Source organism: Hemitrygon akajei, chromosome 14 (genome assembly GCF_048418815.1).
Source record: "Hemitrygon akajei chromosome 14, sHemAka1.3, whole genome shotgun sequence".
Lineage (NCBI taxonomy): Eukaryota > Metazoa > Chordata > Chondrichthyes > Myliobatiformes > Dasyatidae > Hemitrygon > Hemitrygon akajei.
In genome coordinates, this window is record NC_133137.1 from 106,088,683 (window position 1) to 106,160,771 (window position 72,089).

Here is a 72,089-nt window from a genome sequence, read left to right on the forward strand (position 1 = left end):
TTTTCTCTCTCCCTCCTTTCTTGAAAAGTGGGACAACATTAGCCACCCTCCAGTCAGCAGGAACTGTTCCTGAATCTATAGAACATTGGAAAATGATTACCAATGCGTCCACGATTTCTAGAGCCACCTCTTTAAGTACCCTGGGATGCAGACCATCAGGTCCCGGGGACTTATCAGCCTTCACACTCAACAGTCTATCCAACACTGTTTCTTGCCTAATATAAATTTCCTTCAGTTCATCCTTTACCCTAGTTCCTTTGGCCACTATTACATCTGGGAGATTGTTTGTGTCTTCCGTAGTGAAGACAGATCCAAAGTACCTGTTCAACTCATCTGCCATTTCCTTGTTCCCCATAATAAATTCACCAGTTTCTGTCTTCAATGGCCCAATTTTGGTCTTAACTATTTTTTTGCTATTCACATACCTAAAGAAGCTTTTACTATCCTCCTTTGTATTCTTGGCTAGTTTACCTTCGTACCTCATTTTTTCTTGGCGTATTGCCTTTTTTGTTATCTTCTGTTGCTCTTTAAAAGCTTCCCAATCCTCCGGTTTCCCGCTCATCTTTGCTATGTTATACTTCTCTTTTATTTTTATACTGCCCTTTACTTCCCTCGTCAGCCACGGCCGCCCCTTACTCCCCTTAGGATCTTTCTTCCTCTTTGGAATGAACTGATCCTGCACCTTCTGCATTATTCCCAGAAATACCTGCCATTTTTGTTCCACCGTCTTCCCTGCTAGGGTATTGTTCCATTGAACTTTGGCCAGCTCCTCCCTCATAGCTCCATAGTTCCCTTTGTTCAACTGTAATACTGACACATCTGATTTTCCCTTCTCCTTCTCAAATTGTAGGTTAAAACATATCAGATTATGGTCACTACCTCCTAATGGTTCCTTTACCTCGAGGTCCCTGATCAAATCCGGTTCATTGCACAACACTAAATCTAGAATTGCCTTCTCCCTGGTAGGCTCCAGTACAAGCTGTTCTAAGAATCCATCTCGGAGGCACTCCACAATCTCCCTTTCTTGGGGTCCAGTACCATTCTGATTCTCCCAATCTACCTGCATGTTGAAATCCCCCATGGCAAGACTCCCAGAAGGTTAATTTACAGGTTGACTCTGTGGTGAAGAAGGCAAATGCAATGTTGGCATTCATTTCAAGGGGAATAGAATATAAAAGCAAGGAGATAATGCTGAGGCTTTATAAGACACTAGTCAGACTGCACTTGGAGTATTGTCAACAGTTTTGGGCCCCATATCTCAGAAAGGCTGTGTTGTCATAGGAAAGAGTCCAGAGGAGGTTCCTGAGGATGATTCTGGAAATGAAGAATTTTCCAACATTACCAACCCCGGCCATGACCCCATTACCACCAGCCGTGTCCCTTTACCAACCCCGGCCATGTCCCCATTACCACCAGCCATCCCCCTTTACCAACCCCGGCCATGACCCCATTACCACCAGCCGTGTCCCTTTACCAATCCTGGCCATGTCCCCATTACCACCAGCCGTGTCCCTTTACAGGGGCTGGTGAGAGTGTGGAATGAGCTGCCAGTATAAGTGGTGCATGCGAGCTCGATTTCAACTTTTAAGCAAAGTTTGGATAAGGACATGGATGGTAAGGGTATGGGGGTATGGAAGGCTATGGTCCCAGTGCCGGTTAATGGAAGTAAGCAGCTTAAATGGTTTCAGCATGGACTAGATGGCTGAAGGACCTGCTTCTGTACTAATTTTCTATGACTCTATGCTTTCGGGGCTTGAAGTCCTGAGTTTTAGGGAACATTTGAATAGTTAAGAGTTTATTCCCTGAGGCATAGGAGATTGACAGGAGATTTGATAGAGATATACAAAATTATGAGCGGTATATATAGGGTAAATGCAAGCAGGTTTTAAACCACTGAGGTTAGAACTAGACATCATAGGTAAAGGGAGAAAGGTGAAATATTTAAGGGAGCCTGAGGGGAAACAACTTCTTTCAGAGGGTGGTGTGATTATGCAACGAGCTTGTGGTGAACTACATATACCTGTCTTGTCACGCCCCCCCCCACCCCCGCTGACTGCTCCTGTGGCTCCTCCCACGGACCCCGGTATAAAGGTGATTGGGGACTCCGCCCCGGCCTCAGTCTACAGGATGCAGTGTGGTGGTCAATTGCTGCTTGTTCTTTCTTCCAGCCAATAACAGCCGATATCTTGCCTCACGTCTCCAAGAGTTATTGATGGTGCATCAGAGCTGCCTGGGAAATTGATGAGTAAGGGTTTGATAGCAACACTTAAGAGAATTTCAGGTAACTGCAAGGATGGGAGGGGTATGGAAGGCTATTTTCTAGCTGCTGACAGAATAACAGGTCGGTACAGACCAGATGGACTGAAGGGCCTGATTCTGTGCTGTAGAGCTCTATTAATCAAATAGATTATGAGGTGCAAGGGAATTAAGGGATGAAGCTTGTGCAGAGAAGAGTCACTGAGGGAAAAGTTCAGCCATGACCTTATTGTAGGCATGAAGGCCTTCTCCTGCTTCTATATTCACATATCCATTCAGGATAGTAGAAAATGCTCCTCTTGTGGGATTTAGGAAGGCAGGGAGACCTCCAGTATTGCTGACAACTACAACTGCGAGAAGTGCATCCAGCTACAGCTTCTAACAGACCATGCTAAGGAATTGGAGCCGGAACTGGATGAACTCGGGATCATTTAGGACACTGAGGAGCCGATGGATAGGACATGTGAAGAGGCAGTTACACCCAAAGTGCAACTTACAGGAAACTGGCTGACAGACAGGAAAGGGAAAGGGGTTATGGAGCCAGTGCAGAGTACCCCTGTCACCATCCTCCTAACAACAGGTACATCACTTTGGATGCTGTCGGGGGGTGGGAGGGATGATCTAACAGAGGAAAGTCACAGTGGGCAAGTCTGTAGTATTGATTCTGCCTCTGTGACTCAGAAGGATAGGGGAGAGAAGAGGCATGCTGTTGTGATAGGGGATTTGTTAGGGGAACAGAAAGGATGCTCTGTGGACGAGAACGAGATTCCAGGATGGTATGTTGCCTCCCAGGTGCCAGGCTCCAGGATATCTCAGATCAAGACCTCAGCATTCTTAGGTGGGTGGGTGCACCGCCAGAGGTCGTGGTCCATGTAGGTACCAATGACATGGGTAGGATGAGTGACAAGGTTCTGCATAGGGAGTTCGGTTCTAAGTTAAAGGGCAGAACCTCTAGGATTGTAATCTCAGGATTGCTACCCATGCCATGTGCTAGTGAGGCCAGAAATAGGACGATTTTTTAACACGTGGCTGAGGAATTGGTGTAGGCGGGAGGGCATAAGCTTTTTAGACCATTGGACTCTTTTCCAGGACCTGTACGGAAGAGACAGTTTGCACTTGAACTGGACGGGGATTAATATCCTAGTGGGAAGGTTTGCTAGTGCTGCACGCTGGGATTTAAACTAGAGTTGCAGTGGGATGGGAACCAAAGCGCCAGAAAGGATTGTGGAGAAGTTGTATAAACAGATGTTGTTAAGGCTTCAGACAAAGTCAGGAATCAAAAGGTTGAGCACGGTGCGACTAGTGTCTTGAGCTGCGTATATTTTAATCAAGAAATGTCACAGGAAAAGCGGATGGGCTCAGGGCATGGATCAACACCTGGAATTATGACATTGCAGCCAATAGTGAGACTTGGTTGCAGGAGGAGCAGGACTGGCAGCTCAAGATACCAAGGGTCCATTGTTTTAGTAGCGACAATGCAGCAGGGATTAAAGGAGGGGTGGCATTAGTAGTCAGGGAAAATTTCACAGCAGTGCTCAGTCAGGATGGTCTGGAATGCTCCTTTAGTGAGGTGTTATGGGTGGAAGTGAGAAATAAGAAAGGTATGACCTAGCTATTGGGGCTATATTACAGACCACCCAATGGTCCTAGGAATTTAGAGAAACAAATTTGTAAAGAGATCACAGACTCTTTATGTTGCAAGAAACATAACGTTGTTCTAGTGGTGATTTTAATTTTCCACATATTGACTGGAACTCCATACTGTAAAAGGACTAGATGGGGATAGAGTTTGTCAGATGTGTTCAGGAAAGCTTCCTTTATCAGTACGAAGAAATCCTGAAAAGTGTGCAATACTTGATCTGCTGTTAGGGAACGAGACAGTGCGGGTGACAAAAGTTTTTGTCAGCGAGCACTTTGCGGCTAGTGACAACAATGCCATTAGTTTCAAAGTAAATATGCAAAAATGGTAGGTCTGGGCTGCAGGATGAGATTCTAAATTGGAGAAAGGCCAATTTTGATGGGATCAGAAAGGATCTGGCAGGTGCTAATTGAGACGTTGTTTTCTGGCAAAGGTGTACTTGTAAGTAGGAGGTTTTCAAAAGTGAATTTTTGAGAGTACAAAGCTTATACATGCTTGTCAGAATAAAAGGTAAAGAAAACAGGTTTAGGGACCCTTGGTTTTCAAGAGACATTAAGGCCTGGTTAATGAAATTTTAAAAAGGAGATAAGCAGGTTGGAACAATTGAGGTACATATGGAGTGTAAGAAATGCAAGAGAGCACTAAGAAAGAAATCAGGAGGGCTAAAAGGACTGAGGTTACCCTGGCAGACATGGTGAAGGAGAATCCTAAGGAATTCTACAGATATGTTAAGAGCCAAAGGATAGCAAGGGACAAAATTGGTCCTCTGGATGATGAGAATGGTAATCCATACATGGAGCCAAGAGAGATGGGGGAGGATCTTCAATTAATTTTTTGTATTGGTATTTACTCAGAAGATGGACACAGAGTCTATAGAAGTGAGACAAAGCAACATCAACTTCATGGACTCTATACAGATTACAGAAGAGCAGCTGATTGTTAACTTGAGGCAAATCAGGATAGATAAATTCCCAGACCTGACAAGGTGTTAACTTGGACACTGTGGGAGGCAAGTGCAGGAATTGCCGGGGCCTTATCATGATATTTAAATCATCGTTAGTGAAGGGTGAGGTACTGGAGGATTACAGGATAGCCAATTTTGTTCTGCAATTTAAGAAAGGCTCTAAAAATAAAGCAGGAAATTATAGGCAGGTGAGCCTGACATCAGTAGTGGGAAAGTTATTGTTTGGTATTGTAAGGGACTGGATATATGAGTTTTTGGATAGATATGGACTGATTAGGGATTGTCAGTGGTAGGCCATGTTTAATCAATCCTATTGAGCTTTTTTGAGGAAGCGACCAGCAAAGTTGATGAAGGGAAGGCAGTAGATGCTGCCTACATGGACTTCAGCAAGGCATTTTGACAAGGTCCTGCCTGGGAAGTTGGATAAGAAGGTTCAATAGCTTGACATTCAAGATGAGGTAGTAAACTGGATTAGACATTGGCTTTGTGGGAGAAGACAGAGAATGGTAAAAGATGGTTGCCTTTCTGATAGGAGGCCTGTGACTAGAAGAGTGCTGCAGGGATCAGTACTGGGTCTGTTGTTATTTGTCATTTATATCAATGATCTGGATGATAATGTGATTAATTGGATCAGCAAATTGGCAGATGACACCAAGACTGGTGGCTTGCAGCAGGATCTGGACCAGCTTGAAAAATGGCAGGTGGAATTTAATGCAGTCATACCTGAAATGTTGCACTTTGGTAGCACCAACCAGGGTGGGACTCACACAGTGAACACTAGGGCACTGGGCAGTGGTAGAACAAAACGGACCTGGGAAAACAGGACATAATTCATTGAAAGTGGTACCATAAGGAAAGCTTTTGGTCTTCATAAATCAAAGTATTAAAAACAGGAGAAGAGATATTATGTGGAAGTTGTACAGGATGGAATGAGGCCTAATTTGGAGTATTATGTGCAGTTTTGGTCACCTACTTGCAGAGAAGATGTAAACAAGGTTGAAAGAGTACAAAAAATTTACAAGGATGTTGCCAAGTCTGGAGGAGCTGAGTTATAAGGAAGGAGTGAATAGGATAGGACTTTTTTTCCTTAGAATGTAGAAGATTGAGAGGAAATTTGATAGAGGTATACAAAATTATGAAAGGTATAGACAGGGTAAATGCAAGCTGGCTATTTCTACTGAGGTCATGGATTAAGAGTGAAAGGTGAAAAGTTAAAGAGGAACATGAGGGGGAAACTTCTTCACTAAGAAGGTGATGAGAGTGTGGAATGAGCTGCCAATGCAAGTGGGGCATGCCGGCTTAATTTCTACATTCAGATAGGTACATGGATAATAGGGGTATGGAGGGCTATAGTTCTGCTAGTGCAAGTCAGAAACAGGAAGGGGGCAATAACTCGACTGGGTGTTTTTTATAGATCCCGCAATAGTAACAGAGACATCAAGGAGCAGATAGGGAGGCAGGTTCTGGAACGGTGCAATAATAATAGGGTTGTTGTGATGGATGATTTTAATGTTCCTAATCGTGACTGGCATCTCCTTAGAGCAAGAGGCTTAGATGGGGTGGAGTTTGTTAGGTGTGCTCAGGAACGTTTCCTGGCACAATATGTAAGTAAGCCTACAAGAGGAGAGGCTGTACTTGATCTGGTATTGGGAAATGAATCTGGTCAGGTGCCTGAGCTCTCAGTCAGAGAGCATTTTGGAGGTAGTGATCACAACATTATCTCCTTTACCACTGCGCTGGAGAGGGATAGGAGCAGACAACTTGGGGAAACATTTAATTGGGGTAGGGGGAATCAGGCAGGAACTTGGGAACATAAATTGAGAGCAAATGTTCTCAGGGAAATGCATAGCAGAAATGTGACAAATGTTCAGGGAACATTTGCATAGAGTTCTGCATAGGTACGTTCCATTGAGGCAGGGAAAGGATGGTAGGGTAAAAGAAATATGGTGTACAAAGGAGGTAGAAAATCTAGTTCAGAAGAAAAGAAAAGCTTACAAAAGGTGCAAGAAACTAGGTACTGTTAGAGCTCTAGAAAATTTACAAGGGTGACAGGAAGGAGCTCAGGAATGAAATTAGGAGAGTTAGAGGGGGCCATGAGGCCTTGGCAAGCAGGATTAAGGAAATTCACAAGACATTCTACAAGTATGTGAAGAGCAAGAGGATGAGCCATGTGAGAATAGGACCAATCGGGTGCGATAGTGGAAATGTGTGCATGGAGTTGGAGGAGGTAGCGGAGGTACTTAATGAGTACTTTGTTTCAGTATTCATCAGTGAAAAGGACTTTGGCAATTGTGGGGATTACTTAACAAAGAGGATGTGCTGGAGCTGTTGAAAGGTATTAAATTAGATAAGTCACTAAGGTCAGATGAGATATACCCCAGGCTACCGTGGGAAGCAAGGGAGGAAATTGCTGAGCCTCTTGTGATGATCTTTGCATCATCATTAGGGATGGGAGAAGTACCAGAGCATTGGAAGGCTGCAAATGTTGCCCCCTTATTCAAGAAAGGGAATAGATAACCCAGGAAGTTATAGGCCAGTGAGTCTTACTTCAGTGGTGGGCAAGTTGTTGGAGAAGATCTTGAGAGGCAGAATTTATGACCATTTGGAGAGACATAATCTGATTAGGGATAGTCAACATGGCTTTGTCAAGGGCAGGTCGTGTCTTACAAGCCTGACTGAATTCTTTGAGGATGTAACAAAACACATTGATAAAGGTAGAGCAGTAGATGTAGTGTATATGGATTTCAGTAAGACATTTGATAAGGTTCCCCATGCAAGGTTCATTCAGAAAGTAAGGAGGCATGGGATCCAAGGAGACCTTGCCTTGTGGATCCAGAATTGGCTTGCCCACAGAAGGCAAAGGGTGGTTGTAGGTGGTTCATATTCTGCATGAAGGTTGGTGACCAGTGGTGTTCCACAGGGATCTATTCTGGGACCTCTCCTCTTTGTGATTTTTATAAATGAGCTAGATGAGGAAGTAGAGGGGTGGGTTTGTAAATTTGCCGATATCACAAAAGCTGGGGTCGTTGTGGATAGTCTGGAGGGTAGCCAGAGGTTACAGCGGGACATTGATGAGATGCAGAACTTGGCTAAGAAGTGGCAGATGGAGCTCAACCCATTTAAGTGTGAAGTGGTTCATTTTGGTAAGTCAAATTTGAGCGCAGAATGTAGTATTAGTGCAGACTCTTGCCAGTGTGGAGGATCAGAGAGATCTTGAGGTCCATGTCCATAGGACACTCAAAGCTGCTGCGCAGTTTGACAGTGTTGTTAAGAAGGCGTATAGTGTGTTGACATTCATCCAAGAGCTGAGAGGTAATGTTACAGCTATAGAAGACCCTGGTCAGACCCCACTTGGAGTACTGTGTTCACTTCTGGTCGCCTCACTACAGGAAGGATGTGGATACTATAGAGAGAGTGCAGAGGAGATTTACAAGGATGTTGCCTGGATTGGAGAGCATGCCTTATGAGAAAAGGTTGAATAAACTTGGCCTTTTCTCCTTGGAGCGACAGAAGATGAGAGGTGACCTGATAGAGGTATATAAGATGATGAGAGGCATTGATTGTGTGGATAGCCAGAGGCTTTTTCCCAGAGCTGAAATAGCTAACAGAAGGGGACATAGTTTTAAGATGCTTGGAAGTAGGTACAAGGGGATGTCAAAGGTAAGTTTTCCACACAGAGAGTGGTGGGTGTGTGGAATGCACTGCCAGCGACAGTGGCAGAGGCTGTTACAATAGGGTTTTTTAAAGAGACTCTTGGACAGGTACATGGAGCTTAGAAAAATAGAGGGCTATGCGCTAGGGAAATTCTAGACAGATTCTAGCTTAGGTTACATGGTCAGCACAACAGTATCGGCCAAAAGGCTGTAATGTACTGTAGATTTCTATGTTCTATATGACAGTGGCATTCATCTCACTGTAGTCAGGACCCAAAATTATTTATGCAAATAGTTATTCATTACATAACCACTTTTAACCCATGAATCAAAGCAGTGGTCAAATATTTTATTTAGACATACAGCATGGAACAAGCCCTTCCAGCTAAATGAGCTGCATGGCCCAGCTACCCATCTGTTTAACTCTAACCTAATCACAGGACAATAATCGGTATGTCTTTTGAATGTGGGAGGAAACACATGCAGTTCACAGAGAGGATGTACAAACTCCTTATAGATGGCACTGGGATTGAACTCAGAGTGCCCCAAGCTGCAATAGCATCACGCTAACTGCTATGCTACCAGGGCAAGCAAATAGGACTGCTGCTTCGGGTGGCTTAGGAAAATATCATTACTGCACCATTTGTGGCAAAATCTAGAAACTCTCTAAGAACGTACCTTCAGGATGTAAACTGCAGTGAAGTATGGAAGTACCTTGCCACCACCTTCTCAGGGGCAATTATAGGTGGCAGTGAATGGAATCCTTATAGTGATGGCCACATCCTATAAATTAAGTACTCTGTCAGGGCACAGCTCATGATATCCCACAAAGATTTGTGTTGGGACTTCAACTCATATTGATTAGAATATCAGTTATCAAATTTGTCATGGCATAGATGGAAGAGTAGAAGGAAGCAAAGATATTCACATATTAAACGGATGGGCAAAATTCAATATAGGCAAATGTAAGTAACATGGCTTCCTAGAAGTGGCAATATAGCTCAACAGGTTGGCAAAGAAGTCAAGATGTTGAGTATAAAAGCCAGGACGTTGAATAAAATTTTGTTTAGACTGTATTTAACTTTAAAGGACTCTCTACAATTCATGTTCTTAGTTAGTCTTCTCTGGTGCACTGGTTGTTGCTTTTTTTATAGTTTTGCATAAAATTGTATTGTACGTTTTCCTGTAAATGCCTGCAAGAAAGTGTATTTCAAGGTTTTGTATGGTAACATTCGTGTACTTAATAAATTGATACATTTTTATTCATTGAAAGTTGTACAGAATACAATACAAAGGCATAAGTTGGACCACAGCTCAGCCATGGTAGGAAAGGCTCAAGGACTAAACTGTCAGTTCTTAGTCCTGGATTTCTAGTTCAGAAGTCTGCTCTTCTCATGAGAAGAGCCTGGGGTTGGGAGTTTTGGGGATTAGTACCAAACTGCTCAGGTATTTCTTAGGTATATGGTAGATTGTTATATTAATTATAATAATGTTTCTTAAAGAAAATGAAAATAAATTAAACCTTTGGTCATAGAGGTCTTACACAAAATTGACAGAAAGCAAGTGTTGGATTATAATCTACAGAATGTATTCTCGCAAATTAGCCTGCACTTATGTGACATCCAGAAATAGTAGAATATTCCAAGGAGCATTGTTATCATATGGAGATACATAGCTGAGCTGCTGGAGAACAAATAATTAATATTAAGGTGTGCAAGGATTTTTCAGAACGACTTAAGATTGTAGAACATGAAGCTGATATAGAAATAAGGGAGAGCAGTAGGATACAATGTAAGCATACATATAAAACTTCTTGAACAAGAAACAGTTTACTCACGAGACATGCAAGACTTTGACCTCAATGTTTTGGAGAGGAACCAGTTAAAAGTCAGAGCAATTAAATTTTTCCTGTGTTTGCTGGCCTCCATCCACTGAATTTGTCTCAGAGACTAGCATAACTCTGAAAATATTTGCCTGCGGGAAGAACATCCTTCACCACTGGCCCAGCATCACTTATGTTTGATCTTCTGCATCACGGACCAGAGATTTGGGTCCATGAGTGGGGAGCATGAATCATCAGTAAACCATGAGCAGTCACATTGCAGGTTACAGAGCTCTTTGACCTGTCCCTATCCGCCTTACTCACTGGTTTTAGGTGCTTTACTTTCAAACCAAAATCCTTTAAAATACTCAGCTTGACGTTGACACAGTGACTGACTGATGAGTTTTAAAAACTCTGTCGTCTCTGAGCCTGGAGGGTGGGGGTTGGAAATGTGCTTACATTGGTTTCCAAGGATACGGCAAAATATAAAAATGAGAATTGGAATCTGTTCAAGATGAGGGCTGCTACTCTTGAGTAAATGGAAATATTTTCCTGCTCTATGCATCCAACAGCAACATCAAACTCTCCCACAGCACAAGTTACATACAGAGTAAATCTCCTACTACACATTTCCATAAAACATATTCTGAGCAGGTGAGATGAAGAGTAGTTTTGCCTAAACAATTCCATCAAAACCTTGTAGAATAGGTACTGTACAAGCCAAATGAAAAGGTCTCTCTATACTGACTCGTGAACAGTGTGTCTGTCAAGTCTCATGAGGTAACGTCTCCTACAGAAGTGCAGCACAATTTAGATATAAAGTTTTTATTCCAAAATTTAGAGGTTAGAGTTTTGATCCTTGAATTAAGCCTAAACCCAACTTTATAACCTACCTCTCACTTAAATGAAAGTGACAATTTATTACACATTTGTGACAAGCTGTAAGCATTCCTGATCACTTACACAACATCCCTTGATAACATACTCATTGTGGCCTACCATAGACATAAATTTTGCTAAAACTGATTGCAGTGCATTGTAACATAAAGTACAAACAAACTCATCAAAATATCAAAGAGAAAATTATGTTTAGGAAGGTCAGACTTGAATACTAACAACCTATGGACAGAGTACATATGAAAAATTTGCAAATTTAATGAGTTGGGGAAGACTATGAAGACAAAGGATGGTAATGTTAAAAAAGTCAGTGTAATAAGGAATAACGTTCACTTACCAAGTTTCATGACTGACATCACAAGTTACAATAAAAAAAAGTACAGCCTCTTGTAACGTTGGAACCTCAACAATCAATTTGCACACAAGTTCTGTCAGCAGTTATAAGTTACTAGCAAGGGTATAAATATTGGCAGGACATTCGAAGGTCTCCCTAATTCTTCTTCAAATACATCCAACCAAGAAGACAGACTGGATCTCAAATTAATGAATTAATGGACTGCCACACAGCAACATAGCAGCACTCCTACTGTCGACTAAAGTAATCTGCTCATAATTCTGGTGTGAGCTTCAAACCTAAAACTTTTTGAGACTTCAAAAAGGAAGAGGCTATTGGAAAAAGTTTTTTTATAAAGTGACAGTAGGTTAGAAGAGACAGAGGGGCAAAGAAGTTAGAGTTTAGATGAAATGTTACAAACTAGTAATGATTAAGGTGTGCTGTAGAGCTTCTTGAGGTTGTAACAGAAAAGGATTATAGAGTATTGATGAAATAAACAATGACTTTTATATCTGGGGAGTTTTGAAAAGGGCATCATTTAACACATGGAACGATTATCTATGTTATTCAAAACTTTCTTTGGTTCTATCATCTGCTCATTTCAGATCCATTACTAAATAGTAAGTCTAAGCACATCAACGTGTGAAAAATGAGCATGGTAAATTCATCAAAAGAGATGTTCATCAAAGGAGAAAGAGAGACTCATAGGAGCAGGTCCCATTTGATAACTTACTGGAGTTCTTTAAGGATGTAATGAGCACAGTGGATAAAGGGGAACAGGTGGATGTTGTATGCTTGGATTTCCAAAAGCCTTTCAATAAGGTGCCATATAAAAGATTTTTCCAATAGGATGCATGGAGTCTGGAGTTAATGAATTGACATGGTTAGAGAATTGGTTAGCCAATAGAAGGAGACTTGGGATAAATGTGTATCTTTGCCACAGGAAACAGTACTAGACTCGCAACTGTTCATAATATTGATTAACAATTAGGAAGAGGGGAACCAAGTATATTGTATCTAAGTTTCCAGATGAAACAAATTGTAAGGAGGATATGGAAAGTCTGCAGATATATAGATAGGTTAAGTGAGTGGATAAAGATCTGGCAGACAAAGTACATTTGTAAATGCGGGGTCATCCAGTTTGGAAGGAAAAATAGGCAATTCGATTATTATTTAAACGGTGAAAGATTGCAGCATTCTGTTATGCAGAGTGACTTGGGAGTGCCTATGCATGAATCACAAGATGTTGGTTTGCAGGTGCAGCCAATTATCAAGGTGGCAAATAGAACATTGTCCTTCTTTGCTAGAGGAAATTAATTTAAGAGCATGAGATTATGCTGCAACTGTACAGGATGAGGCCACACCTGGAATATTTTGCACAATTCTGGTCTCCTTACTTGAGGAAGAATATACTTACTTTGGAGGAGGTGCAGAGGAAGTTCACAAGATTGATTCCAGACATGAAGTGGTTAGTCAACGAAGAGAGATTGAGTCACCTTGGACTATACTCATATGAACTCAGAAGAATGACAACTTCTTATCGAAACATATAAAATTATGAAAGGGATTGATAAAATAGAGGCAGGAAAGTTGTTTCCACTGATGAGTGAGACTGAACTCGAGGACACAGCCTCAAGATTAAGGGGAGTATATTTGGGATGGAGATGACGAGAAACTGTGTTTTCTGCTCTCTGCTCAGGGAAGCAGTAGGGGCAACATTAAATATATAAATATATACATATATAAAAATAAATATATATAAAACATTGCTAGATTTTTGCAAAGCAGGGAATTAAGGCTTACAGGGAAAAGGCAGGTAGGTGAACTGAGTCCAACACCAGATCCGCCATGATCTTATTGAACAGCAGAGCAGGTTTGACGGGCAAGGTGGCGGAGGCATGCTCCTATTTCCAATCAGCACCTTCACAGGAAGTATATAATGGCTCGACCTCCACAACACTGCAACATTATTGGGAAGAATGGACATTGGCGATGCAAGAGAATCGGCATGCATCTGAAAATCATATTCTCTAATTTAATTATGTTTATGCTGTTCAACTTTAACTTTTATTTAGCGATACGGTGCTGATTATGCCCTCTGAGCCACACCACTCAGCAACCCACCAATTTAACCTTAGCTTAATTATGGGACAATTTACAATAAACAATTAACCTATTAACTGGCATATCTTTGGACAGTGGAAGGAAACCGATGCTCACACAGGGAGGAATGTACAAACCTGCTTATAGATGGAGCTGGAATTGAAATCTGAACTTCGATGCCCAAAGCTGTATAGCATCACACTAACCGCTACACTACGCACACCTCTGAAGTCTAACTCTATCAGACCAGATCCAAAAGTATCATTGTCAGAATTTAGACAAAGTTGGAACACTTTTACTAAGCTTTTTATAGGTGGTTCATCACGTGTAAAAGAAGCACAGCTGAAAGTCATCCCATTTGAACCCCAAGTTCTTGTTCTGATTGAGCCTCTTTCCCTATCCCAGTGCATCATGACCAGTTGCAGTACTTCTGTTAGCAAGCTCAATGCTCAACTTTATAAAGTGAATTCATGTTCTTGGGGCAGGGTTCTGACAGGCTCAGCACCTTAAAAATTAGGCCAAAGTAAATATAGACTGAGCCCTTGTCTAACAATGAGGGGTTCTCCATTGAGTAATCTAGTAAAAATCAAATAATAAACATTGGTGCTATTGAATTAATTAGTGGCTGTGTGGGGAGCCCACAATGGTGTAGGTGGGATGTAAGTATGTCACATCATGAATTTGATATGCTTTGAAATGCCTGATTAAAACCAAAAGGTGTGTCTCCTGCGGTTAGTGAGAAGGGCGCATCACACGAACCAGCTGCTGTGGGAGTGACTCCAAGTCACTACCCTGTAGGGTGTGAAGCAACTTTACAAACCTCGGTTTAATTATCTGTATTGTTCTTGCATGCAATCCTTCAGCGCTCTTTTGGCTGCTGTCTTTAACCCAGAGAATGTCGGCTCTGGGCAACTCTCATCTCCTGTGCCCCTGTTAATCCCACTATGCTGATTACAATTCTAGCCTTTACATCCTGGAAGGTGATCCTGGAGAATTTATACTGTTCCAATGACATACCAAATGTGTGCATGCTCAAGGCAACTTACATTGCTTTCAAATGTCCCAATGTGCTAATAGCTGGTAAGTACTTTGAAAGCCATAAATGACAGAACCATGATAATGATCAGATTATGTCATCTTTCTCTTTGAATAGGGAAGGTATAGTATTTCAGTCTTGTCCCAATATCAATTGAATTGAACAAAATAAAAATAATGGAATAAGACAAGGTTACCATTTTGTCCATTGTGTCTGCATTGATGCACTGAAAGAGTTATCATAACTCCTGTGTTTTCCCAAGAGCTCTGTAATTGTTTTCTACAAGTACATATCAAGTTCCCCTTTTTAGTTATTTTTAAATTTTTCTCCACCTTTTCCTGCTGTGTGAAAGAACAATTCTCAGCTCACCTCTGGTTCTTTTCCCATTTGGCTTAAAGAGGCATTTTATATGGTTGAGACTTTGCAGAGCATGGAGTTATTGGATAAATGGTACATAAAATGTGACAATCAGGAAGAACGGATAGAAGGACAAAGATGTTACACAGTTGAAGCAAAAGATTATAAATTAGTAAGGCAAGCAGTGAGAGATTTATAAGGTTGTAAACAAGAGAAGGATTATAAAGGTAATATAAACAATCACCATCTCCTATCCAAGGATTTTTTGAAAAGGGCAGCACATGAAAAGATTGTCTATATTCCGCAAACCTTGCTTTGACTCAGGTAAATTACAAAATGGCCAGGCCAAGAACAAGAAGTAAAAAATGACCAAAGGAGAATCCATCAAGGAGTTTCAATCAGCAATTTTACAGCAGCTGTGAGGGGAAATAATCCACGTGGAGTGTCCCAACCTGAAATATCGACTGTCCATTTCCCTCCATCGATACTATCTGACCCACTGACTTCTTCCAGCATCTGGAGTCTCATGTCTCCTCTTTGCTCCTCCACTGCAAGGAATTTTTAAGGTGTTCCCACTGTGAGGTTTTCTCTCTTTGCTGGGAGTTCTGTGAGATCCTCTCTCACTGTTCCCCTCTGTGATTTCCGCTGCTCTGCTGCCACACATTCACCCTGACCTGCCATCCATCTGTTCTATTGCATATTTGCTCTGCTTCCACCCCTTCCCTTCACCTGTTTATACTGGCCATCTCTCCTCTATCTTTCAGTGCACAGGAAGTGTCCCAACATAAAATGCCGACTGTTCCATTTCCCCCATAGACTATTTGACCTAAATTTACCATTTGGGAGTTGCTATTTTCCTCACTCATGTTCACATTAAAGTAAAGAGATAAAGTTTCAATTCCAGGAATATCCCTCCTGCACCATTACTAATCTGATAGCTGATTGGTGGAAAGGAGTTCCGAAGACCTTTGACAGTTAAACACACGTGCCCTGACAAACACAGGTCAAGCACCTCGAGCACAGTGTTTCCTTTCCACCAGTTGCACTTCAGTCTTTGGCAATATTCAGCAGAAAAAAATAACTCCTTTGAAAAAGAGCTTCCATGAAGAGTCTTGAGTACAACGCTGATGGTCAGTGTGCAGTCAAAGACGAATGTTATGAGGGGTCCTAAATCTTGGTATCTAAAGCGTCTTATTACAGTCTCAGTCAGGATCGACCCCACATCCAAGGCTTCCTCTCTTCCACTCTAGTCCTGAAACCATTTGCTTTTCTTGACAGAGCAGCTGGCTTTGGATGCACCCAGCAGTGTCTTCTTGTACTGCTCAACCAGGGAATTAAATTTCAAGTCTTCCTTCGTTTGTTTACTTTTCTTGGTCCCTTGAACCTTTAAAAGATTGATAAAAGAGTTAGAAAGAATGTACATGCACACAGCAACATTTTACAAGTAATGGTATCAATCCAAATTCAAAGTACATTGATTATCAAAGCATGCATGCAATATAAATCCTTGAGATTTGTCTTCTTGCAGGCAGCCACAAAACAAACACAATTCACAGAAAATCCCACATCATAAAGACTGTTGAATATCCGATGTTCAAAAAAGAACATGTTGTGCAAACAATAAAAAGATAAACAAATAGCACATAGAACATGTACCGCAGAGCGAGTCCACAGCCATGGAGCCAGGCACAGGGGCCCAACAGCTGCAGAATCCATTCAGCGCTGAGGCAAAAAAACCTCAACGCCTTAATCTTTTTAATTTGGCTTGGCGCTTAAACCGCCTGAACGATTAAAGCCTCCAAAAGCCCAGGGAGCAGGCAGTATTGATCAGAGAGCAGAAGCTTCAGGTTTAGGGGCAATTCTCAACCTCCCTGGGCAAACATTTCAGTTTTACTGCAGCCTTCTGAAGGCCCAGACTCAGGTTGGAGTCTGACAAATACAAATCCCATGATCCTAAGCTCCCAATCTCAATAATATCAACAAAGCTGCCCTCCTTTACAAGTGAGTGCCACAACATATCTTGGGGCCTATGTCACTTTGTAGATGCTTGAGCTGAGCAAGGTGCCGTACATTCAAAAGGAACCATCTCTAGCCAAAGCCAGTAAACGCCCTTTCACATTCATTGTTCACTACCCTACTACCATGCCTCTTCATATCCCTCCCAGGCTCCCAGTCACTTTCACCCTCACCTGCTTTGCCACGGATGCCACCTTCACCTTCTTCGCGCGGTTCTGCTGCGTTTTCATCTTGGTGGGCTTGGTTTGTGTTAACTTTCCTCTATCCCGCAATCTGGAAGGAGAAACAACTCACAGCTTAATGTTTCTATCGGCCAGCATTCAGTGGGGTTGGGGAAGGTGGCTCGACTGCTGCTGGGGGTGGGGAGGGGGCAGCGACCCGACCCGCGCTGGGGGGGGGGGGGGAACTATCGCCACACTCCCATCCTCCACCAAGAAGCGAGGAGGACCAACCCCTAAACAGAACACAGGTGTGTCCCAGTGTGCCACGGTACGTAGTGATTAGCACCACACTACTGCATCTCAGGCTGTTCTGGAGTGCAGAGTTCAATTCTGGCGCCATTCTGTAAAGACTCTGTCCCCGTGGGACGTGTGGGTTTTCTCTGGGCACTCCATTTTCCTCCCACAGTCCAAAGATGTAGTGGGTAGGTTAACCGGTCATTATGAATTAGGTTCAGGTACATTGGGTTTGTTGAAGGCTGCTGGGGCAGCCTGGATCAACTCCACACTGTATCGGTAAATAAATAAATATAAAGCCGGCACTAACTGAGGTGCGACTTCAGTGCCACCTGCTTTAATGAAGTGAGCTGACCGCAGCTGAGAAATAGCCTGAGCACTTCCAGCCAAGTGCTGTTTTCTGACAGACAATCCTGTTCAGAGAAACACAGAGCACGTGGAAGTACTCAGTTTTATCCAAAGACTTGAATTCAAAACTCATATTTATTGACCCATCTGTTAACAAAAACTGATGCTGTTCATTAGCTATTTCTAGGTCCCCTCATTATTTCATCAACCTCAAACAAATTACCTCTTAGCCTCTAGTCATCTAAAAGAAAATAAACCCAGCCTGGCTAATTTTTACTCAGTTAAGATTTTCTGCACAAATCCCCTCTTCATCCACTCAAGAACTATCAGAACCTTCAATGAAGTGCTGACCAAAACCACATGGAGGTGACTCCCGCATTACGCAGGGTTTGTGTTCCTAGAACACTATCCATATTGCACAGCTGTATCATCTGTGCACACATCGAGAAACACAAGTTAAAAATCAGATTGTGGTGATTTCTCCCACATGAATTTAATGAGAGCAAACTGTGTCTGAAATTTATGGGTTGTAATTTGTCATTCTGTAAAGGCAAGTTCCTGTTACCCAAACAGCCGTAACTTATTTAAAATTACAGTTACAATTTCTACACCAGTTCACTATCCAAATGTAACCAAAAATATTCTACCATACAGCAACAAAAGACATGTGGATAACCTACTCCTGTGATGTTTGCTGGAAACATATCAGTTCACCGGGGGGGGGGGGGGGGGAATTCTGTTCCTCTTCAATGGAATCCTTTGAAAACTGCCTTGTTTGATCCCTCATCTCATCACCACAAGTGCCACACTCACTCAGCAGTGTCAACCTGGATTACATGCTCAAATCTCAGATGGCTTTAACCCCTGATTGCCCTGTTCAGGGATGAGAGTGACTTCCACTAAACCACTGAACATTTCAGATCATAGAAGTCACAGAATTGTAGAAACACAGGAAGCAATTCTTCCCAGCACATCTGTGCTAATTCCCCCATAATCTGTACTAGTCCCGATGTACCCCAATTAAATGGAATCTACTGGACTTTATTGAACACATTCATGGATTCAGCCTCTAACATTCTTCCAGATCCCTAGCACCTACATGAGAAGTCTCACACATCCTCTAATTCATCAACTTTATTTTTAAATCCATACCACTGAGCAAACTGTCAGCTGTGAAGGGTAGTCTCAATTCTTTGTACGATCCAAGAAGCAGTCTATTATTTGGACAATGACTAGATCAAGAGTTCCCAACCTTTTTTATGCCATTAAGCAAGGAGTCCATGGACCTCAGGTTGAGTTAGGGTTAGGAACTAGATGATCAAAGCTGTTTGCTTAGATCAATACTGCACGTATCCCCCTCCCCTCATTACAACTTTGGAATACCATTGTGTGTGCAGCTTTTAACTTTGGGAAAGTGAGCATGTTTTTGTGACGTGTACTCATTTCTAAGTATTATAGTGCAAGGTATGTACTTCATGAAGCAGATAAATATTTAAATACTAGTTTGGGCATGTTGCCCTCCTTTTGTTATTTGTATGTGCGTGATGTAGGAACCAAAATGCATTCTTCACAAGCTGCATCTCCAATCCCACCCAGGAAAAAGAAAGACAGACACCTAAAAGAAGAATTCAAACTTATCTTTTGATAGGCAGCTAGAGGTCACAGATCTTGAAGAACTGTCAAATGAAGGAAAGAAAAACATTTTTGTTTTCCTACATGGGCTGTTAAGGTCTGAGATACAATACTTGAAAGGATGATTGAAGAAAATTCTGAAGGAGTTTTCATAAAGGAATTGTATAGAAACAACTTGGTGTAAATTAAACAGTGTTTTCAGTGCATAAGCACAGATTCATTGACCTCTTGTGCTGTGTGATTATATGGTGCACCAAAGGGACTATCTCTGCTGTATGACAAAGTCTCCAGCTCCCTGGGATAAACTCATACCGTATTTTGGGGCCTCGATGTGATGGTAAAGGCAACACCTTCTTCCGTTTCTTGCCATTGGCCAGTTCCTCCACCTCTACCTCGGGCTTGGTGTAAAATCCAGACCACATTTTCCTGCCTTGTGAGCTCTCCAGGAATTCATGCTGTGGTTGATGACTTGGAGATTTAGTGGGTTTCCCGGACTCGGCTGGAGTCCCTGCCTTAAGTTTCTGTGCCTTCTGCGAAAAGATAATCCACTCAGAAATTACAAAAATCGCAGCAACAGCTAAATATTTCCTTCTAAAGGCTCAAGTTTTAGTCTTTCAGTCAGGGTTGGAGCTGTCCGAATTTATCTGCATCTCAGCTGCTGTTTCAGGAGGGGTCAGCTGAGATGCAGCAGTGTAACAGCGCACTCTTGTGGCTGGATTTGGAAAGAGCAGCACGTACAATTAAATACTATCCGCTGAGATTAGACAATACAACACCCTCGGAACAGGCATTGGAATTTCAGATTAAGCAAGAAATATTTGGCATTTGTCTCAAATCCTCAGAACATTTTGAAATGCATCATACTTGAAAACAACTCTATCATTGACAAGAGAAAATCTGCAGATGCTGGAAATCCAAGCAACACACACAAAATGCTGGAGGAACTCACCGGACAGCGCAACATCCACAGTCGACATTTCAGGCAGAGACCCTTCAGCAGGACAGCGGAACTATTTATCATTTATCACTGAACCCAGAGCAACCTCTATTGGTTATCAATTTCAATTTGTATGTCCTCTAGGTGCTCTGGTTCCCTCCAACAGTCCAAAGTCATACCAGTTGGTAGGTTAATTGGTGATTGTAAATTGTCCTGTGACTAGGCTACAGTTAAATCGGGGGTCGCTGGGTAGTGTGGCTCGAGGGGCGGGAAGGGTCAGTTCCTCACTGTATCTCTAAATAAATAAATGTTTTTTAAAAATCACTGCTATCTCTTCTGTTCCCAGGCACCAAATTATAAAAGTACCATCACATATATCTAGATACAGGGGTATCATGTAAAAACTAGCCACAGGGCACTCACCCAGACACCATGTCACAGGGGAAGTGCCCACATCAGATACACAGCTAAAGGGCAATTTGTTCACTTCCTATCTTTGGATATCCAGCTACAAGAACAGATCAAAAGGCATCTCAGAAACTCAGCTACAAGGCATTTGGTCCAAATGAATCTCTTTTATCAAATTACTTCATTTGCTGTAACAAATTTTAACATAACGCTATTACAGTGCTAGTGAGTGGATTCAATTCTGCCACTGTCTGTAAGGAGTTTGTACGTTCTCCCCGTGATCACATGGTTTTCCTTCAGTTACTCCGGTTTCCTCGCAAGTTCCAAAGATGTACAGGTTAGTAAGTTAATTGGTCACATAGCAAGGTGATTGGCAAGGTAGGCTCATTGGACCATAAGGGCCTTTTACCATGCAGTTTTTCTAAAGCTCAAATGGAACGTTGGATTTAGTGCCTGGCTGTGCCCCGACTCAGGTAAATCATGTCCTGGACTGAGCCCTTACCTTATTGTTTAGTGCCCGCATCTCCTTGAGCTTCAGCTTCCTGCGATCCTCCAATGAGAATTCCACAATTGGTCTCTGTTCCAGGGGAAAAAAGGAAAGCAGAAAGAACCCCATTACAGATTCTGCATAAATTCAGTTTCATACCTTCACATTTACAAAGAGTCACTTAAGTAGTGTAGCATCAATAATGAAACTCTTAAGGTATCTCTGTTCCACAGTGCTCAGGAAGTTCTACATTGCCAGCAAAACATCAAGCATGGAATGGAAGCAAACTGAACTACTTCAGACTTTCATTTGAAGTATGAGCTTCAAGTCTCCAGCTCCACTGCACTGAAGAAGGCCATTCAACCCATCATACTTCCCCCAGCTCCACACAAAGTTCAATCTGAGATACTCCAGTTTTCTTCGCTTCTCGTCTTGCAAAATATTCCACTTTAATGAAGTTCCTAAGGAATTTGCTTCCACCACCTCTTTAATTACACTGAACAAATATTTTGAGATTTTTTTCAGAATTTTTGTTTGTTTTCGATAGGCCACTTGAAGTTGAGCACAAGTTGATTTTTATTGAATACAATGTTTAATTGCATAACAGTGCTGATGATTTGCAATAGTTCAACTAAGCTTAAAAATTTTCATTGATGATTTTTGTTTGTATTCAGCATCTGAAACTTCTTGCTTAAGTGTCCAACAATAATCAGCCAGCATTCTCTTACTATCTTTCCTTTCAGTTAGTCCTGACGAAGGGTCTTGGCCCGAAACGTCGACAGTGCTTCTCCCTATAGATGCTGCCTGGCCTGCTGTGTTCCACCAGCATTTTGTGTGTGTTGTTTGAATTTCCAGCATCTGCAGATTTCCTCGTGTTTGATCAGCCAGCATTGATGGATTCCAGTTGCCCTGATACCGTTTCTCCATGACCGCAATGTCCTGGTGAAACCTTTCACCGTGCTCATCACTGACAGTGACAAAATTTGCAGAGAAGAAGACTAAATGGGAATGCAGAAAATGAATCTTTAGTGACATGTTGCACTTCATGGTTTTGTCTGCTTGAAGCACGTTGTCAACCAGCTGCACGTAGTTCGGCGTAGTGCCAAAAAAAGTTCAACAACATCCTTGAATGCCTTCCATGTGATTTTCTCCAGTCCCACTTGAAGTTCTTCAAATTGCCTGTCAATGATGACCAACAACTTGTGGACCATCAAAAATGTCTTCTTTAATCTTGGCATAACTTATTCTGGGAAACATTGGATACATACATGGAATTATGATGTAGTGGCCATTACAGAGACTTGGCTGGCACCAGGGCAGGAATGGATTCTCAATATTCCTGGATTTCAGTACTTTAAAAGGGATAGAGAGGGGGGAAAGGGGAGGAGGGGTGGCATTACTGGTCAGGGATACTATTACAGCTACAGAAAGGGTGGGTAATGTAGCAGGATCCTCTTTTGAGTCAGTATGGGTGGATGTCAGGAACAGGAAGGGAGCAGTTACTCTACTGGGGGTATTCTATAGGTCCCCTGGTAGCAGCAGAGATACCGAGGAGCAGATTGGGAAACAGATTTTGGGAAATTGCAAAAATAACAGGGTTGTTATCATGGGTGACTTTAACTTCCCTAATATTGATTGGCACTTGATTAGTTCCAAGGGTTTAGATGGGGCAGAGTTTGTTAAGTGTGTCCAGGATGGATTCCTGTCACAGTATGTTGACAGGCCGACTAGGGGGAATGCCATACTAGGTCTAGTATTAGGTAACAAACCAGGTCAGGTCACAGATCTGTCAGTGGGTGAGCATCTGGGGGACAGTGATCGCTGCTCCCTGATCGGAAAAGGATAGGATCAGAGAGGACAGGAAAATTTTTAATTGGGGAAGGGCAAATTATGAGGCTATAAGGCTAGAACGCGCGGGTGTGAATTGGGATGATGTTTTTGCAGGGAAATGTACTATGGACATGTGTGCAGGATGTTAGGGATAAATTTGTCCCGGTGAGGAAGATAAAGAATGGTAGAGTGAAGGACCCATGGGTGACAAGTGAGGTGGAAAATCTAGTCAGGTGGAAGAAGGCAGCATACACGAGGTTTAGGAAGCATGGATCAGCTGGGTCTATTGAGGAATATAGGGTAGCAAGAAAAGAGCTTAAGAAGGGGCTGAGAAGAGCAAGAAGGGGGCATGAGAAGGCCTTGGCAAGTAGGGTAAAGGAAAACCCGAAGGCATTCTTCAATTATGTGAAGAACAAAAGGATGACAGGAGTGAAGGTAGGACCGATTAGAGATAAAAGTGAGAAGATGTGCCTGAAGGCTGTGGAAGTGAGCGAGGTCCTCAAAGAATACTTGTCTTCGGTATTCACCAATGAGAGGGAACTTGATGACGGTGAGGACAATATGAGTGAGGTTGATGTTCTGGAGCATGTTGATATTAAGGGAGAGGAGGTGTTGGAGTTGTTAAGATACATTAGGACGGATAAGTCCCCGGGGCCTGACGAAATATTCCCCAGGCTGTTCCATGAGGCGAGGGAAGAGATTGCCGAGCCTCTGGCTAGGATCTTTATGTCCTCGTTGTCCACAGGAATGGTACCGGAGGATTGGAGGGAGGCGAATGTTGTCCCTTTGTTCAAAAAAGGTAGTAGGGATAGTCCGGGTAATTATAGACCAGTGAGCCTTACGTCTGTGGTGGGAAAGCTGTTGGAAAAGATTCTTAGAGATAGGATCTATAGGCATTTAGAGAATCATGGTCTGATCAGGGACAGTCAGCATGGCTTTGTGAAGGGCAGATCATGTCTAACATGCCTGATAGAGTTCTTTGAGGAGGTGACCAGGCATATAGATGAGGGCAGTGCAGTGAATGTGATCTACATGGATTTTAGTAAGGCATTTGACAAGGTTCCACATGGTAGGCTTATTCAGAAAGTCAGAAGGCATGGGATCCAGGGAAGTTTGGCCAGGTGGATTCAGAATTGGCTTGCCTGCAGAAGGCAGAGGGTCGTGGTAGAGGGAGTACATTCAGATTGGAGGGTTGTGACTAGTGGTGTCCCACAAGGATCTGTTCTGGGACCTCTACTTTTCGTGATTTTTATTAACGACCTGGATGTGGGGGTAGAAGGGTGGGTTGGCAAGTTTGCAGACGACACAAAGGTTGGTGGTGTTGTAGATAGTGTAGAGGACTGTCAAAGATTGCAGAGAGACATTGATAGGATCCAGAAGTGGGCTGAGAAGTGGCAGATGGAGTTCAACCCAGAGAAGTGTGAGGTGGTACACTTTGGAAGGACAAACTCCAAGGCAGAGTACAAAGTAAATGGCAGGGTACTTGGTAGTGTGGAGGAGCAGAGGGATCTGGGGGTACATGTCCACAGATCCCTGAAAATTGCCTCACAGGTAGATAGGGTAGTTAAGAAAGATTATGGGGTGTTAGTTTTCAGAAGTCGAGGGATAGAGTTTAAGAGATGCGATGTAATGATGCAGCTCTATAAAACTCTAGTTAGGCCACACTTGGAGTACTGTGTCCAGTTCTGGTCGCCTCACTATATGAAGGATGTGGAAGCATTGGAAAGGGTACAGAGGAGATTTACCAGGATGCTGCTTGGTTTAGAGAGTATGGATTATGATCAGAGATTAAGGGAGCTAGGGCTTTACTCTTTGGAGAGGAGGATGAGAGGAGACATGATAGAGGTGTACAAGATATTAAGAGGAATAGACAGAGTGGACAGCCAGCGCCTCTTCCCCAGGGCACCACTGCTCAGTACAAGAGGACATGGCTTTAAGGTAAGGGGTGGGAAGTTCAAGGGGAATATTTGAGGAAGGTCTTTTACTCAGAGAGTGGTTGGTGCGTGAAATGCACTGCCTGAGTCAGTGGTGGAGGCAGATACACTAGTGAAATTTAAGAGACTACTAGACAGGTATATGGAGGAATTTAAGGTGGGGGGTTATATGGGAGGCAGAGTTTGAGGGTCAGCCCAACATTGTGGGCTGAAGGGCCTGTAATGTGCTGTACTATTCTATGTTCTGTAACATCTGTTTCAAATATTGAAATCCTTCACAAAAATTTATATTTTTTCTAAAACCCATCGTGCCACGCAGCATCCGCCCTGCCTAATCACGTGCAGGCATGCCTGGACAAGATAGAAAACTTTCCAACTTACATTTGAGCAAAATTGTAAATTGACTTGAATTATGAATTAAAATAACTAACATCAGTAATTTCAAAAAAAAATGGAGCATGATAGGGAAATTGCACTGTGACTTTCATGATCAGTAGCCCAAAATCCATAAGATACATCCAAAAGTATTCAGGAAACAAAATCTTTGTTGTCCAGAGCTTACAAGACCATTAGCTAGGAGCAGAATTAGGCCATTCAACCCATCAATTCTGCTCCACTATCAAGTCATGGCTAATTTATTATCCCTCTCAACCCCATTCTCCAGCCTTCTCTCTGTATCCTTTGATGCCCTGACAAATCAAGAAACTATTAACCTGCACTTTAAATATATTCAAAGACTTGGCCTCCACTGCCACCTGTGGCAATAAATGCCAGATTTACCACCCTCTGGATAAAGGAATTCCTTCTCGTATCTGTAAAAGGGGACATACTTCTATCTTAATGCGGTGCACACTGGTTCTACACTTCTCCACCAAAGGAAACATCCGCTCCACATCTACTCCATTTAGGCCTTTCAATATTCAACAGGTTTCAATGAGATTCTCTTCATTCTTCTAAACTCTAGCAACTATAGGTCCAGAGCAAACAAACACTTCTCGTTAACCCTTTCATTCCCAGAATTATTCTCGTGACCCTCCTCTGAACCCTCTCTACTGCCAGCATATCCTTTCTTCAATTAGGGCCCAAAACTGCTCAGAATACTCAAGTGCTGTCTGACCAAAGCCATACAAAACTTTAGCATTACACCCTTGCTCTTATATCCTAATCCTCTTGGAATGGATACTAACATTACATTTGCTAATCCTGCACAAAGACTCCTTAGTCCCTTTGCACCTCAGATATTTGAACATTTTCCAATTAGTATTCGCTTTCTATCAAAGTGTATGACCATACACTTCCCCACACTCTATTCCATCTACCACTTCTTTATTCATTTTCACTATCTGTCTCAGTCCTTCTGTCGACTCACTGCTTCCTCAACATTACATGCCCTTCCATCTTTCTTTGTATTGTCTGCAAACCTGGCTACAAAGCCGTCAATTCTGTCATCCAAATCACTGACATATAACGAAAAGAAGCGATCCTAACACCAGCCCCTGTGGAACACCACTGGTTACTGGCAGCCAAGCAGAAAAAAGCCCCTTTATTCCCACTCTTTGCCTCTTGCCAGTCAGCCAATCTTCTCTCCATGCCAGCATCTCTCCTGTAATACCATGGGCTCTTATCTTGTTAAGCAGCCTCATGTGTGGCACCTTGTCAAAGGCCTTCTGAAAATCCAACTACACAAGGTCCACTGACTCTCCTTTGTCTATCCTGTTTGTTATTTCTTCAAAGAATTCCAACAGATTTGCCAGACAAGATTTTCCCTTGAGGAAACCATGCTGTCCAAGTACCCTGAGACCTCATCTTTAATAATCAACTCCAACATCTTCCCAACCACTGAGGTCATTGTAACTGGCCATAGTTTCCCTTCTTCTGCCTCTCTCCCTTCTTGAACAGTGGAGTGACATTTGCAATTTTCCAGTTTTCTGAAACCATTTCAGAATCTAGTGATTCTTGAAATATCATTACTACTGCCTCCACAATCTCTTCAGCCACCTCTTTCAGAACCCTGGGGTGTAGTCCATCTGGTCCAGGTGACTTATCTACCTTCAGACCTTTCAGTTTCCCAAGAACCTTCTCTCTAGTTATGGTAACTTCACACACTTCATGACCCCTGACACCTGAAACCTCCACCATGCTACTAGTGTCTTCCACAGTGAATACTGATGCAAAATACTTCTCCGGTTTGTTCACCATTTCCTTGTCCCCCATTACTACCTCTCCGGCATTGGTGTCTAGCAGTCCAATAGCCACACTCACCTCTCTTTTACACTTTGTGTAGGAAGTGCTATAGAGCACTATAGTGCTTACCACATAAACCCCGTATCATTGGAGAGCCTCTTTTGTTTATTTATTTATTGAGGTACAGTGCAGAGTAGTCCCTTGCAGCCCTCGCCGGCCAGCAATGCCCCAATTTAATCCTAGGCTAGTCACCAGAGAGCTTACAATGACCAATTAACCTACCAACCATCATTGGACTGCGGGAGGAAACCAGAGCACCCAAAGGAAACCCACACGGTCACGGGGAGAACCTACAAACTTCCCTGGACAGCGGCAGAAATTGAACCTGGGCTGCCTGTACTGTAAAGCGTTGTGCTATTATGGTACCAGGCCGCTACTGTGCTACCATGTGGCCAAGAGCAGCCCCTTGGAAACACCCGTGCTGACTGTTTAATTGCTGAGGGGAACAGGATGCATGGGACTGACCACTGGGAAAACGGCAACACACACAAAATGCTGGTGGAACGCAGCAGGCCAGGCAGCATCTATAGGGAGTAGTACAGTCGATGTTTTGGGCCAAGACCCTTCAACCTGACGAAGGGTCTCGGCCCAAAACGTCGACTGTGCTTCTTCCTATAGACGCTGCCTGGCCTGCTGCGTTCCACCAGCATTTTGTGTGTGTGGCTTGAATTTCCAGCATCTGCAGATTTCCTTGTGTTTGGGAAAACGGCAATATGGCTTTGTTTTCCAGATAATTGAAACTGAGATTTTGATCAACAATCTTGTCCAAATCCATTTTACAATTAGTACACACTTGCATGCTGCCCATCTGTGTTACATCTAAACACATGTCCAGCATTTTGAAGGCTAACAGCTAATGCACTGCCCAAACCCACAGCACAGAAGTCTTTCATGATATATGTTCCACTAACTCCCTGGATTGTAGCTTGGAACTAGGACACTGACTGAAACCTAGTGCCATCTCTACCCAAAATCACTTCACTCACCTTCTCTGCCCCAAAGATTTCTGGGTTATTGTTCAGGTAGCGCAGGGTTGCCAAGGAATGGCTGTGCTCCATAAATTCTACAAACCCATAGCCCAGAGACCGTCCATCCTTTTTTGTTTTTGCCATCTGCAGGTCTCGCATTATACGACACTGAAGGAAAGAAAAGAAGAAAATTTCACCAGCCTGTGAAACAAGTTGAATGACATTTCTATTTATGGACATACAATCAATGTATTGTAGCGATGTACTACATACAGAACTAGAGACGACACGCAGTCAAGTAAGTCGTTTTGAGACTAGTTTATTCAAACTTCGCGGCGCTGGCATTTAATCCTTAGCGCCCGCCCTCTCCGGGCGGAAATGACGTCAGAGGTGCATTACCAAAGTCTCTCCCTGCGCGCTGGCTATTTGTGAGCCGGTTCGCCTGTGCATAAAGTGGGTCGCCACAGTATGTTATCTATCTTATGTATTTATATTTTATCAGTTGGAGTATTCTAACTGGTTGTATCACTACCTGATATGAAGGGGTCACTGCACAGGATTGGAAAAAGCGGCAGAAAGTTGTAAACTCAGCCAGCTTCAAGGCCACTAGCCTCCCCAGCATCCAGGACACCTTTAAAAGGCAATGCCTTGAAAAAGCTGCATCTTTTGCCTTTCGGTGGTCAGATCATCTTGCCTTTTCAGTCTGTCAAGTAGGTGCAAGTGTTGCAACTGTATTAAAATAACTTAATTAGGAAAACATTCTGCTCTAAAGTACAATTCTCTTATTCAATAGATGCTACTGTAGATTATTGCTGCTGCTATTTCCAATGCCTTCAGCTATCTCTTGTACCATATGGAGTGAATCAGATTAGTTAAAGATCAGGTCCTATGATGGTAAGGCAGCCCAGGTTTGGTGAAGATCATCATCTCCTCAGATCCTCTGTCTGAAGTTCCTTGCAATAGTTGTGATTATTGTGTACTTGAATACAACTGTCAGTTTTTCAAACAAAATTGCTTCTCTGTATTTTATTGACATTTGATAAAACAAACTATTCCAACATTCAACAGCACTGTCCTGAGCTCATTGTCTCAAGCATTAGCCCTGCAAAAGCAAAACATTGATCTACAGTCAGAGCCTCCCTCTGGCAAGTCTGGTCTCCCATATAATGTGGTTCTCATGTCTGCACATTGCTCCCTCCATGACACCATTAACATAACCACTACTAGCTCTTACCTCCTTTATCCGTGCTTCCTTCGTACCGACAACTTGCAAACAAAGTTTCCGAAGCTGCTTGTCAGTCACTGACTTTGGAATGTTGTGGATGCACAGCCTCGTGGGTGAGACGAAGATATTCATGTCCTTCAGCTTCTGCCGCTTCAGCTCCTCAAACTAAACGGAAAACAAAGGTGGGGTCAGCTCTGCATCAAGTTTGTGCCTATTTCACTGAACAAGAATGGTTATTTATGAAGGTAAGGGCAGCAAAGAGCTGTGTCTATAAGCAGGACTACTGGTACTGGAGCTACAACAGATGCCTTACTTTCTCTGTTTGTCCACTATTTGTCCAGCTCCTTCCCGAATCAGCTGACTGTCCACTCCCACATAGAGCCTGGTAGACACACTCTCAGCATGAAGCCATTACACCTAATATTCCTTGTTCAACTTATATCTTCTAAATTAACCCAACGGGTATGCTATGCTCTTTGAGAAGATGGTCCCAAATATTCTGGGACACATGATGCTCTTTAAATATCTTTCCCTGCTCAGAACTTTGCTAAGAATGCTGTTTGAAAGCATTCACTCAATTTAAAGAAAAAGACTGGGTAAGAAAAGGTAGATATTTATATTTGTATAGATGCTTTAATTCAAAATCCATAGTGAAGGACGGTCAAATAGCTCACCCGTGTTCTCTTGGACATATCTGAGGCACTCATGCCCTCGGCTGCTTTCATTCCGGCTCGAATCACTGAAAAGAACAAGGAAGATGATTCTTAAATCCCAGGGGGCAGGGTGGACAAAATCAGAAGCCATCATTGTGCGCACCTGAGACCTATTATGTACCAAAATAGATCATCTTTTCTCTAATCACTTCAACACTTGGTTTTCAAATGAATATTTAAGAAAAATAATTAAGCTGCAACACCAATGCATTCTGACTCTGATATCATCCCTGCCAACACTGCTAAATGCAATTTTCAGGATGCATACTGGTCAGAGTTAGTTAGCACAGAAACTGGTTCTTCAGGAAACTTACTGGTCAAAGTTATTTAGCATGGAAACCAACTCTTCAGGATGCATACTGGTCCATGTGTTTCAAAGCACAGAAACCGGCTCTTCTTGAGTTAATTTTATTTGTCTGCATTGCATTCAAATCCGTCTAAACCCTTCCCATCCATTAACCTGTGCAAATACCTACTGAATATTGAAAGGCTTAGATAGAGGGGACATGGACGTGGAGAGGATACTTCCTGTAATGGCTGAGTCAAGAACCAGAAGGCACAGCCTCCTAACAGAAGGACATGCCTTTAGAACAGAGATGAGGAGGAATTTCTTTAGCCAGAGGGTGGTGACTGAAGAATTCATTGCTATGGACAGCATTTGAGGCCAAGTCATTAGGCATACTTACAACAGAGGTTGATAGGTTTTTGATTAGGAATGGCATCAAAGGCTATGGGGAGAAGGCAAGGGAATGGGGTTGAGAGGGATAACAAATCGGCTATGACCTAATGGCACAGCATTGATGGGCTGAATGACCTAATTCTGCTCCTATGTCTATGGTCTTTTAGCTGTTAAAGCTGGGACATTTTAGCTGTTAAAGAAAGCACTTGAAATTATTTAGAAATTATTTCTTTCTTTAGACAAGGGTTAAGGGGGGGAGGGGAGGGTTAATATTATTTTTCTCTTTCTTACTATTTTATCATTACATTTATTCTTTGTAATTTTCTAAAAATTTAATAAATAAATAAATAAATAAATAAATAAATAAGATGCTTAGTGCTTTTCTGAAGCTTAGAATACTAAAAGATATTCTGCAGTTCATGAAGTTTTTTATTAAAACATAGTCATTGTCGCTGCTGCACAGGAAATCTGGCTTCCCAAGTTCCCAAGGATCATGATCAGAGCTCAAGTTAACCTGATGCTGGCCAGCCTGGAGAACTGCGATTCTCTTTAAAAAGTTTCGGGGGATCTTTCCTATCCATCCAAGAGAGCAGACATTTACATCCAACAAAACACACTCTCAGACCTGCAGCGAGGACATGACTTAGGTTTCCAGTGATGAATTTGATTTGCCCATAACCTTGCTGTTCATAAATAAGAATGATGCTCCCTGAGGTGGGGCTTGCATCTGATTACCACACCTTGTCTAGATTGTGCGATGGAATCCTACTAACTAAACCCTCCTCTGGTTACTTACAGCCCTCTCGAGCCAGGTATAAATTACGAGTTCCAGACGGCTTGTCCGATTTCTTCTGGCGCAATTTCTTTGCTTCTTCACGACTGACTGCAATGCTCACATTGAGCTTCCGCCCATCCAGCCTGAGACCGCTCTGAAAACCAAACACATCTAGTTTATGTCAGACGCCCAGGAGCACAACCAAAAAATATCTGTCACCATTCCAATTGACTTCAGACACGCAGATTTTTAAAAAATCTTTGAACTCTCCTAACCACCTTATTGACAGGCAAAGAAAGGTTACTAATGAATACAGGACTTGCCACAGATGCACAGAGCCAACAAATGAAATTTGAAAAACTAACACTTGTTCACTAAGTTTCCCAAGTTCATCTCCTTCTCAGCAGTCCTGACTTGCCTCATCAACAGAATGACCATAGTTGAGTGGGATGTGCCTTATGGACTTACCTCATCCTGGCCAATGGAAAGGAAAGGGTGCGCAACTACTACCTGCTGTCAGCAATGAGTAAGAAAAAGATCCTATGAATCAAGTGTTAGGAATCAAACAACAAATTTGTTTCAAAGACCATTACAGGATAGAGAAAGAAGAATGACAGACGTACAGCACTCGACGATTTCCTGTAAAGGAAATAGAATGAGAGACGGGACGAGGATGCCAAACACACCCGTTGCTCACCTCACTTTGGTCGTCTGCCGCCTCGACACACTTCTGTGCTGATTCTTTTGCCACAAACTGGGCAAAGGCACAACCTGCGACAAGCGGAAATCAACTTGTGAGAAATAAAGAAACAAACATGGCAAATCAACTTTGCCAATCCATATTTCCCCGTAGAAGTAGCCATGTCGGCCCATCCAGTCTATGCCAGCTAAAAAAGCTCTTACAGTCTGGTTTCTTTCTCATCAGTTTTCATATTGTTTTCCCTTTATCAATTTTGGTCCTCCTTTGCTGTGGAATGTTCCTAATCCAGACTTACTGTTATTACCAGCAATTTTATAGGGTTCTTCCTTGATATACTATTTTAATTTTTTCCTCTCAGCCATGGATAGAACTCTATTCTTACTGTGATGTTGTGCCTGATAAAACAATACTTCATGCAAACCATGCATTACTTCTTTAAATGTGAACCATTTACATTTGTCATACACCACCACACCTTTTCATAAACCACAATAACTTTCCACTCAAACTTTCAGTTTGGTTTGTTTCTATTTAAGATCCTCATGTTGAACTAAACTACATCAGCTTCAAAATCAAAGTAAAAATTTTAATCATATTATTGTTACACTTTTCTAAAGGTACTTTTAATATAGTTTTAAAATAATTAATTACAAATTCTTATTGCACACTACATGATGTAAAATAGCTTTCTCCATAACTTGTTCCTCAGCATATGATGACGAGAGGCATTGATCGTGTGGATAGTCAGAGGCTTTTTCACAAGGGCTGAAATGGCTAACACAAGAAGGCACAATTTTAAGGTCCTTGGAAATAGGTATAGAGGGGATGTCAGGGTAAGTTTTTTTTTAAACGCAGAGAGTGGTGAGTGTGTGGAATGGGCTGCCAGAGACTGTGGTAGAGGCGGGTACAATAGGGTCTTTTAAGAGGCTTCTGGATAGGTCCATGGAGTTTAGAAAAATAGAGGGCTATGGGTAACCCTAGGTAATTCTAAAGCACATACATGTTCGGCACAGCATAGTGGGTCGAAGGGCCTGTATTGTGCTGTAGGTTTTCTGTTTCTATATTGGTCTGAACCATAATTCATTATACATTCTGACTTCTTTCTCCACATTGTTACCACCAATCATTCCACACATAGAGAGCTCCCCATGACTATTGCTTATCTCTGTTACATGAACTACTAATTTAGTTATTTATGTCATCATTAATATGATGGCTACAATTCAAGAACCCTCTTAACTAATGATCAACTGATACAATACTACTCTGGGTTTGAAGATAAAGGCCTTCCTAGTCACAGTATCTTAAGTCCTTTCCTGATTTCCAGCATCGACCATTAGATCCAATGTCCACCACTACCCACCATCTCACTATACCTTAAATCGTTGCAGTCTTCGCTGTTTCTAAACTACACTGCATTGCACATTATTCACTGATGTCACCAGCGTTCTAGACCTCTTGCCTCACCTTTGGAGTGCTCTGTGTCATGATGCATGACAATACGAACATATTTCAGATCTCCAAACTGCTCCAATAGCTCTCCCAAAGAATCTTCCTCAGTGTCAAAAGACAGGTTCCTGCAAGAGAAAACAGAACAAAATTTTAAGTCGCAAGATCAACCAACCAGTTTGAACCAAAAGGATAAACTCACGAACCAGCGCAGAAAGAATTAAATCCAAAAGGATAAACTCACGAACCAGCGCAGAAAGAATTAAATCCAAAAGGATAAACTCACGAACCAGCGCAGAAAGAATTAAATCCAAAAGGATAAACTCACGAACCAGCGCAGAAAGAATTAAATCCAAAAGGATAAACTCACGAACCAGCGCAGAAAGAATTAAATCCAAAAGGATAAACTCACGAACCAGCGCAGAAAGAATTAAATCCAAAAGGATAAACTCACGAACCAGCGCAGAAAGAATTAAATCCAAAAGGATAAACTCATGAACCAGTGAACTTGGATTTTCAGAAGGCCTTTGACAAGGTGCCGCACATGAGGCTGTTTAGCAAGAGCCCATGGAATTACAGGGGAGTTACTAGCATGGGTGGAACATTGGTTGATCGACAGAAAGCAGAGAGTGGGAATAAAGGGATCCTATTCTGGCTGCCGGTTACCAGTGGAGTTCCACAGGAGACAGTGTTGGGACCGTTGCTTTTTCCTATGTATGTCAATGATTTGAACTATGGGATTAATAGATTTGTGACTAAATTTTCCAATGATACAAAGATAGGTGGAGGAGCAGGTTATGTTGAGGAAACAGAGAGCCTGCAGAGACTTAGATAGTTTAGGGGAATGGGTAAAGAGGTGGCAAATGAAATACAATATTGGAAAGTGTATGGTCATGCACTTCGGTGAAGAAATAAATGGGCAGACTATTATTTAGATGGGGATAGAATTCAAAATGCAGAGATGCAAAGGGACATGGGAGTCCTTGTGCAGGATACCCTAAAGGTTAACCTCCAGGTCAAGTTGGTGGTGCAGATGGCGAATGTAATGTTGGCATTCATTTCTACAGGTATAGAGGCAGGGATGTGATGTTGAGGCTCTATAAGGCACTCGTGAGACCACACTTAGAGTACTGCGTGCAGTTTTGGCCTCCTTATTTTAGATAGGATATACTGATATTGGAGAGGGTTCAGAGAAGAATCACGAGAATGATTCCAGGAATGAAAGGGTTACCACATGAGGAACGTCTGGCAGCTCTTGGGCTGTATTCCCTGGAGTTCAAGAGAATGAGAGGGGATCTCACTGAAACATTCTGAATATTAAAAGGCCTGGACAGATTAGATATGGCAAAGTTATTTCCCATGGTAGGAGATTCTAGGACAAGAGGGCATGACTTCAGGATTGAAGAACATCCATTTAGAACAGAGATGCAGAGGAATTACTCTAGTCAAAGGGTGGTAAATCTGGAATTTGTTGCCACGAGCAAGTCCCTGGGTGCATTTAAGACAGAGATAGATAGGTTCTTGATTAGTCAGTGCATCAAAGGGTATGGGGAGAAGGCAGGGGAGTGGGGATGACTGGAAGAATTGGATCAGCCCATGATTGAATGGTGGAGCAGACTCGATGGGCCGAATAGCCTGCTTCTGTTCATGTATCTTGTGGTCTTATGAAAAGAATTAAATCCAAATGGATAAACTCACAAACCAGCACGGAAATAATTTAATCAAAAAGGATAAACTCACGAACCAGCTTGGAATTTATTCCAAATGGATAAACTCACAAACCAATGCAGAAAGAATTAAATCCATGCAAAGGACATAGAATGATCTCCTGATGGTGCTGTTGAAATGTGTTAAAGGAACAGAGGTCCCAATACAGACCATGTGCATCCTTCCAGGTGGAATGGAGACTGAAAGGCATACAGTATTGTGCAAAAGTCTTAGGCACTTGAGAATTCTTTTATTTGGTTTCAGATAGCATGGCCTCCACAGAGCCCAGATCTCAATATCATCCACGCTGTCTGGGATTACCTGGAGAGACAGACACAAGCGAGGCAGCTGAAGTCTACAGAAGAACAATGGCAAGTTCTCAAATATGCTTGAAACACATACCAGTCAATTTTCTTACAAAACGGCACAAAAGTGTACCTAAGGAAACTGATAGAAGTTTTAAAGGCCAAACACTGATTTGATTTAGTTCTTTACATTTTACTGCTCTTTATGGTAATTTTTTGGGGAAATTTTAGAAACTTTTCATTTTGTTATTTTTGAAAGCATCTTCGCTTTACATTTTTTTTACATTGGCCTACGACTTTAGCGGAGTACTTTATCTGTCAAGGCACTATGGGCAGGACCCTTGAATAATCAGAGAGATCAAGGGATGGCTTGAATCCATGGAAGAATAACACCATGCCTGACAATTAGTTTCTGAAAAGCAGAAAGAATCAGAGCTCAAGAGAGAGGAATCAAACATCCTGAAGAAAGGCCTCTGACCTATGCCTCAGATCACAGGTATTCATGGCCTGGAGAACAGCAGATGCTGCACAAACCCTCCTTCTAAAGCTGTCTGCTCCTGGAACCGTGTTGAGTGTTTGACCACGGGCTTTGCTGCATCTCATCAGCAGGAAGATTACAGTTCAAAGGCATTAAATTACTTTTGGATTTACCCTCCACTCTCATACAACAGAGTTCTATCCTGACCTGATGAAAACTGTCCGTCCTTCATGGACATCCACTGGAAGTCTGGACTTGCTCAACTTCTTTTTCTTCCCAGGCTTTTTACCTGAAGTACACAGATAGAAGTATGAAAACTACATATCCCTTAAAGGTAAAAATAATACTTAAACACCTTATGCAAAGGTCTCACATTTCACCAATTTTTAAATACATGGCTTATAGAGGTTTGAGCACATAACTCACTATTTTCTTCTTCTGAATCCAAATCACTATCCTCTGAATTTTTATCATCGTCATCATCATCACCATCATCATCATCATCACCATCATCGTCATCATCATCATCACCATCACCATCATCGTCATCATCATCATCACCATCATCATCATCATCATCATCATCACCATCATCGTCATCATGTTCAGTGTCTGAACTTCCCGTTTCATCATCTGATGCCATGACTTCCTCATCCACTTCCTCCATCACTGATCTGAAACATAATGTATTTTGATCATGGACAAAATAAATAAATGGGATCAGCAGTAATGATATTGGGAAGATAGCAACTGAGGTATTTACAGATGTCAAGGTTAAAAAGTAAAACTTCAAAAGTCGTGATTTTTGGATTACTCCCATTGATACACAGGGAAAACTGAAAGGCTGATGTACATGTGGACAGAGAAAGAAGGGTGAGGTTTCTTGGGGGCACTGGAAATAGTGGTGGGTCAGAAGGGACCAGTTAAATTGGACAGCCTGCTCCTCCTCCCTTTCTTACTCCATTCCTGATTTATTTATTTTTCTCCCTCCCCTTTTTTCTCTCTCTCTGCCCATCACTCTTTGCCTGTTCTCCATCTCCCTCTGGTGCTCCCCTCCCCCTTTCTTTCTCCCTCGGCCTCCTGTCCATGATGCTTTCCCTTCTCCAGCTCTGTATCCCTTTTGCCAATCACCTTTCCAGCTCTTAGCTTCACCCCACCTCCTCCGGTTTTCTCCTATCATTTCGCATTTCCCCCTCCCTCTCCTTTCAAATCTCTTACTATCTTTTCTTTCAGTTAGTCCTGACGAAGGGTCTCGGCCCGAAACGTCGACAGTGTTTCTTCCTATAGATGCTGCCTGGCCTGCTGCGTTCCACCAGCATTTTGTGTGTGTAGCCTGCTCTTCAGTAGGACTGGGTCCAATGTCATAATTTTGTGTACCTCAATCAGCCTTTTCCAGTCCAAAGGAAATCAAACCTAGCCAATCTAATCACTCCATTGCTCAAACACTCCCTCCCTGGCAACAACCTGATGAATCTTCTCAGTATCCTGTGCTGGGCAATCTATTCAATTTGGGTGGAGAGGAAGGAGTGATGGGAAACTCCTGCTTTTAACATAAAGTTTACTCTGAAAACAACTTAACTGTTGACTTTCTTAGGCTTGTATATTTGTGACTTCACTGGACAATCTATTCGAGAGGGAGAGCAGCTGTTAGAGCTCAGAGGATTAGACTTTGGACAATTAAATATTTCTGCTCTTTACCTTTTCCTGGGTGCCGTTTTCTGCTGCTCGGTGGGTTCCGTGTCTTTGTGGATGCCTGATCTTTCACCATCCTCTTCTTTGTTCTCTTCATGAAATACGTCTGCTTCTTTATTATCAGCTCCTGCCAATAACAACCATATACCATGCTCAGAATTCCAATGGCACCCACCACTCGAGGGAAATGATTTCCTGACTCACAACACCAGTATCCAGTTCAGCAAAGCCTAATTTCAAAAGCTCACTGTTGATTTCAAATACCTCCATAACCTTGCCCTTCTAGTTTCCATTACCTGCCCATCCCTTGTAGATCTTCAGTTTTGGCCTCTTGGGCATAGTGAAACTAAATCACTTGAATGCAGGTACATGAGCACCATTTAAAAGACATTTGGTTAGGGACATGGAACAGAGTCAAATGGAATTAACTTGGATGGGTAACCTGGTCAGCACGGATTAATTGGTGCAAAGCACCTGCCTCTGAGCTGTATGACACCTCAGCTCTGTTAGTCATGCCTTCATTTGCCTCGGCCCACATCAGAAAAACCTTCCCTAAACTTCATCCTCTTGCTCATTTAATTTCTAAAATCTCTAAAACCTTACAAAAGACCATGAGATACATTGGGGAAGCTACATAAACGTAACTTTAAATCAACCAATTGGAAACTACAACCTGAAATAAGGTGCTATATTACCTGCATTGGCAGTACCCACAATCACTCTGTACTTGTCTTTTGCCACTGCCCAGTCCACTGCTATAGGACGACCTGGAAAGACAGCACGAGATAAGATACAATCAGCTCCCCATGCCATTTCTGCCCACCAACTACCCCTTCTATCCCAGGGTTGCCCATTTTCCTCAGCTGATCCTACTAACTAATTCCATCCACTCAGCATCCCAAACTCAAGCACTCAGCAGGTCCTCTCAGCTCACTGCCACCCCTAACTGTCCCTCATTCTTACTTTGCTCCTCCCTCCCTCCCAATACTTCTTTCCACCCTTCTTCCCTACTTCTCCTTTGTCCTCCCACTAACCCCTCCTCCACTTCCACTCCTCTTCACCTCCTCCATCCCTACTATCTACAATCTAACCCCTCCTCCACACCGCCTCCAAAACATTACTGTCACACCTTGTCCCCTCTGCCCCACTCTTTCACCTCATAACCCCTCCCCTTCTTTATGCCCAACTCAAAGAGATAACACACCCCTCAAATTTCCATCCCACAACCCAACTTCCCCATCTCACTGCACTTCTCAGATGTTCTCATTGCCTTTAATTTTTTTCAGGTTCATTCCCTTTAAGGCCTTCCCGGCTTCCAGGACATTCTTGAACTGAACAAATGCAAACCCTCGCATCTTCCCATCTGAAAGACAGAGCAGAAGTTTCCAAAACATTCAGTAACCTAGAGTTGATTTGCAAAAAACAAAAATTAAATGGACTTAAAAGTGTGCATGGCTCTCTCCCGCTTCTCTACATGTTTTACTGGTTTCATCAATGTATTACTGAAAGATCAAAAACAATCTAGTCTTAAAATCTGAAACATAAACTGAAAATGCTGGAAAGACTCACTATTCCCATTCTGTGGAAATTATGTCTATTAAAGCCACTAAGTCTAATTCCTGTCAAACAAACAGTGAACAGATCTAAAATATTAACTTGTTTCTCTTTCGATTGGTGCTATTTGATCTGTTGAGTATCAAATATTTTCTGCTTTAACTTATACTGGTCATGAAGTAGCTGAACACTGGTTAATTAACCAATAAGATTCAGATAGTTTAATGTCACTTCCTGTACACAAGTGTAAAGGAGACTGAAATAACTGTTACTCTGGATTCAATGCAGCACAAAAAAAAACACAATAAATATAAATACATCAGATAACTTATATTCATAGAGTGATTGTATGTCCATAAAGTGATGCTAGACTATACATATGGTGACAGACAGGAAATAATAAAGTAGTAGTGGAGTTAATCAGTGGAGGTGTTGAACAGCCTTACTGCTGAGAGAAAATAACTGTTTTTGAGTCTGGTGTGGATGCTGCGTAGCTCCCTCCCTAAGGGTAGAGGGACAAACAGTCCATGAGCAGGGTGTGTGAGTTTAAAAGTAATTTTCATTATCAGAGTACATATGTGTTACCACATACAACCCTGAGATTCATTTTCCTGCGGGCATACTCAGCAAATTTATAGAATAGTAACTGTAACAGGATGAATGATCAATGAAAGATCGAGTGTAGAAGACAACAAACTGTGCAAATGCAAATAAAGCGAGAACATGAAATAACACGATAAAGAGTTCACTAGTTGTGGGAACATCTCGATGGATGGGCAAGTGAATGGTGTTACTGGCCTTTTTTCTAGCACTTTTCTATATACATGTGGGTAGGCTGGTGCCGGTGATGTTTTGCATTGTTTTGACTACTATTACTAAGTCACTTACTGGGAGAGAAAACTCACAACACACACAAGTTGATCAATTGATCCCCTGACTTCACAAAGGGCCTCACCTGCCTGTTTCTCCTTTACCTGTCTATCTACCAGCTTGCCAAGTCCCCACTTCCAACCCTGCCTGACAGCTCATCATGATAATAATGGGAACTGATGCAATCTCTCTAACCCACTTCGTAAATACACAGCTGGTTATCTTGACCCAAGATCTGGTCTGCTGTTGAAGCACAGGTTGACTACGGTCATCCTTATGTACTTCACAGGAATTATACTTTATGGCCTCAAAAGCATATCCCCACATGGCAAAAGAACACTACTTCCTATTGTGCACAACCTAGCAGACCGCAAAAGGAGGAGAAGGCTGAGCCATCATAACTCAACCAGTTCTTTGAAAGCAATGCCCAGCTAACGTAGTGTAGCAGTTAGTGTTCTGGAGTAGCAATGTCCAGCTACCGTAGTGTAGCAGTTAGTGTTCTGGAGTAGTAATATCCAGCTACCGTAGTGTAGCAGTTAGTGTTCTGGAGTGGTAGCAGTTAGTGTTCTGGAGTGGTAATGTCCAGCTACCGTAGTGTAGCAGTTAGTGTTCTGGAGTGGTAGCAGTTAGTGTTCTGGAGTAGTAATGTCCAGCTACCATAGTGTAGCAGTTAGTGTTCTGGAGTAGTAATGTCCAGCTACCGTAGTGTAGCAGTTAGTGTTCTGGAGTGGTAATGTCCAGCTACCGTAGTGTAGCAGTTAGTGTTCTGGAGTGGTAGCAGTTAGTGTTCTGGAGTAGTAATGTCCAGCTACCGTAGTGTAGCAGTTAGTGTTCTGGAGTAGTAATGTCCGGCTACCGTAGTGTAGCAGTTAGTGTTCTGGAGTGGTAGCAGTTAGTGTTCTGGAGTAGTAATGTCCAGCTACCGTAGTGTAGCAGTTAGTGTTCTGGAGTGGTAGCAGTTAGTGTTCTGGAGTGGCAATGCCCAGCTAACGTAGTGTAGCAGTTAGTGTTCTGGAGTAGTAGCAGTTAGTGTTCTGGAGTAGTAATGTCCAGCTACCGTAGTGTAGCAGTTAGTGTTCTGGAGTAGTAATGTCCAGCTACCGTAGTGTAGCAGTTAGTGTTCTGGAGTGGTAGCAGTTAGTGTTCTGGAGTAGTAATGTCCAGCTACCGTAGTGTAGCAGTTAGTGTTCTGGAGTGGTAGCAGTTAGTGTTCTGGAGTGATAATGTCCAGCTACCGTAGAGTAGCAGTTAGTGTTCTGGAGTGGTAATGTCCAGCTACCGTAGTGTAGCAGTTAGTGTTCTGGAGTGGTAGCAGTTAGTGTTCTGGAGTGGTAATGTCCAGCTACCGTAGTGTAGCAGTTAGTGTTCTGGAGTGGTAGCAGTTAGTGTTCTGGAGTTCATTTCCAGAGCCACCTGGCAAGAGCTTGTACACTTTCCCTGTGAAATGCACAAGTTTCCTCCAGGTGCTCTGTTTCAAAGCTGTACTGCTTAGTAGTTAATTGGTCATTGTAAATTGTCCTGTGATTTGACTAGTGTTAAATAAGTGGGCTGCTGGTAATGTGGACCGTTGAGCCAGTCAGCCTGTTCCGCCCTGTATCTCTAAATAAAAATAAGGTAAAATATTTTGTCTCCCATACACATTCATTTAATCATCCTTCCATTGAAAATACTGATTCCATAGATATGTTGGAACATCGCTTTAGAACAGAGATGAGGAGGAATTTCTTCAGCCAGACATCGATGAATCTGTAGAATTCATTGCTACAGATGGCTGTGGTTGATATTTAAAGCAGAGGTTGATAGGTTCTTTATTGGTCAGTGTATCAAAGGTTACGGGGAGAAGGTAGGAGAATGGTGTTGAGAGGCATAATAAATCAGAGATGATTGTATGATGGAATAGACTTGATGGGCCAAATGGCCTAATTCTGCTCCGGTGTCTTATGTTCTTCAAATATCTCAGTAAATGAAAATTTCAAAAAATGTAAGTAGAAGAAATCTGAAATAAAAACAGGAAACACTCAGCAGATTACACAGCATCCACAGAACGAGAAATACTTAATGCTTCAGCTCAGGAACCTTTCACCAATATCCAAAAACACACACAGGCTGAATCCCAAAACAAAAAGTCAATAACTAACCCTGGTTTTCCTTGTCCAAAACTAACCTTTAGTAGGGATGTTCACTTCCAGCACAGCACCATACTGTGAGAAAATACCTTTCAAATCATCTTCTGAACACTGAAAGGAGAAAAATAAACATCCATGAAACCAAGTTACTATACGGAGGCCAAGAGGAAGAGTCAATGTTTAAAAGGTGTAAACACAAGACACAGATTTTGGGGATGATTCAATGTTCCCTGCAAAATGCAACTATCAAACTTATCCAAAAAAAAATCATCACATTCTCTGTCAGGTCTTGTAAATTAGTGCTTCCTTTCCAACCACTTCCCAATGTAATTCTCTTTGAAAAATGTTATTTGTCAAATCTGCACTCATCATTCCTCACACATCCATATTTGAATCTCTTTCAGGTTCACTGCTGAATTAGTCAGATGACATCCTCCGTGACTGTGTCCATGTTGCAATGTCTTGGATCACCTTGCTTATAATATTTGGCACTTCTGCCCATACCACTCCCCACCCCATCTCAGCACTTGACTCTTCAACAGCCCATGTGTTGGTACACTGTCTCTCAGATGTCCGGTCTTGAATTAAAAAATAATTTTGTCTGCCAAACATTCGGAAGCCTTTGTTGGTTGGGATTGACAATAAATGTTGTGTCCTAGTTGTCTACATTGTATAAGTCAGGCCAGTACAACATGGAGAGCAAGCGGGCTGCCCCCTCTATGTAGCTCATGAATCGAAAGGAACAGCAGAGACCGATACAGTTTGGCACCTGTGGCATCAGAGGAGTTGCCAGTCAGTGCTAAGCTCAACGTAGGACTGCCTTACAGATCCCAGCTCTGGGTTTTCTTGGGGTTTACTCCCAAAGCCTGTCCCATGAGTGGGTGTGGCCACAAAATAGCAGAGGTTTAAGATCAGAGTTTTCCTTCTCCTACATGAGGTGCCAACCATGGTTGACAAGCCCCATCTGCCCAAAACATTACGAAGACCAAAATCATTATTTTCACTGTCAATAAACTCCTTACGCGGGTCTATTACAGCATTCCATAAGCCAACTATCGTGCTTTCCTCCATACCTCGGTGCATAACTCCATTCCATACCTAACTATCCTGCTTTTCACAACATCTTGATTTGGCTGGACAGAGGAAAACTACAAAATTTGGAGTTATGGCAATCCATGAACAAAGTAACAGACTTCAAGAAAAAGAGACGTCAAGAATATAAAGATATGGTGAGCTAAATGGGTGCACAAGATGGTCGAATAAAATCCACACAAAGAAACATACTATGTTACTTCCTAGCAGGAAAAATGAAAACATACAATACTAACCAAACAGCAGCATTCTAAAAGGATTTGAGAGAGAGATCTGGAGTTGGAGTTATGAAGATAATTCATTAAAACTGTCAGGACAGGTAAAGACAAAAAATCAGTGAAAACCCAAATTAGAAATTGACTCAATTGTTGGCCTATGGACAACACTGGCTTGCAAGGCCATTTCAGGGTTCAATAAATGTAGAGCTGGAATGTAGAGCTGGAATCATGGCAGGCCAGACTGAATAATGATGCTGGACTTGCTCCCCTAAAGAATATTAAAACAAAACCTGTTTCACTAACAACAATATGGTGTTTTTTTAAGTAACTGTTAGTTTTGATCAGCTTTTAATTTGGAATTTTTAATAATTAACCAAATCCAACTGCTACAGCTGACATCGTGGGATATGAATTTGGCTTATTTACCGCTGCACTATCATGATCTCTTGGGTTGGTCCCTGTATGCCAAGCTCTCAGGCATGGAATACAAGAACTGGAAATTCACTATGAACTCTTATAAAACACTGCATCTGCCACAAACGGAGTGTCATGTTCTGTCCTAGGTGCTACACTGTACGAAACCTGAATGCTTTGGAGACAGTGGAGAACAGATAAATGGAATCCTGGGATGAGGAACTTTAGTAAAGTGAATAGATTGGAGACAACACAATTGTTCTCCTTGAAACAGAGGGAGATCTGAAGATTGAGCTATCTAAAATCATGAAGGGAATAGTCAGAGTGGACAGACGGAAATTGTTTCTTTGAAGGTTAGGGCCACAAACTAAGGACCTTTCCTTCATCTCCTAAAACAACTCCTTCACCCTAGGATCAACCAAGTGAACTTTCTCTGCATTGTCTATTTCCTTAAAGAGACCAAAACTGTACATTGCACTCAATGAGTCTCACAAATATCCTCTACAGCTGTATCAAATCTTTGCTTCCTTTTGCAATAAATTACCTACTCCACCTGCATGCTAATTCCCCCCCCTCACATAACTGATCCATAATCACTTAGCATACTTTGTGTCCTACCCACAACTTAATTCCCCAATTATCAATCAAGAAAGCTCAACAGCGCCTCTACTTTCTGAGGATACTCATACCCTTCTACAGATGCGCAGCAGAGCATCCCAACATGCCACTTCACAGCATGGTATTGAAACTGTACTGCAGAGAAGAGGAAGGCTCTATAACAGGTAGTCAAAACTGCCCAATGCATCACTAGCAACAGTCTGTCCACTATTAAGGACATATGTACAGAAAGGTGCCGGAAAAGGGCATCTCACCCTGCTCTTGGACTGTTGTCCCACTCCCATCAGGGAGCAGGCTACATACCATCCACACCAGAACCACCAGACTCAAAAACAGTTAATCTCCCCAAGCAGCAAGTCTGATCAACACATCCTCCCACTAAGCCACACCACCAGACATACCCCCAACACTACTTCATCATTTCCTGTTAGAGACACTCCTGTACCATCAATGCACATATATTATTGTGTTTTTTTATTATTGTGCTCTTTAACTTTGCTTTTTTGTGTTGCATTGGATTCAAAATAACTATTATTTTGTTCTTCTTTACACGTGTGTACTGGAAATGACACCGAACAATTCTGTATCCTGAATCTTATCTTTATACCATCAACAAACTGTGACACATTTACTCAGTTTCTCTTCCCAGCATTCAAAATAAATTGTAAATAGCTTAAGTCCCAGTACTGATTCCTATGGTACCCCATTAGTTATCATTGATCAGTTTAAAAATAACAAATTCATTCCTGCTGATTGCTGCCTGTAGTTGCAATCAAAATACATCAACTGCAGCTGGCAGAATTGTATTCCAGCAAGAATCTGCAAGAACTAGGAACAAGAAAGCAGCACTTATCACACGGAGCCCACACTCAGGGTGCGATTCATAGTTTCTCACAGATTAGAACTCACAATTGTGGTGGGATTTATTCACAGTTAGGAACTGCAGCATTCAGAAGTGTTAATCAAAAAATAAACTACAGAAGTTGAAAATCTGAAATACAAAACAGAAACTACTGGAAAAACTCTGCCGGTCAGGCAACATATGTGGATGGAGGAACAGTTTAATATTTCAGTCTTAGGATCTTTCATTAGAACTGACAAAGTAAGTTAGCATTTGCAGCACCGGAGAGTGGGTGTGGGGGTATGGACAAGACAAAGGGAAGACCTGTGACAGGTTTGTTTTGGAGTTGCTGTGGGGATGTTAATGGGACAATTTGAGGGTTAACAGAATATCCAATTTAATGCAAAAAAAAATCAAGTCAAGGTGTACTAATGGAGAGGGAAGAAAGAGCTGAACTAGTATCAGAGAAAGATGACTTACAGCAAAGGGACTGTTTATCAGAACTTTTTAGTCTGAGGCTTCCGAACCTGTTATAGTGAGGCCCAAACGAGCTGGAGAAACAGCAGCTTATTTCCCATGTGACAACCTTGCAGCGTTCCAGACTCAGTACAGAATTCCCTCATTTCTGATAGCTCACATTCTGTCCATATAAGAATTGGTCATTTTGTTGAGTAACCCATCACCTATCCACCATTGGCTCAGTGTTTACTGTCACTCTTCATCAGCTCTGCTATTTTTCTCCTCAGTTCAGCAACTTATCCCCACAGCAATCTTAACCTGAACCTCAGTTGTTCTATTGATCCATTTTCCTAGCTTGCCTGACCTGTTGAGGAATATTTTTGATATTTGTTTAGGAAGTAAGAGACTTGCTCATCACATCTGACACAAATAAGGGGCAAACAAGATGAGTACAGTAATAGACAAACTGAATGACAATCACTACAATTGATATTAGACTACAGATTGATTCTCAGTTCCCAGTACCTTAAAACTCAGGTTTCGAACAATCAATCTTGCTTTTCTCTGCAGTTTCTTCTGTGTTTTCTGTTCTGTATTCACTTTATAAGCTTCCTTAGGGGCTGTAAAATTAAAATGAAATTATTTGCAACAAATTAATTAAAATGGTTTCGCAATGGACTGTCATTTCAGTATTCATTATCTGTGAATTTAGACAGTACTCAATATTTAAACTAAAGATGTCATGGGTTTAAATATCGAGTATAGTCCCTCTGTAAATCAACAAATCATCTTTATCCCACTATCAGAAAAATGTTTTAGAGTCATAGAAAACTACAGCACAGAAACAGGCCACACTTGGGAGCACTGTCGACAATTTTGCACTGCATATCTCAGAAAGGATGTGCTGCCATTGGAGAGAGTCCAGAGGAGGTCCAAATCCCTCCTCCCACACCAAAAACACCGAACAAAAAACAGGAAAAGCCTCCTCAACCTCTAAATCCCTCCAAAACGCAGACAACCTGGGTAACATTCTCCAGGCACAGTGTCAGGATCTCCCTTCTTCAGGAGGAAGAGTGATCAAAAGGCAGGCAGCTGGCACTCACCATCCTCATTCGCTTTGATATTTCAATCTCTCACATCGCTTTAATCAGCAAACAATGGAAGTTTTAATCGGTAAGATGGAGTCAAACATCAGCTCACACCACATCCCGCAACCTGTTTGCCACGAGGTTCACGCACACTACCTCTGTCTCCCAGAATCCTAACTGAGACTAAAGAGTGCTGGGACACACAAGTGATCTCCAATCAGCAAGTTACATACGCCAACAGTTCCAGAATCACATCCAAGACAGAAAACAAATGTAAAAGCCATAAAAGAAGTGAAATATATGATTTCATGATCTTCCAGTTGGCTCACCACTGCACTAGAAAATAGATTTATACGCAGGTTATTAGGAAGCCTACATTTTGTTTTTCTCATGTTTTGTGCTGGAAGCCTGCTCCACAATCATGGCGTATTAATGTCAGAACATTCAACACAGTACAGGTTTAAAGACCTGCAAAGTTCTTTTCACCTCTGCCGAACACTATGAATTAACGTAATTTACACATGGGTACAACTAATTAAAACCCAACACAGTAAAAGGGCCTTCACTAGTGATATTTCATAAGACTTCATTTTCCACAAAGACCTTGATCACTGGTACAGTCAAGGTCAACCTAATGACAAAATGGATTGTGAATATCCAAATACATTTCATCTCAGATTGCTGCAGCCAATAGAAACTATTAATTTCAGTTCACTTCTCCAAGTCTCTTTTGCTGAAGTTTAACGTTTTACCAACAACATCCATGGAATACAGTGTTGGGAATTTCTTTGAAGGGGTTAACCTATGAGGAGAGATTAAGTTGCCTGGGACTATACTCTCTGGAGTTCAGAAGAATGAGAGGGAATCTTATTGAAACATTCAAAATTTTGAAAGGGATAGATAAGATAGAAGGAAAGTTGTTTCCATTGGTAGGTGAGACTAGAACTAGGAGATATTGCCTCAAAATTCAGGAGAGAAGATTTAGGATGGAGATGAGGAGAAACTGTTTTTCCCAGAGTGGTGAATCTGTGGAATTCTCTGCCCAGGGAAACAGTTGAGGCTTTTTTACTAAATATATGTATTCCCTACTATGGAAAAAACTAGAGGACACAGCCTCAAAATTGAGAGGTGACCTTTTAGAACAGAAGGAATTTTTTTTAGCAGAAGAGTGGTGAATCTATGGAATGCTCTGCCACAGACTGCAATGGAGGCCAAGTCCATGGGTATATTTAAAGCAGAAGTTGACAAGATTCCTGATTGGTCAGGGCACCACGGATATGGTGAGGAGGCAGGTGTATGGGGTTGAATAGGATCCAGTATCAATCACGATGCAATGGTGGAGTGTACTTGATGGGCTGAATGGCCTAATTCTGCTCCTATGGTCCATAGACACCTATGGTTTGAGTTCTTCTCGACTGTGAAACTGCTTAAAAAGAGATAGCTCTATCTGTTCCAAAAGCAACAGCACTCACCCTCTTTCTTGCCCAGAAGTTTCTTCTTAGCAAGAGATGCAAAGAGTTTCCGGCCATCATAGAACTTGACTTCTTTGAGAGCTTTCTTAGCATCGTCCGGGAGAGCAAAAGTCACATATCCAAAACCACGACAAGTCTGACTACCTGGAGGGAAAAAAGATATCAATTCACTGCACGGCATCAGCCTCTGCTCAAATAAATTACAACATTCCAACACTGGAAACCACCCACATACTGTACATCCAGATAATGTAAATGACTGCACTCGGTATTATTCCATGCCAATCATAACATGACAGCCTACACTGGAAATTAAAGAATCCACTTTAAATTGCATAGTGTAAAATTCACTCAAACATCAGTATTTCCTAAGTATGTATACAGTATTGTGCAACAGTCTTAGGCACATATATATAGCTAAGGTGCCCAAGACATTTGCACAGGACTTCAGTAATTTTATGTATTGCACTGTACTGTTGCCACAAAAACAAACTTCATGACATGTGTGAGTGGTGATAAACCTGGTATTCCACCCTGGGAAAAAGTCACGGCTATCCACTTGATCTATGCCTCTTGTCATCTTGTACACCTCTCATCCTCCTTTGCTTCAGAGAAAAGCCCTAGCTCACTCAACCTACCCACATAAAACATACTCTCTAATCCAGGTTAGCATCATGGTAAACCTCGTCTGCAACTTCTTTAAAGCTCTTGCATCTTCCCATTATGAGGTAACCAGAACCAGAATAATTCAAGTGCAATCTAACCAGGGCTTTATAGATCTGCAACTTTACCTCATGGCTCTTGAACTTAATCCCCCAACTAATGAAGTCCAGCACATCATAGCTATTTTGAACATAGGCGGACAGGAGTGAGATATGCCAACTAGTGGAATGGTGCCGCAGCAACAACCTGGTACTCAACATCAGTAAGACGAAAGAGCTGATTGTGGACTTCAGGAAGGGTAAGACGAAGGAGCACATACCAATCCTCACAGAGGGATCAGAAGTGGAGAGAGTGAGTGGCTTCAAGTTCCTGGGTGTCAAGATCTCTTAAGATCTAACTTGGTCCCAACATATCGATGTAGTTATAAAGAAGGCAAGACAGCAGCTATACTTTATTAGGAGATTGAAGAGATTTGGCATGTCAATGAATACACTCAAAAATTTCTATAGTTGTACCGTAGAGAGCATTCTGACAGGCTGCATCACTGTCTGGTATGGAGGGGCTACTGCACAGGACCGAAAGAAGCTGCAGAAGGTTGTAAATCTAATCAGCTCCATCTTGGGTACCAGCTTATAAAGTACCCAGGACATCTTCAGGAAATGGTGTCTCAGAAAGGCAGTGACTACTATTAAGGACCTCCAGCACCCAGAGCATGCCCTTTTCTCACTGTTACCATCAGGTAGGAGGTACAGAAGCCTGAAGGCACATTCTCAGCAATTCAGGAACAGCTTCTTCCCCTCAGCCATCCAATTCATAAATAGATATTGAATCTTTGGACACTACCTCACTTTTTTATAGTATTTCTGTTTTGCACGTTTGTTAAATCTACTCAATAACATATGTAATTGATTTGTTTATTTTTTAACGTTTTATTTACTTTTTTCTCTCTGCTAGATTATGTATTGCATTGAACTGCTGCTGCTAAATTAACAAATTACACGTCACATGTCAGTGATAATAAACCCTACTCTGATTCTAGGAACCCTATCATCTTGTGCTGTGATTTTGTGAGTGATCTATGGATGTGAATCACAAGATCCCTCTGTTCTTCCACTATGTTAAGAATCCTCCCATTAACCCTGTATTCTGCCTTCAATCTCGATTTTCCAAAGTGAATCACTTCACATTTTTCCTGGTTGAACCCCATCTCTAAGTCAGAGTCCAATGTCTTGTCAATGTCCAGTTGCAATCCACACTCTCCACAACTCCACTAACCGTCGTTAAATTTATACTGTATTTACTAAGAAAATCTAAAGTGATGGTGATCAAAATAAGGGGCTGAAGTTTGGTTCTGAAAAGGATAATTTCAAAAGATAGTGAAAGTCCAACTATCTGAGCCACAGATCGAAGTAAGCATCACTGTCAACAATAATCTTGAACACTCCGATCATCTTTCACCCCAAAACCAACACCGGCAGGTTAAATGTAATATCGCCCAACCCCACCTCTACCATCCCTAACACCTGCCCGACCGCTCCCCCACCCCCATACCATTCCCTTCTGCCACTACCCCGCAATAATCACCCCCTAGCTTTGCCGTCACCACGATCTCTACCACCACGTTGCCGTTGTTGCTCCCAACTTGTGCAGCGCGCTCTCATCCCTAACCTTTCTCTTTCACCACGAAACAGCGTTTCACCGGCCCTAACTCGCTGTAAATCTCCTCTAGCCGCTCGTTGTTAGCCGAAGTCGGCAAATTCCTCACGAAGACCGTCGTCAACCCGCTCCGGACCGCCGTATGAGCCTCCTCCACGGACGCGGCCATCTTTTGCGGTGCCCCGAAGCAACTGTTCCGACCAGAACAAAACAGCTGCACTAAACAGACCGGGTGAAAAAAGGAACATTCGTTTTCTTTCACACGTTTAAGTAGATCTCAAATAAATTCTTTTTAACATAATATTCAGTGGAAGATTTCTCACTAATAACTACCACGAAGATTATTATTTCTGGTGTCAAATCTATGGAAAGCAGCAAATTTATACTGAATTTCAATTGAATCTAATATTGTTTCCTTACATGCAGAAATGTATCCCATAAACCCGATAAGTAATATTTAAGGGCAGGTTTGTGGTGTAACTAAAAGAGTTGCTACTTTACAGCTCCAGTGACACAGGTTCAAACGTAACCTCACTGCCTGGCTTGTTGATTAAAGCCCTCAGTTCTAAAAAGCTTTATGCTCTGTACTAACTGCAGTAAGTTAAATTTCCCTCTGCAACTGGATCCTTAACTTCCTCACAGGGAAATCACAGTTTGTGTGGATTGGAAATAACATCTCGTCCTCACTGACAATCAACACTGTTGCACCTCAAGGATTCGTGCTTGGCCACTGCTCCACTCTCTCTACACCCATCATGTATTAATTTGTTGACGACACAACTATTGCTGGCAGAATTTCAGATAGTTCGGAGGAGGTGTACAGGAGCAAGACAGATCAGTAAGTTGAGTAGTGTCACAGCAACAAGCTTCCATTCATTGTTAGTGAGAACAAAGAATCAACAGACACTTCTGGAAGGGAAAATCGAGGGAACACACACCAGTACTCATTGAGGAATCCGAGGAGGAAAGGGTGAGTAGCTTCAAGTTCCTGGGTGTCAACGTGTCTAAGGATCTATCCTTGACCTATTATTGCAATTAGAAAGAAAGGATGACAGTGACTATATTTATTAGGAGTCTGAGAACTGGTATGTCACCAAAGACACTCACAAATTTCTTCAGATGTATCATAGAGGGCATACTAACTGGTTGCATCTCCATCTGGTTTGGAGTTGCCACTGCACAGGATCAGAAAAAGCTGCAGAAAGCTGTAAACTCAGCCAGCTCCATCATGGGCATTAGCATCCCCAGCATCCAGGAGACCTTTGAAAGGCGATGCCTCAAAAAGGCACCATCCCTCATTAATGACCTCAATCACCCATGACATGCCCTCCCTCTCATTGCTACCATCAAGGAGGAGGTACAGAAGCATGAAGATACACACTCTGCAATTCAGGAATGACTTCTTCCATTCTGAATTAACAATGAACCTATGAACTCCACCTTAGTATGCTTTCTCTCTCTTTTTGCACTATTTATTTAATTGGTTAAATTGTAATGGAGTTTTTTATTATTATGTATTGCACTGTACGGCTGCTGCAAAGCAACAAACCTCATGACCTACTTTATGCCAGAGAAATTAAACCTGACTCTGATTCTGATTCTGTATATGTGTGGAGTTTGCACATTTTTCTTGTGACAATATGGATTTCCTCCCAAATACAAAAAGTGTGCTGTTGGGGTAGATGAATGTCAGAATGCGATGGCAATAGTGTAGATATCTGCTTAATAGTCAGCAGGCACTTAGGCTGAAGAGCCTGTACTTGTGCTGTATTACTCTATGTTTTAACTTTTGTAACAAATAAATGAGTTTTCTTTTACTGATATCTATCAGCTCCATGAAACTGAGCTACTATCACTTACAACTAATTTCTGCTTATGATTCAAGGGCAAATACTGAGTTAAAACTGGTTGAATCAGGCCCAGTAAAAAAATATGCTATTCCCGTTCTCAAATCAGGAAATATTTTTGGGAAAAGGGAACTCCTTACTGAATTCATTCATAACATTTAATTTCCATTTAAATACGAATGATGAATAATATATAGCTGTTATGTAGCCCTAACCTTCCTCACTCTCATATTCCAGAAAAATTGTTCTTGCAAATCTGAAGTTCACTGCCAGGGCTAGAGTAAAAGCAAATTCAAAAGAGATCAAGAGAATATCTGAATGGAATTAATATGCAGAAGTATAGAGAGAGGTCAAGAGAGGGTAACTATCTGGAATGTTTTTAAAAGGAGCCAACATATAGTCAAAGAACCGAAAGGCCTCTGACTGTGACTATTTTGTGATTCTTTTTGCAGCAACAGTAGTTAAACATCTACAGAAGGTTTCTGAGCCTAAGAACTGTCCATAAACTGATATTTCTGTAAGTCAAAAACAAATAATTTGAATGAGGGTCAATTAACATAATGTGTACACCCAGTGGCCGCATTATTAGGCACATCTGTACACCTGCTCATTACCGCAAATATCCAATTAGCCAATTATGAGCCAGCAATTCAAAGCATAAAAGCATGCAGACAGAGTCAAGAGGTTCAGTTGTTATTCAGATCAGACATCAATGTCCCTTTGACAATTAAATGATTGTTGGTGCCAGATGGGATAGTTTGAGCATCTCAGAAACTGTTGATCTCCTGAGATCTTTACATGCAACAATCTCCAGAATTTACAGAGAATTGTGCAAGAGAAATAAAACACATCCACTTGATATCTACTATAAGCCTACAGAATGGCTTATCTACTGATATCTACTATAAGCCTACAGAGGAGACAGCTTATCTACTGATATCTACTATAAGCCTACAGAGGAGACGGCTTATCTACTGATATCTACTATAAGTCTACAGACTCTCACAGCTACTTTGACTATTCCTCTTCCCACCCTGTCTCTTGCAAAAATGCCATCCCCTTCTCACAATTCCTCCGTCTCCACCGCATCTGCTCTCAGGATAAAGCTTTTCATTCCAGGACGAAGGAGATGTCTTCCTTTTTTAAACAAAGGGGCTTCCCTTCTTCCACCATCAACTCTGCTCTCAAACGCATCTCTCCCATTTCCTGCACATCTGCCCTCACCCCATCCACCCGCCACCCCACTCGGGATAGGGTTCCCTTTGTCCTCACCTACCACCCCACCAGCCTCCAGGTCCAACGTATAATTCTCCGTAACTTCCGCCACCTCCAACAGGATCCCACTACCAAGTACATCTTTCCCTCCCCCACTCTTTTTGCTTTCCGCAGGGATCGCTCCCTACGCGACTCCCTTGTCCACTCGTTCCCCCCCCACCCCCCATCCCTTCCCACCGATCTCCCACCTGGCACTTATCCTTGTAAGCGGAACAAGTGCTACACCTGCCCTTACACTTCTTCCCTCACCACCATTCAGGGCCCCAGACAGTCCTTCCAGGTGAGGCGACACTTCACCTGTGAGTCGGCTGGTGTGGTATACTGCGTCCGGTGCTCCCGGTGTGGCCTTTTATATATTGGTGAGACCCGACGCAGACTGGGAGACCGTTTCGCTGAACACCTACGCTCGGTCCGCCAGAGAAAGCAGGATGTCCCAGTGGCCACACATTTTAATTCCACGTCCCATTCCCATTCTGATATGTCTATCCATGGCCTCCTCTACTGTCAAAATGAATCCAAACTCAGGTTGGAGGAACAACACCTTATATACCGGCTGGGTAGCCTCCAACCTGATGGCATGAACATTGACTTCTCTAACTTCCGTTAATGTCCCTCCTCCCCTGCTTACCCCATCCCTGACATATTTAGTTGTTTGCCTGTTCTCCATCTCGCTCTGGTGCTTCCCCCCCCCCCCCCTTTCTTTCTCCTGAGGCCTCCCGTCCCATGATCCTTTCCCTTCTCCAGCTCTGTATCCCTTTCGCCAATCACCTTTCCAGCTCTTAGCTTCATCCCACCCCCTCCGGTCTTCTCTGATCATTTTGTATTTCCCCCTCCCCCCACTACTTTCAAATCTCTTACTATCTTTCCTTTCAGTTAGTCCTGACGAAGGGTCTGGGCCCGAAACATCGACAGTGCTTCTCCTTATAGATGCTGCCTGGCCTGCTGTGTTCCACCAGCATTTTGTGTGTGTTGTTTGAACATGCACTTAGTGACAGTTCTGTGGGTGAAAACAGCTTGTTAATGAGAGAGGTCAGAGGAGAACAGACATATTAATTTGTTGAAGTTTTGTATTATTCTATAGCTGTAGAAGATTATCTATCAATAAAAAGATTCTAAAAATGAAAATGAGAACAGCCAGACTGGTTCAACCGACAGTTCCTCAAATAACCATGTGTTACAACAGTAGTGTCCAGAAGAGCATCTCTAAATGCACAACATGTTGAACCTTAAAGTGGATGGGCTACAGAAGCAGAATTCCACTGACATAAACTCAGTGGCCACTTTATAAAGGTACATGGCATAAAGGAGTGTATTTATTGTATCAAGGATGCTCCCCACCCCTCCCATCCAATGGCTAGCTTCAATAGCCTTCAGCTATCAATGGATATTGGATTGGAGTCACAGGCATCTGGAAATGCTGAAATCTGGAGTGGGGACTCAGCAGGTTGATTAGGGTAGGAACTGTGTGGAAAGACGCAAAGTGGTCAGTATGGATATTTAAACAAAGGATTATGTCTGAGGAAGGAGGATGGTCAAAGAAGGTATCAGATTTTTATAGACTATAATAAAAAGGTTTAACATGGTCCAGCTTGGCAGATTGATCAGAAACGTATTTGTGTATGAGAAAGTGGACTAGTTGGACACATCAGTGGCCCATAGCAGGAAACTTACATCTCCAGTGCATTTTTAAAGTTGAGTCACCAGATTCGACCAGAGGGTAACTATCAATAAAAACTGAATACATCTGATAACTGACATATGAAATATGCTGTCTTTCTGCATTCCCACTCCAATATGGGTCTATGATCACAATGGAAATGTGATGCACCCCTGACATCCATTATGACATGTCCAGCTGTTGTCATCTCATTAATTAACCCGATCTGGGTAACGTTTGATGTTAAATTGGTATTGTCCCAGTTGAAAAGATCCTGATCTATTAATGTTTGATACCAGTAACTACAATCCTTCTGTGTGTGAATGTCAGCTGTAAATTACAGGAGTGATGACTAGTTGAAAAGGAAACTATCTGCCGGATGCACAAGAGAAGTGCAGTAAGTTGAGAAGAGAACTGGTGTGAGAATCACAAGAGGGGCAGAGTGAAAATGGATCAGTCAATTTCACATAGAGGTGACTTCTTCACAGGTACAGAAGTTGTCAATTCTGCCACTGGACATTCAAGACCCAGCCCTGCAGAGCTTGGAGTGGAGGGAGGATCTCTGCACAAGCTCCTTCGATCTATGGAATATAACCTCTTTCCTCAGTCTGCTGTCTTTGAAAGCGACTTTATTCAGGTACAAAGACCAGAATCTATTACAGCTCTTGAGTTCATGGTCAACGTTGGCATAAAAATTGGGTTGACATCCCAAAGAACTTCAGAGAAGAGACCACTCTGTTAGAGAGTCTAATCTTTTCAAAATGATTCAAACCCAAATTCCACTAGCTCTATCCAGTACACATAAAAACAGATCCCACATTATTTTGAAAAACCAACAAATAATTTGTCTTCCTATCCTGAACAGTGAACTAAACTGAACTAAAATGTCCTGAATAAATTGTTTGTTCATCAAGTTGTTGTTACTGTCACCAAGTTCAATATTTCAAACTTCTAACATTACTATGTAAGTAAGTTCATGAAGTTAATAATAAATTTACTGAGACAACTCTTATAACTATGTTGTATAATATTATAACATTAATAAATAGAAAGTCTCAGATATATCAGGCTTTGGAGCCTGAGGCATTCTCTGAGGCATCAGGTGAAATTTCCTCCCATTTTCTCCAAACCTGAGGGGTAGCCATGGGCACTCACATGGGTCCAAACTATGTCTGCCTCTTCATCAGCTATGTAGAACAGTCTATGTTCAAAGCCTCCTCAACTCTTCCTCTGCTTTATTGATGATTGTATTGGTGCAGCTTCCTGAGCTCATCAACTTTGCCTCTAACTTCCACCCTGCCTTTAAATTCACGGACCATCTCTAACCCCTCCCTCAGTTTTCTTCATCTCACTGTCTCCATCTCTGGAGACAAACTGTCAACCAACATCTTTTATAAACCTACTGATTCCCATAGTTATCTGGACTATACCTCTTCCTACCCTATCTCCTATAAACATGCTATTGTGATCAGAGATGTTTACCTTCTTTAAAGAATAGGGATTCCCTCTCTCTACTATTGATGCTGCCCTTACCCATTCTTCCCGCATTTCCAGTACATCTACACTCACTCCATCTTCATGCCATCGCAATAGTGATAGTTCCGCGTGTCCTTACCTACCACCCTATTAGCCTCTGCAACTTCCGCCATCTCCAAAGGGACCTTACCACTAAACATATCTTTACATTCCCACCCCTCCAAGAGATTGTTGGATGGATGGAAGGGATCACTGACAATGTTGCATACACAGTATCCTGATAAATATCTCTAATGGGTGGAAGAGAGATCCTAATGATCCTCTCAACAGTCTTCACGATCCTTTGTAGGGACTTGTGGTCAGATTATCATTCTCAAGGACAAGCTTCATTTCCATTCCTCAATGCCCTTTGAAAGAAGCAGCTTGCTTAAGCATCATAGTTGGAAGTTAAGTGCCAATCACATTACAGGCTGGGAGTCACATACAGCTCTCCATTTGTTTATTGAACACAGTGCAGAATCAGCTCTTCTGCCCCTTCGAGCCCCACCACCTGGCAATCCCCAGAATTAATCCTGACCAAAACAGGTGGGCAATCTACAATCACTAATTAACCTACTAACCGGTACATCTTTACACTGTGGGAGGGAACTAGAGCAGCTGAAGGAAACCCATGCAGTCACAGCAGCGAGAAATGAACCAGGTCGCTCCACCATGCTGCCCCAGGCAATTTCCTTGCCGGAAGCTCATTAATGAAATCAATGACTGTTTAATATTATCATCATCCCCTGTAATCACCATTGCTGATACTAACTTTTTAATCAAATTCAAGCATTTGCATTTAAATTTTCAGGCTGCCTTTGTTGAAATGAATCTTATGTCTCCTGGATCAATAATCCATGCTTCCTGTAATAGCAAATTCACTGATTTGTTTGTGGATATCATTAGCAATACTATTATTTGTTCAATGTTCTTTATGTTTCCCAGCCAAACAGGTAGCGAAGTATTAAGCACGTTGGTGGATCTGGTCAGATTTTCACCTCCACTCCCAAAAATCAGCAATGAACAAGATATGCTTTTAATGATAATCTGGCAGTTTTATAGTTACCATTATTAACACTATATTCCAAATCCATTAATTTTTTTAAAACTTTATCTCAAGTCAATAAGTTATAGTTCCACATCACAGTCACATTTCCTAAGGGAGTTGAGCTAATGGTGAAGTAAGGCAGACATTGTCTTCTGAACTCTGAGTAATTGGGAAGTTCTGGAAAATAATGTCTGGAAGCTTTTGCAAAGAGAATGCCAGTGACTCAGGGTCTGAATGTGCAATGGTTGGATGACAGGCATGAAATATGATCTGGAATCACAAAAGCTGATAAAACCCAAGTCTCGACATGCAAATTCTCCTTTTGTAAAAAGCAGGCTTCGTTCTGCATCAGCTGAAAGTGACAGATGACTTTGAGGTCCACAACTCAGTAATCCTAACCATACATCTTTGGAACTTGGGAGGAAACCCATGAGGTCAGAGAGAGAGAGTGCACAAAGTCCTTACAGAGAGCAGAACCCCAATCAGTGATGGCTGTCAATGTAAAGTAACCCTACTGTGCCACCCTATTTCTCCACTGTCCCTGCTGGCACACTTGTTAGTGCATGATTTGGATCACTCACCTCAGGGGTTCACACTATTTTTTATGCCATGGACCAATACCATTAAGCAAGGGATCCATGGACTCCAGGTTGGGGACCCCTGACCTAACTCATCACCAAGAATAGGCTTAACTTGGGCATGTTAGAGTCAGTACACCAGCAGAAGGTTAGTGGGCAACGGTGAGGGAAGGGGATTATATTTGTCACAAACCCTATTTCTGTATACATTATGTCCAGAGGATTTTTATTTTATTATAACCATATAACAATTACAGCACGGAAACAGGCCATCTCGGCCCTTCTAGTCCATGCCGATGCTTACACTCACCTAGTCCCACTGGCTCACACTCAGCCCATAACCCTTCATTCCTTTCCTATCCATATACCTATCCAATTTTACTTCAAATGACATTACCGAACCTGCCTCTACCACTTCTACAGGAAGCTCGTTCCACACAGCTACCACTCTCTGAGTAAAGAAATTCCCCCTCATGTTATCCTTAAACTTTTGCCCCCTAACTCTCAACTCGTGTCCTCTTATTTGAATCTCCCCTACTCTCAATGGAAAAAGCCTATCCATGTCAACTTGATCTATCACCCTCATTATTTTAAATACCTCTATCAAGTCTCCCCTCAACCTTCTACGCTCCAAAGAATAAAGACCTAACTTGTTCAACCCTTCCCTGTAACTTAGGTGCTGAAACCCAGGTAACATTCTAGTAGATCTTCTCTGTACTCTCTCTATTTTGTTGGTATCTTTCCTATAATTCAGTGACCAGAACTGTACACAATACTCCAAGTTTGGCCTTACCAATGCCTTGTACAATTTTAACATTACATCCCAACTCCTATACTCAATGCTCTGATTTATAAAGGCCAGCATACCAAAAGCTTTCTTCACCACCCTATCCACATGAGATTCCACCTTCAGGGAACTATGCACCATTATTCCTAGATCACTCTGTTCTACTGCATTCTTCAATGCCCTACCATTTACCATGTATGTCCTATTTGGATTATTCCTGCCAAAATGTAGCACCTCACACTTATCAGAATTAAACTCCATCTGCCATCATTCAGCCCACTCTTCTAACTGGCCTAAATCTCTCTGCAAGCTTTGAAAATGTACTTCATTATCCACAATGCCTCCCACCTTAGTATCATCTGCATACTTACTAATCCAATTTACCACCCCATCATCCAGATCATTAATGTATATATTAACTAAATGTCATCCAAAGTAACTGCAATTAAGTTAAGTGATCTTATATTTCAGTTTCAAGGTACTTTGTTTCACAAAGCACTGGATTGTCCAGCAGCTCATCAATTTTGATCATGTCACAACAACATGATCTAGTTTGAAACAGTTTTCCTCATGACATCACAAAGTAGTCTTCAATGACTGTCAAAGTTCAAAGTAAATTTATTATCAAAGTACATATATGTCATCATATATAACCCTGAGATTAATTTTCTTGCAGGTGATTGCAGTAAATAAAAAAAACACAGTAGAATCAATGAGAGACTGCATCCAACAAGATTGACAACCAATGTGCGAAAACCAAAACCATGCAAATATAAAAAGAAAGAGAAACTAATAATAATAAATAAGTGACAATTATCTAGAACATGAGATAAAGAGTCCTTGAAAGTGAGTCCATAGATTATGGGAACATGTCAGTGCTGTGGTGATGAAGTTGAGTGAAGTTATCCCCTCTGGTTCAACAGCCTGATGATTGAGGGGTAATAACTCTTGCTGAATCTGTGGTGCGGGTCTTGGGACTCCTGTACCTTCTTCCTAATTGCAGCAGCGACAGAAGAACATGGCCTGAATGGTGGCTCCTTGATGATGGATTCTGCTTTCCTGCAACAGCACTCCGTGTAGGTTGGGGAGGTGGTAGGAGGGCTTTACCCAAGATGGACTGCACCATATCCACTACTCTCTGTACAGAGGCACTGGTGTTTCCATATCAGGCCATGAAACAACCAGTCAATATACTGTCCACCACACATCCATTTCAGTTTCTCAGAATTCTAGATGGGATGCTGAATCTTTGCTAACTTCTAAGAAAGTAGAGGTGCAGCCTTGCTTTCTTCGTAATGGACGCTTACATGCTGAAATGATAATAGACCTTCTGAAATGATAACACCGACAAATTGTAAGTTGCTGATCTTCTCCACCTCTGATTCCCTGATGAGGATTGGCTCATGTCCTCAGATTTCCTCCTCCTTAAGTTAATCAACTCCTTGGACTTGTTGGTATTGAGTGAGAGGTTGTTGTGGTACCACTCAGCCAAATTTTCAATCTCCATCCTATATGCTGATTCATCACAGCTTTGATTCATCAAGGAATCAGAAGTGGAGAGAGTGAGCAGCTTCATGTTCCTGGGTGTCAAGATCTCTGAGGACCTAACCTGGTCCCAACATATCAATGTAGTTATAAAGAAGGCAAGAAAGTGGCTATACTTTATTAGGAGTTTGAAGAGATTTGGCATGTCAACAAATACACACAAAAACTTCTATAGTTGTACTGTGGAGAGCATTCTGACAGGCTGCATCACTGTCTGGTATGGGGGGGGGGCTATTGCACAGGACTGAAAGAAGCTGCAGAGGGTTGTAAATCTAGTCAGCTCCATCTTGGGTGCTAGCCTACAAAGCACCCAGGACATCTTCAAGGTGCTGTGTCTCAGAAAGGCAGTGTCCATTATTAAGGACCTCCAGCACCCAGGGCATGCCCTTTTCTCACTGCTACCATCAGGTAGGAGGTACAGAAGCTTGAAGGCACACACTCAACAATTCAGGAACAGCTTCTTCCCCTCTGCCATCCAATTCCTACATGGACATTGAACCCCTGGACACTACCTCACTTTTTAAAATATACAATATTTCTGTTTTTGTACATTTTTAAATCTATTCAATATATGTATACTGTAATTGATTTACCTATTTATTTACTATTATTTTAAATTTTATTTATTATTTTCTTTTCACTTCTATATTACGTACTGCATTGAACTGCTGCTGCTAAATTAACTAACTGATTCTGAAAACGACAGTAGTGTCATCAGCAAACTTTAAGTACGGCATTGGAGCTATGTATAATGACTTAGCCTTTATGCTTGCCTGTGCTTGGATTTCAAATGTGGTAAATGACCAGATATCATTTTAGTGATGGTGGTTGAATCCAAACAATCTATGCCAATTGCAACTAGTGTTCAAATGCCAATATTGTTACAGTTATAAGATGCTTCCAGTTCAGAACTCATAATTGTGTAATGTCATTTTTGGGTGCTCATTCATGCTGTTTCAATGACAATTTATTTTTGAGGTTCACCAGGGTTTGCAGCAGCTCTTAATCCATCTCTCTCAACTGCTTGAACATGCTGCACACAGAGACTGGGGGTGGGAAAGCTCTGCCAGAAAGGTGACATTTTGACCATTTTAAATTTGACTCATATGCAGGTGAGTAGACGTGGAAACCTTGTGGATATCTACAACATCCCGACACTCCTGACTTTGGGAGTAACTTCATCTGTTCCATTGCTACCTCTTCCAAATATCTTGATCATTGCCAGCAGGGACAATGAATCCAAGAGAACAGAGGGAGGAGGAGGATTCATGAAGATAACCAGGTGATAGTGATAGAGATAGCTTTCCTAAATTGCTAATTAGATCTTTTAATGTCTGTAGGTTACTCAGAACAGATTTTTGTGAATTAACAAGGTTCCAGTCCTGCTCTATTTGCAGGAATAGAGATGCTGAAGATAGTTCCAGGGTCAGCAGAGAAACCGGCCCTTTCAGCCCGCCTTGTTGATGTCAATCAATATTATTCCCACTTGTCCACATTTTGCTAATATCCTTCTATACCTGTGCTGTCCAGATTTCTTTTAAATGTTGTAATTGTGTCTGCCCCACCACCTGCTCTGCCATTACTCATTCCAGATATTCACTATCTTTTGTGTAGGAAAAACATGTCCTTGCTTCTCCTTCAAATGTCTCTCCTCTTAAACACAGTAGCGAGGGTGCCTAAGACATTTTCACAGTACTGCAAGCTGTTTTTTAAATATCATTTCCTAAGTGGGTTCATTTTGATTTGATTTGAAGAACACAGTGGAAAGACATCAATCTCCATCTCTATTTGCCCTTGAAACAGCAGTATCTGCTGGTCTTAAGTTTTCGTTTATATTGTTAAACAATTAGTAGATACAGTACTGTGCAAAAGTATATATATCTTAAAGATGCAATGAGTTTTAAGATGCAAAATGAAAATACTAAAGTAAGAAACAAATGAAGTCTATATTATTGAAAAATTGGAGCGATTACATTTTCCATTGTGGAGTTTCAACAATTTCTAATTAACAGTTGTCCAAATTTTTACTTCCCTTTCAAATGGGTTAATTCCTCTATTAAAATTGAGGACCTAAGGGATATCATGTTATCTAACAAATAACATTCAGAAGTCACCCAGTACCATCAAAGGGAGAAAATTCATGCTGTGCTTTTTATTAGTGGTGGCCCTGTCCCAGAACCCAACGATAGAGCTGTTTAAATGATAGAATCAAGGAGTATAGGATACTATAGTGTTTTTATCACCATTGCTGCCATATATCTGAAACAGCACTCAGTCAGAGACATGGACGGTTGTAACAAAAAGTTTTCATTATATGCTCTTTCTCTGCACAATGGTCTGATTTTATCCACTGAATACAGAATCAAAGTACCAGTCCCTACCAATAATAAATTACTCAATTGCTCTCAATCGTGGGGAAATTGAGCAAGATTCCAAAGACAATGTGAGTATTTCTGGGTACCATCCCTGCGGGTCTTGATTTCCCTCATTTCCTCTTCTAATCTGGTCATACTGCACCGAGGGCCAAGCCTTCTGTTAGATATATTTCAAAATATATCAACAAAAAAGTATCAGGAAAGATTTTATGATGAATTCTTGATTTGTTTTTGTTTTTGTTTGAAAGGCTGCTTCCCATGAAGTTAGTCAGACTGAGCATACACAAGAATGTCAGTCGCTGTTTAAAGCTGACCCTGGCTAATCAAAGCACCTACTACCTCCAGCTCCAGGACAAGTACCCTCACCAAGTCTTCAAGCTCTGGGAAGAACTTATTTGCATACTTCATGTTGGACTCTCCACAACATTCAAAGATCCCAATGTCAATCTTCCCAAGACCTCCTTGTGTGATTCAAGGAGCTCCTCAACATCCACCATCAATTCTCAGAAATCCTGCCAGAACATTCCCAATGGGAGCAACAATACATCAAATTCTAAAATAGAAGTTTGGAAAAGAAGTAATCAAGTCTTGACACTACATATCCCACCGAAGCTAAGGGCGACTGAACGACAAAAGGGTGAAGAAGAAAGAGGAGGAGGTGGAGGGGAAGGAGGCGGAGGAGGAGAGACCAACACCTTTGAGGCAGAAGACGAAGACCGCACATACTATGGACTCTGGGAACGTGACAGACCAACATTGATGCCACTCTCCAGGCTGAGTAGCCTCATTGCTGTTGGACTGAGATAGTCTGAATTTACTTTTTTTACTGGAAAGCGTGTTTTGTTTAATATTAATATATATATTTAACACAAATGTACCCATATAATTATTTTTTGCCTCCTTGAATAACTTCTGCATCAGACAAATTTTCCTAATTTATCCAGCAATTCCATATTACTATTGTAGGGTAATGTAATCAATGGAAATGTACATAATTCACAACCACCTACATTCAGTTGGGGTTTCACTTTAAGAGGCTGGTCTGACATGATGATGTAACTATGTATTTTACTGTGCTTTGTGTTCAGTGTTTGGAATACAATAAATAAGTTGTTATGGCTTTTCTTAAACATAAAAGGCCTCCACTGTTTTTGTGTGATTGAGAATAAGGTTGTCTGCACTTCACATAGGCTAACTCTCTGCAGTTAAATGCCACATAAACCAGATTAAAATATAGCTGGTAACAAGAACCCATCAAATAGTTTCTGGACAAGAAAGGGGCTATTTGAGGGAGCTGAGAAATAACTCCAAAATATCCCATCAAACATTCCCAGATCAGGACACAGCCATTGTTCAATGTGCAACACAAATTTCCTCAAGGCACCATCCATGATGGGTCCCTATAGCTTTCATGGAAATCCAGTGTTAATGTGCTGTATCCAGGATGTCACTGAAGTTAGAGCTGCCACATGCGAGAACATGTAAAGAAATTCCCAGCAAAACTCTTTCTACGCAATCCCATCAAATATATCTAGGGCTAGTACAATATGTCACAGAAATGCAATAAATTTCATTACTTATCCTACCTTGTTATTCATCTTTTGCACTTTTATTTATTTTGTAACCTGTAGTAATTTTTTTTTAATGTCTTTCACTGTATTGCTGCCACAAGACAGCAAACTTCACAACATACGACAGTGACCATAAACCTGATTCACAAGATCACAAGACAAAGGAGCAGAAGTAGGCCATTTGGCCCATCGAGCCTGCTCCACCACTCCACCATGAGCTAAACTATTCTCCCATCTAGTTCCAATTTCCCGCTTTTTCCCCATATCCCTTGATACCCTGACTAATTCGATACCTATCAATCTCCTCCTTAAACACCCTCAATGATCGGGCCTCCACAGCTGTATGTGGCAACAAATTCCATAAATCCATGACCCTCTGGCTAAAAAAAATTCTCCTCATCTCCGTTTTAAATGGGTACCCTCTAATTCTAAGACTGTGGCCTCTTGTCCTGGACTCACCCACCAAGGGAAACAGCCTTTCCACATCTACTCTGTCCAACCCTTTCAACATTCGAAATGTTTCTATGAGATCCATTAGATTCCAATTTAAAGCTGATATAGGACTGGTAAAAGGCATACTAACTCCAAGTTCAGAATCAAAATCAGATTTAATACCTCTGGCATATGTTATAAAATTTGTTTCCTGGCAGTAGTACAGTGTAATATTTAATAATAAAAAAACTATAAATTACAAAAGAGAAAATTAAATAAGTATTGCAAAAAGAGAATAAAAAAAGTAAGGTAGTGTTCATGAGCTCATTGTCCATTCAGAAATCTGATGATGGAGAAGTTGTTCCTGAAATGTTGAGTGTGTGTCTATAGGCACCTGTACCTCTATCTTGATGGTAGCAAAGCGAAGAGGGCATGTCCTGGGTGATGGGGGTCCTTAATGTTAGAAGCTGCCTTTTTGAGACAATGCCTCTTGAAGATGTCTTCGATGCAGGGGAGGCTAGTGCGCACGATGGAGCTGGCTGAGTTTACCAATTTCTGCAGCTTTTCTTGATCCTGTGTTACGACCCCTCCACACCAGACGGTGATGCAACAAGTTAGAATGCTCTCCATGGTACATCTGCAGAAATGTCTTTGGTGACATACCAAGTCTCATCATGTAATACAGCTGCTGTCATGAATTCTTTGTCAAGATGTTGGGCCCAGCTAGATCTTCAGAGATGTTGACACCAAGGAACTGGAAACTGCTCATGCTTTCCACTGTTGATCCCTCGATGAGGACAGGTGTGTTCTTTTGACTTCCCTTTCCTGAAGTCCATAATTAATTCTTTCCCCTTTCAAGATAGTTATACACCATCTTGACATGAGGGAATATTGCTGTTCATTATTCTTTAACTGCCAACACTTACCAAAAGTATTGGAACAGTTTGGAAATCTGACCACTACCTACCCTAGGGCAATTAGAGATGGGCAAGGGTGCCATGGTAGCATAGGAGTTAGTGCAATGCTATTACAGATTGGGACTTTGGCCTTTGGAGTTCAATTCCAGCATCCTCTGTGAGCAGATTTGTACACTCCTTCCTATGTGCATGTGGGTTTTCTCCAGGTGCTCCAGTTTTCTCCCACAGTCCCATGACATACTGTTGGTAGGTTAACTGGTCATTGTAAATTGTCCCATGATTAGGCAAGGGTTACATTGGTGGGTTGCTGTATAGCTTGGCTCCAAGGGCCAGAAGGGCCTATTTTGGGCTGTTACGAAGGATGAACAACTCTGATGGGCAGAAGGGTACAGAGTTGCCCATGTTCCCCTCCCCTGGGAGAATCACAAACTGTTACTGTTACCACGCTGCTCATGAGAGAGAATGAGAGAGAGACACAGATAAGAGGAAAACAAGTTGGAACATCTGCTGCTGATAACACCGGGGGAGAGAGACCATATTATGACTCCTGTAAGACTCACGGCTCCGGAGAGGGCTGTTTACGTAGTACCATCCTGCTCATTAAAATTCCTCAGTGGACAGCCGGAGTGGGCTGGTTTGATGGGCTAAGCCATTCAAAACTGATTGACACCTGAGACCCCGTGAGTGGGGATAAAAGTGAGGTCTGGGGAGACACCCCTCAGACACACCAGGAGACACACTAGTGAGCATCAGAAACCCACGAGAAAGTGTGGGGCATCGGGGACCGAACGGATCGGTCAATTTCACTCAAAGTGGTTATAGCGAGGCCGGTGGGGGCTTGTGTGTGTGTCCACCCTTGCCTGGGTGACGAGTCCACCACGGAAGAACGGTCTAGCTAAAGGACAGAGGGGTCATGCTTGAATGGCCACAACAACACATCGACGGATCAAGATCGTAAAGGAAGATTTGCAAGACAATAGCTGTCACTGTTTGATCGCCCTCTCTCTCTCTCTCTCTCTCTCTCTCTCCAACAATTACAACACATCAACCAACAACTACCTCAGCCTGCATGAACTGAACTGAACTTTATATTTCCATGTGACAATACATTATCCCCTAGACAATGATAGAGCTTGTTTATTATTGATTATTATTATACCCACACTTCTAGGTTTAGTATTGCTAAAGTGTATTATCTGTATATTTGCATTGATATTGTTTTGTATATTTTACTAATAAACACTTTTGAAAATAGTACCACCAGACTCCAACGGACACTTCTATCTTTGCTGGTAAGACACCCAGTTACGGGGTACGTAATAAATTGGGGCCTCGTCTCGAGATTTGATACCAAATTGGGGGGCCAGTGAATCGGGCTATACGTCCAGACTTTGATCTGGTTGCATAGGTAACCAGACGGGAATCCAGCAAAGATGGATATAGACAAATTTTTAGCAAATCCGACTTTGAAGGTGCTAGAGGATGCCAAAAAGACGGACTTGGTGAATATTGCTAAAGGTTTAAATATCACAGAGGTGAAGTCGTCAATGAAAAAGTGGGAGATACAGAGGCACACACACACACACACACACAAAATGCTGGAGGAACTCAGCAGGTCAGGCAGCGTCTATGGAGAGGAATAAACACAAGAAATTCTGCAGATGCTGGAAATCCAGAGCAACACCAACACACACACACACACACACACACACACACACACACACACACACACACACACACACACACACACACACACACACACACACACACACACACACACACACATGTCCAGTATTACATGGACAAGGATGTGTTTTCGGCTGGGGTATTGGATCTGTTCCCGGAAAAGAAACCAGTTGTTGGGATGGTTCAGTTAGAGTTGGAAAAATTGAGGTTGGACGCGGAACAGAAGAATAGGGAGTATGAGCTCCAGCTAAGGGAGTTAGAGGCGAAAAGGGAGAAGGAAAGAGCTGAATGGGAGGAAAAAGCCAAAAAGGAGAAAGAGAAACAGAGGGAGCATGAACTTAGGTTAAAACAGCTGGAAGCAGAGGAAAGGGAGAAGGAGAAACAGAGGCAGCATGAGCTGGACATGGAGAAGTTAAAGCAACAGGGAAGAGTCCAAGCTGCAGACTGAGAGGAGAAGTTTAATGTTAGTAGGGAGTTTAAGTTAGTACCTCCGTTCGAGGAGACAGATGTTGACAGTTACTTCTTGCATTTTGAAAAGGTGGCAGTGAATCAGAAGTGGCCCAGAGATCAGTGGGTGGCGTTGTTACAAAGTGTGTTAAAAGGGAAGGCTCAACGGGCATATGCAGCGTTGTCCGAGGAGGAGTCTGAGGATTATGAGGAAGTAAAGCAGGCTATCCTTCGGGCCTACGAGTTGGTACCTGAAGCGTATAGACAAAAGTTCAAAGATTTAAAGAAACTGTGGAATCAGACGTATGCAGAGTTTACCTATGAAAAGGGTGTGCTCTTGGATCGCTGGTGTGCTGCAGAAAAGGTGGAGGAGGATTTCCATCGTTTCAGAGAGTTAATTCTGATTGAGGAATTTAAAGGTTGTGTTTCGGATAATATCCGGATGTATCTGAACAAGAAGCCGAATAAGTCTATATCGGAATTTGCCAGGTTCGCAGATGAATATGCCCTAACCCACAAGACAAAGTTTTCCTCAAATAAGAGTTACGAGAAAGGTAGTAGGGACGGTAGAGAAAGTCCACCGGCTAAGGTAGAGAATAAGCCGGGAGCAAGTGGTAAAGGTAAGGAGGAAGAAAAGCAGGCTGGCAGGAAGGTTCCTGGCTTGACCTGTTATAATTGTGGAAAGGTTGGTCATATTGCATCTAAGTGCTTTGCTCCAAGGAAGGGGACAGGAAAAGGGAAAGCAGCAGTCCCTACAGGGTGTATTGCGTTGATCAGCAAATCGACGAGAAAGGCCAATGTAGATAAAATATGAGAGGGGCGTGAGAAATTTATTTCATAAGGGACAGTGTCTATGAAAGAGGGAGAAACCCCAGTTCCAGTGAGGATCTGGAGGGATACTGGGGCTGATCAGTCATTAATCCTAAGTAAGGTGCTAGATTTTGGTCCTGAGACTGGAGAAGTAGTTTTGAGAGGCATAGGAAAAGGAACAGAAGCTGTACCTTTGCGTGGGATCATTATAAATTGTGACCTGGTATCTGGACCAGTTGAAATAGGGGTGCGGTCAGAATTACCGAGAGACGGCGTGGACGTCCTTCTTGGTAATGATTTAGCAGGTGGTGATGTGTGTTCAGCAGTGAAGCTGACGAGCAAGCCTGTGAGTGCTGAGGACCCGCCCCAGATTCTAAGATCTATCCCACATGCGCGATCACTCGCAGCATGTCGAGAAAGGCGGCTGAGAAAGAGGTCAGTTTAAATCAGTCCAGTGTTGATTTGGCTGAGACATTTTTACCGACCCTGTACCAAGAGGGGTTAGGGGATGGTGAAGCGGAGAATAGGGAGGTGAAAGAGAGCAAAGGAGAGGAGGTAGACCTACCATTAGCCAAGAGAGAATGTATAGAGGCACAGAATAAAGATGAGAAACAGATAAGGCAGTTAGAAGGTCCAGGGTTGGACATGGATGATCTGTCTGGCTTGACAGAGCAGCTTTAAGTTGAAAAATTTTAATGTGTTCCCGATAATGATATAAGGGCAGTCCTAAATGAAAAGGATGCCATTACCTTGAAGAAGTCTGTTGGGTTAGCAGATGAAGTTGTTTTAACCCGCAGGGCTGAGTTTACTCCGGAAGGGAGTTGCCCAGAGAGTAACTGAGAGGATCAGGGGAACTTCAAATTTGAAAAAGGGACTGGTATGGAGAGCCTGGAAAAGGTAGATGTCCTGTTTGAGTGTGTTCAAGATGTGGATGCACATGGTATTGAACCTAGTAATAAAACTCAGGAAAAGTCTGAGGTATCTGATTTAGTGGAAAAGGAATGCAGTCCTTTTGGGTCAGATGGACTTGGTTCAGTGAAGAAAGGGTTAACCTTGGTACCAGTGGAGAGTGAGAATTCTCAGTTGTTTGTGTTAGAAGGTGTGTTAAAAGTTAGTGAGGAGATGAAAGGTGGTGATGTGAATATTATTGAAGGAGAAGGGAAAGGTGTTGTTCCTAAATTGAATAAAGAAAATTTAAAGTCTGGATTGGTTTTAGAAGCAGTAACCAGGTTGAAGGAACAATGGCTTGTTAACAAGGTGCCTGTGAATCAATTACAGTTTGTTTTAGAATGTAAAGGTAAACAACTTGCTGATGTTATTCAAGGATGTGATTTGGAGGGACAGAACCAGAAATGTTGTTTTGACAAAGAGGGATCACTTGCAGATGTGAAACTGAAAACTAATAGAATAAAGGGTCCTGAAGATAAAATTAATGACTTGCTCAAAAATAAAGAATTGTGTGGAAGTTCAGAAAACAGGCTAAGTTTGGAAAACATTGGTGATAACTCCTATGAAAGGAGTATGCGAAAGCCTATTCCACACTGGTGAGCAAGCTAACCACGTGAGAGTTAAATGGAAAAGGGGCAAAGGTTGACAAATGCCACAGGATCTGGTTTTGAGGGATTTTGACAAAGCATGTGAAAGATAAAAACATCATGGAAGATTGACTGTTAAGTTTAAAAGTAAAATAAAGATTAGTATTTGCATAAACTTTTGTAATGTGCCACAGTATAATCACACATGTATTAGTTCACATTTTGTAATATACCTTTAAGCTAAGATCATAACCCTTTAGTTTTTTTTTGCTAACATGAAAAAAAAGGTGGTTATTAAATTGGAGTCTGATGCTACAGGAATTTATTAAGATACAAGATATTAAGATACAATATATTAAAAGGAAGTGACAATGTAATCGCTGACTGTTTATCTAGATTCTAAGTTGAAGGTATATCTGTATTGCTTTATAGTTAAAAACACTTCTGTATTTTTGCTAAACTCTGTAATCCTGTAAAACGCTGTACTAGTTAATTTTCCCCTTTGGTGAAAATTCCTAGAAGGATGGGGGTTTTACAAAGGATGAACAGCTCTGATGGGCAGAAGGGTACAGAGTTGCCCATGTCCCCCTTCCCTGGGAGAATCACAAACTGTTAGTGTTACCACGCTGCTCATGAGAGAGAATGAGAGAGAGACACAGATAAGAGGAAAACAAGTTGGAACATCTGCTGCTGATAACACCGGGGGAGAGAGACCATATTATGACCCCTGTAAGACTCACGGCTCCAGAGAGGGCTGTTTACGTGGTACCATCCTGCTCATTAAAATTCCTCAGTGGACAGCCGGAGTGGGCTGGTTTGATGGGCTAAGCCATTCAAAACTGATTGACACCTGAGACCCCATGAGTGGGGATAAAAGTGAGGTCTGGGGAGACACCCCTCAGACACACTAGTGAGCATCAGAAACCCAAGAGAAAGTGTGGGGCATTGGG

The 72,089-nt window shown here is 42.0% G+C and overlaps 2 protein-coding genes across 2 annotated transcripts; one reads left to right on the forward strand and one right to left on the reverse strand.

The window, feature by feature from the left end:
- Positions 1-10,080: 10,080 nt before the first annotated feature.
- On the reverse strand, positions 10,081-51,306 carry rbm28 (RNA binding motif protein 28). Its single transcript, XM_073066878.1, has 19 exons — positions 51,127-51,306; positions 48,796-48,939; positions 46,761-46,855; positions 42,632-42,704; positions 39,314-39,406; positions 38,739-38,810; positions 38,050-38,170; positions 36,778-37,025; positions 36,559-36,640; positions 33,880-33,989; positions 32,410-32,483; positions 31,734-31,866; positions 30,220-30,284; positions 29,555-29,710; positions 28,339-28,488; positions 21,360-21,434; positions 19,825-20,042; positions 17,251-17,350; positions 10,081-16,445 (listed from the first exon to the last, which is right to left on the reverse strand). Exons 1-19 carry the CDS (start codon positions 51,281-51,283, stop codon positions 16,308-16,310), a joined length of 2,304 nt encoding a protein of 767 aa, XP_072922979.1. The 5' UTR covers positions 51,284-51,306; the 3' UTR covers positions 10,081-16,307.
- Positions 51,307-56,341: 5,035 nt separating this feature from the next.
- Positions 56,342-64,548, forward strand: LOC140738209 (Golgi-associated RAB2 interactor protein 1A-like). Its single transcript, XM_073065314.1, has 3 exons — positions 56,342-56,530; positions 62,479-62,648; positions 63,990-64,548. The coding sequence occupies exons 1-3, from the start codon at positions 56,342-56,344 to the stop codon at positions 64,546-64,548; spliced, it is 918 nt and encodes a 305-aa protein (XP_072921415.1).
- Positions 64,549-72,089: the final 7,541 nt, after the last annotated feature.

What these genes read in the sequence shown, in the direction of transcription:
- rbm28 (XM_073066878.1), bottom strand. Translation starts at nt 51,283, where the DNA reads ATGGCCGCGTCCGTGGAGGAGGCTCATACGGCGGTCCGGAGCGGGTTG. An exon ending in AAAACGGCACCCAGGAAAAG is followed by an intron (nt 37,026 to 38,049) that starts GTAAAGAGCAGA and finishes ATTATGTTTCAG; the next exon opens with ATCAGTGATGGAGGAAGTGG. An exon ending in TGGCATCCGTGGCAAAGCAG is followed by an intron (nt 16,446 to 17,250) that starts GTGAGGGTGAAA and finishes AATCTTTTAAAG; the next exon opens with GTTCAAGGGACCAAGAAAAG.
- LOC140738209 (XM_073065314.1), top strand. Translation starts at nt 56,342, where the DNA reads ATGGATCAGTCAATTTCACATAGAGGTGACTTCTTCACAGGTACAGAA. An exon ending in TTGAAAGCGACTTTATTCAG is followed by an intron (nt 56,531 to 62,478) that starts GTACAAAGACCA and finishes ACTCATATGCAG; the next exon opens with GTGAGTAGACGTGGAAACCT. An exon ending in GGATTCATGAAGATAACCAG is followed by an intron (nt 62,649 to 63,989) that starts GTGATAGTGATA and finishes TTTGTTTGAAAG; the next exon opens with GCTGCTTCCCATGAAGTTAG.